Raw genomic sequence first — 72,089 nt, 5'->3', positions numbered from 1 at the left:
GGTCATAGAAACATAGAAACACAGAATGCCTAGATCACAGTACAGACCCTACGGCCGACAATCTGTGTGAACATGTCCTTACCTCCGAACCATCCAGCCCTTTCACAGAATGGACTTCCAAATTACCTGGGTTTGCCAATAGCTCTCTATTTTCCTGAGCTCCATGTACCTGTCCAGGAGACTGTTAAAAATGCCTGTCCTGTCGGGCTCCACCACCGTGTCCGGCAGCGCATTACGCGCACTCACCACAAAAAAATAAAAATACCCTGACATCCCCTCTGTACCTACTTCTAAGCAGCTTAAAACTGTGCACTCTCGTGCTATCCATTTCACCCCTGGGGGAAAAAAGGCCTCTGACTATCCAAACGATTATTGCCTCTCATCATCTTATACACCTTATCAGGTCGTCTGTCATTCCCCGTAGCTCCAAGGAAAACTGGCCGAGTTTACTCAACCTATTCTCATAAGGCAGGCTCTCCAATCCAGGCAGCATCTTTGTAAATCTCCTCTGCATCCTTTCTATTGTTTCCACATCCTTCCTGTAGTGAGGCGACTAGAACTGAGCACCATATTCCAAGTGGGGTCTGATCATTTGTAATATTACCTCTCTGCTACTAAACTCAGCTTCACGGTTGATGAAGACCAATATACCGGATGCTTTCTTAAGCACAGAGACAACCTGCGCAGCATCGTTGAGTGTCCTATGGACTCGAACTCTAAGATGTCTCTGAGCCACCAAACTGCCAAGAATCTTTCCATCATATTTGACCTACAAAAAAGGACTACCTCTCACTTATCCTGGTTGAACACCATCTGCCACTTCTCAGCCCAGTTTTGCATCCTAGGACTGTCCCGCTGTAAGCTCGGACAGACCTCATTATTGGGGGTATCTCAACTGTTCACCGGCCTCCATGCAGAATATGACCCATCTAAATCCTCCTGTGAGCAAGCCAGTTCTGCACCCAGAAAGCAAAGTCCCCTTCTGTCCCATGCACCCTTACTTTCTCAATAAACCTTCCATGGGTACGTTATCCAATTCTCCTTGAAATCACTATACACTGGATCTACTGCGCTACCTTCATCAATATGTTCAGTCACATCATAAAAAAAAAAATCAATCCGGCTATTATGGCACGAACTACCTTTGCATATCCATGCTGACTATTACTAATTATATCATGCCTCTCCGAATGTTCACAAATCCTGACTCTCAGGATCTTCTCCTTCTACGTAGCAAACAATGAACTAAGACTCATTGATCTATAATTTCCTGGGCTAGCTCTACTCCCTTTCGTGAATAAAGGAACAACATCCGCGACCCTCTAATCCTCCGGAACCTTACCCGTCCACATTGATGATACAAACATCATCGCTACAAGTACAGCAATCTCCTCGCTCGGCTCGCACAGTAGCCTGATCCTCCATTCCCTGTGACTTTTGCACCTTGATGCTTTCTAAATCTCCAGCATTTTGTCTTTATTAATGTGTACATACTCAAGGTTTTCAGTCCGCTCTAAGTCACCCGTACAAACGCCAGAATCCTTTGCCCTAGTGAATTCTGAAGCAAAGTATTCATTATGTACCTCTGCTGTCTACTCCGGTTCCATCCACACTTTTCCACTGTCACACTTGATTCGTCCTAATCCCTCACGTCTTATCCACTTGTTCTTTACATACCTATCGAGTGTGCTGCGGTGCACCTGAATGCTAACCTAAAGGGGCTTCCTATGGCCACTTCCGGCTCTCCTAATTTATTTCTGAAGCTCCTTCCTGCTAGCTTTATAATCTTCCAGAACTCTGTCATCAACTAGTCTTTTGAACTTTGCATAAGGCCTTCTTTTATTCTTGACATCATTTCCAACAGCATTTGTTGACCACGGTTTCTGTACCCTACCATCCTTTCCCCTTCTCATTGGAACATGCCTATGCATAACTACAAACATATATCCCGTAAACATGTACCATAACTCTTTCTTACAGTTCTGAGAACACCTAATCCCAATTTATGCTTCCAAATTCCTGCCTGTTAGCCCCATATTTTGGCTTAATTCAATTAAACGCTTTGCTAACTGATCTGTTCCTATCCCTGTCCAATGTTATGATAAGGGAGGGAGAGTGTGATCACTGTCTCCTTTGGAGTTATGATGAGGTGGCCATTACAGCGACTTGGATGCCTCAGGGACAGAAATGGTTACTTTAGGGGCCGGGTTTTGATGTTTCAGAAAGGACAGGGAGGGAGGCAAGCGAGGTGGGGCCGTGGCACTGTTGAACAGAGATAGTGACAAAGCTGCAGAAAAGGTGTACGCCAAGTGGGAATTCTCTACGGAGTCTCTGCGGATGAAGATTAGTAACAAGAAGGGTTGAATAACTTTAATGTGTGTTTTTATAGGCCGCCCAATAATAGCAGGGATATCAAGTAGCAGACAGGAAAACAGAGTCTGGAAAGGTGTGATAATAACAGAGTAGTCGCGATGGCAGAGTTTAATTTCTCAAATATTGATTGGTATCTCCCGAGAACAAGGGGTTTAGATGGAGTGGAGTCTTACGTGTGTTGCAGTAAGGTTTCGTGACACAACATGTAGATAAGCCTACAAGAGGAGAGGCTGTACTTGATTTGGTATTGGGAAATCAAACTGGCCCGGTTTCATATCTCTCAGTGGGAGAGCATTCTGGAGATAGAGATCATAATTCTATTTCCTTTACAGCAGCATTGGAGAGATATTAAGAGACGATTAGAAAAACACTTGATTGGAGTAAGGTCAATTATGAAGCTATCAGGCAGGAACATGGAAGCTTAATTTGGAAACATATGTTCTCAGGGAAAAGTACGGAAGAAATTTGGCAAATGTTCAGGGGATGATTCACAGTGAGCGATTTCAAGAAGCACTTGTTAGATATCAGCCAGTCTACGAATGCTTCCGAGCGGTGCACACATTTAGAACTGCACGTCCGCAGTCAGTTCCTCCATTACCACGACAGTGTCGGAGAAAAGTTAACATTACCTCATTCTTGGAATGAATCTTTGCAAACTTTTGTTAGCTCGCACAAGCAGAGCAGCGTCTGCATCTGATCCTGTGGTCTTCGGGGCCTCAGTCTTCAGCTAGTCAAGCTTAGCAATAGCATTTAATGTTTCCACAATAAAACAAAGAAACATATCATAGGAACGTAAGATGTAGGAGCAGAATTAGACCATTTGGGTCATCGAGTCTGCTCCACCATTTCATTGTGGCTGATCCATAGAACCATAGAACTTTAGAACATTATAACAAAGAAACAGGCCTTTTGGCCCTTCTTGACTCTGCCGAACCATTTATCTGTCTAGTCCCACGGTCCTGCACCTGGTCCGTATCCCTCCATACACCTCTCATCCATGTACCTGTCCAAGTTTTCAATGTTAAAAGTGAGCCCGCATTTACCACATCATCTGTTCGCTCTTTCTACATTTTCACCACTCTCTGCGTGAAGAAGCCCCCCCCCCCCACAATGTCCCCTTTAACCTTTTCCACCTTCACCCTTAGCACATGACCTCTGTTTTTTTTTTCTCCCCTGGCCTCAGTGGAAAAAGCCTGCTTGCATTCACTTTCTCTATTCCCATCATAATTTTATACACCTCTGTCAAATCACCCCTCATTCTCCTACGCTCCAGGGAATAATGTCACAACCTATTCAATCTTACTCTGTAACTTAGTTTCTCAAGTCCCGGTAACATCCTTTTAAACCTTCTCTGCACTCTTTCAAATTTATTAATATCCTTCTTGTAATTAGGTGACCAAAACTGCACACAATACTGCAAATTCGATCTCACCAATACCTTATACAACCGCATCATATCATTCCAGCTCTTATACTCAATACTTTGATTTATAAAGGCCAGTCTGTATCCCCAGATCCCTCTATTCTACAGCACTCCTCAGTGCCCTACCTTTACCTTGTATGTTCCACCTTGATTTTCCCATCCAAAATGCAACACCTCACACTTGTCTGTATTACACTCCATTTGCCATTTTCCAGTCCGTTTCTCCAGCTGGTCCAAATCCCTCTGCAAGCTTTGAAAACCTACCTCACTGTCCACTACACCTCCAATCTTTGTATCATCAGCAAATTTGCTGATCCAATATACCTTATTATCATCCAGATCATTGATATAGGTGACAAATAACAATGGTACACCACTAGTCACAGGGATCCACTCAGGGAAGAAATCATCCACTACCACTCTCTGGTTTCTCCCATTGAGCCAATGTCGACTCCAGTTTACTACTTTACCATCTATACCTAGCAAATGAATCTAATTAACTAACCTCCTATGTGGGACCTTGTCAAAGGCTTTATCGAAGTCCATCTCTGCGGGCCATTCTCTTGCACTCTCATTCCCTCTCCACGGTAACTCTCCCACCCCCAGCTCTCGCTTCCTCACTTTTTCAGCTGTTCAGCTTGCGTTTTTTGGTATCGGTCTGACTCACTTGTCAAAACGGGCTTACTCTGACAACGGTTACTTCTCCTTCCTGAGCTCAGATACGCAGAGGATCCTCGACAGGATGGACGACAGCGAGACTTACATGAATATGAAAAGCACAAATGCTGGCTCAGGGGCACCTTCCCGAGGTGAGTGGGGATGAAAGACGGAGGGGGGGTGTTTCAATTTGAGTCTGACTCCGAGAGCGTGTGTTGGGTAGTGTGGATGAAAACCCCCTCTGCGTTTGACCCTGGGGGTTTGTGATGGCACTTTGGGGAGGGAGCGTCACTCAGTTTCTAAGCTCAGGACTTGCGAGACGCTACACAGGGAGATTCACTCTGTGTTTGATTGGATCGATGATGAGGGAGCCTCAGCCAATTTCTGAACCTGATGTATCGTACGGGGAGTCTAAAGCCCAGACCCTCTCTGTGTCCCAGGTCCGTAGAGATGGAAGTCAGTTTCATCGTTGTTGCCTTGACTGTGTTCATGTAATTTGTCCATTCCTGTCGAGAAACCACAGGGCAAACTTGCAGCTGACCCTAATGATTCGCTGATTGAGAATATGTTAGAGGGAAGGCGCAAGGACAGGCGACTAGGAGGGAGCAATGTGAGCGGGTGGGGGCGTCAGTGATGCTGGCGTGGTTTGGGAAGGGTAGCGTTCAGCAACCGGCATAGGAGGGCATTATGGAGGCAGCATTGTGGAGTGGGGAGTAGAGAGTGTGATGTGGGAGGACGGAATGTCATGGGGGGGCAGTGTTGTGGAGTGGGGTGTAGAGAGTGTGATGTGGGAGGACGGAATGTCATGGGGTACAGTGCTGTGGAGTGGGGTGTAGAGAGTGTGATGTGGGAGGACGGAATGTCATGGGGAGCAGTGTTGTGGAGTGGGGTGTAGAGAGTGTGATGTGGGAGGACGGAATGTCATGGGGGACAGTGTTGTGGAGTGGAGTGTAGAGAGTGTGATGTGGGAGGACGGAATGTCATTGGGGCAGTGTTGTGGAGTGGGGTGTAGAGAGTGTGATGTGGGTGGACGGAATGTCACGGGGAGCAGTGTTGTGGAGTGGGGTGTAGAGAGTGTGATGTGGGAGTACGGAATGTCATGGGGGCAGTGTTGTGGAGTGGGGTGTAGAGAGTGTGATGTGGGAGGGCGGAATGTCATGGGGGGCAGTGTTGTGGAGTGGGGTGTAGAGAGTGTGATGTGGGAGTACGGAATGTCATGGGGGCAGTGTTGTGGAGTGGGGTGTAGAGAGTGTGATGTGGGAGGACGGAATGTCATGGGGGGCAGTGTTGTGGAGTGGGGTGTAGAGAGTGTGATGTGGGAGGACGGAATGTCATGGGGGGCAGTGTTGTGGAGTGGGGTGTAGAGAGTGTGATGTGGGAGGACGGAATGTCATGGGGGGCAGTGTTGTGGAGTGGGGTGTAGAGAGTGTGGTGTGGGAGGACGGAATGTCACGGGGGGCTGTGTTGTGGAGTGGGGTGTAGAGAGTGTGATGTGGGAGGACGGAATGCCATGGGGGACAGTGTTGTGGAGTGGGGTGTAGAGAGTTTGGTGTGGGAGGACGGAATGTCATGGGGAAAGTGTTGTGGATTGGGGTGTAGAGAGTGTGATGTCGGAGGACAGAATGTCATAGGGGGCAGTGTTGTGAATGTCTCGTGGTCGGGGCGGTGGGGTGGAAGGGTGACTGAGTGGGGAGCGCTGAGACGGCGAAAGGAGGGAGCGCTGTGGGATGGCAGGTGAATAAGCAGCACCGTGGGAAGGGTGGTGTTTAGAGAGGGCAATGAGAGATATGGTGATCAGGGAGCCCCCGAAAATATATTTTTAATCCCCTCTAGTTTTTTCATCCCCCCCCTCACTCTGCACAAACCATATCTCTTCCCCTTCTCTCTCACTTTCCCTCTCACACTCATTCATCTGTTTCCCTTCACTTCTCCCCTCTGTCCCTCTTTTCCCATCTCATACACTCTCCCCTCTCTTGTCCTCACTCTGCCCCTTGTCCCTCATCACCCCCTCTTTTTTACGCTCTAACTATTCTCCCCATGCTGCTCTCTCTCATTCGCTCCCCTCTAACGCCCCCACCCCTCTCTATCCCTCCTTGAACCTCTCTCTCTTCCGTACCCCCTTTCTCCCTGTCCTGTCTTTCACTCTATCTTTCCCACTATTCCCTATCTCCCACTCTGTCCCTTTCCCTCCCTCTTTCTCTCCTCTTTTGTCTCCCTCTCGCGTGATTATTCTGTCTGCTCTCTAACTATCTCCCAGCATCTCTCTACCCCTTTATACCCATTAACTCTTCCCTCTCTCATTGCTTACTATCTTAATCCTCTCCCCTCTGTCACCCTCCCCCGGACTTCAACTCTGGATCTCCTTCTACACTCTTTCCCTCACTCTCTCGCTCCTTTTGACTCTTCCATCCTCTCTCCCACACATTTCACTACCCTTCACTTTATACTCTCTCACCAGTCTCCTCGCCTCTTAATCCTACTCTCCGCACTGACTACCTCACGCCCCTCACCTCACTTTACCCTCTCTCTCCTATTTCCCCAATTCTGCCCCATTATCCCTCCCATCGCCACTCTTCAGTCACCCCCTCTCAACAACTCAATTAATGCATTTCACTCGCTCTGTCGTTGTACTCCCTGTCTCGCTTCCCTCTCTTGCCTCTCCCTTCATCCCTTTCACTGTCCCTAACCATCTCTCTCCCCCCTCCACGTCTCTGTGCTCTCTTCGCTTCCCTCTACACCTCACTGTCCCCGATTCTCTATCGCGCAATCTCATACTTGTCTACCTCTCTCTCTCGCAGATCATCTGACCTCCACCTACACCGAGCTGAACATTCCGAAAGTCGAACGCCTCACCAATACACAAGCAGGTCAGTGATGCAACAACGACGTCATTCTGGAGGACTCACATGTCATACTGCCAAATGGCCATGTGTGTAATGTATTCTTCTCCACCAATTCCCTGGCAGCTCGTTCCACAGACTGACCACCATCTGGGTAACAAACGGTTATCAATCGGCTCACCAGTTGAATCCATTTCCCCTCTCTCCTTATACCTGTGCGCTCTGGCCCTCGATTTTCCAAATCTAGGGGAATTAATTGCACCCATTCACTCTGTCTCTGTTCCTCGTGGCTTCATATACCCCTGAAAGGTCATCCCTGCTCTACAAGGAATAAATTCGCAATCAACCCAACCTCTTTCCCTAACTCAGTCCCTGGAGTCCCGGCAACTTCGTCGTAAATCTCCCCGAGCACTCATTTCCAGTTCTATGGCATCTTTCCGAGAGCATGATGAACAAAACTGAATACCGTTCTCCAAGTGCGGCCTCATCGACGTCCTGTACAATTGCAACATGACCGCCTTACTCCTTTACACAATGGACAATAGACAATAAATACAGGAGTAGGCAATTCAGCCCTTCGAGCCAGCATCGCCATTCATGGCTGATTATCCACAATCACCACCCCGTTCCTGCCTTCTCCCCATAACCCTGGACTCCGCTATCTTTAAAAGCTCTATCTAACTCTTCTTTGAAAGCATCCAGAGAAATGGCCTCCGCTGCCTTCTGACGCAGAGCATTCCATAGATACACAACTCTATGGGTGAAGATGCTTTTCCTCAACTCAGTTCGAAATGACCTAACCCTTAGTCTTAAACTGTGACTTCTGGTTCTGGACTCCACCAACATGGGGAACATGTTTACTGCCTCTAGCATGTCCAATCCCTTAATAATCTTATATGTCTCAATCAGATCCACTCTCATCCTTCTAAATTCCGGTGTATACAAGCCCAGTTGCTCCAATCTTTCAACATATGACATTCCCGCCATCCCCGGAATTAACCTCGTGAACCTACGCTGCACTCACTCAATAGCAGGAATGTCCTTCCTCCAATTTGGAGACCAAAACTGAACACAATACTCCAGGTGTGGTCTCACCAGGGCCCTGTACAACTGCAGAAGGACGTCTTTGTTCCTATACTCAACTCCCCTTGTTATGAAGGCAAACATGCCATTAGATTTCTGCACTGTCTGCTGTACGTGCATGCTTGTGCTCAGTGACCGATGTACAAGAACACCTAGATATCGTTGTATTTCCCCTTTTCCCAATTTGACACCATTCAGATAGTAATCTGCCTTCCTGTTCTTGCCACAAAGTGGATAAACTCACATTTATCCACATTAAACTGCATCTGCCATGTATCTGCCCACTCACCCAACCTGCCTAAGTCACCCTGCATTCTCTTAACATCCTCCTCATATTTCACACTGCCACCTTGCTTTGTGTCATCTGCAAATTTGTTAATGCTACTTTTAATCCCTTCATCTAAATTATTAATGTATATTGTAATTAGGTCCGATCCCAGCACCGAACCTTGCGGTACCCCACTAGTCACTGCCTGCCATTCTGAAAAGGACCCGTTAATCCCTACTCTTTGTTTCCTGTCTGCCAACCAATTTTATATCCACGTTAGCACCCTACTCCCAATACGATGTGCTTTAATTTTGCCCACTATTCTCCTATGTGGGACCTCATAAAATGCTTTCTGAAAGCCCAGATGCACTACATTCATTGTCTCTCCTTTGTCCATTTTCATAGTTACATCCTCAACAAATTCCAGAAATTAGTCAAGCATGATTCCCCCTTCGTAAATCCATGATGAGTCGACCGATTCTGTTACTACTATCCAAATGTGCCTCTATTTAATCTTTTATAATTGACTCCAGCACTTCCCCACCACTGATGTCAGGCTAATTTCTTGTTTTCTCTCTCCCTCCTTTCTTAAAAAGTGGGATAACATTAGCTATCCTCCAATCCTCAGGATATGATCCTGAATCAATAGATCATTGGAAAATGGTTACGAATGTGTCCACGATTTCTAGACCCACCTCTTTAAGTACCCTGGCATGCAGACCATCAGGCCCCCGGGATTTATCTGCCTTCAGTCCCATCAGTCTACCCAACACCATTTTCTGCCTAATGTGGATTTCCGTCAGTTACTCAGTTGCCCTAGGTCCTCTGGCCACTATTACATCTGGGATATTGTCTGTGTCTTCCCTAGTGAAGACAGATCCAAAGTATCTGTTCAGCTCGTCTGTCATTTCCTTGTCCACCATAATAAATTCACCCGTTTCTGCCTTCAAGGGCCCAACATTGGTCTTAAATATTTTTTCCTCTTCACATACCTAAAGAAGCTTTTACTATTCTTCTTGGTATTCTTGGCTAACTTACCTTCGTCCCTCATCTTTTCTCCCCGTATTGTCCTTTTAGTTATCTTCTGTTGCTCCTTAAAATGTTTCCCAATCCTGTGGCTTTCCGCTTATCGTTGCTATGTTATACTTCTCTTTTATTTTCTTCCCTTGTTAGCCACGGACTCCCCTTAGAGTCCTTCTTCCAGTTCTAGTGTTACCCCTGCTAGGGTATCTTTCTAGTCAACTTTGTCTAGGTCCTCTCTCATGGCTCCATAGTTCCGTTTGTTCAACTGTAATCCTGGCACATCCCATTTTCCCTACTCCCTCTCAAATTGTAGATCAATACTTATCATATTATGGTCACTACCTCCTAATGACTCCTTTACCTCGAGTTCCCTTCTCAAATCCGGTTCATTACACTACACTAGATCCACAATTGCCTTCTGCCTGGTAGGCTCCAGTACAATCTGCTCTAAGGATGCATCTCGGTGCACTCCACAAACTCCCTTTCTTGGGGTCCAGTGCCAACCTGATATTCGCAGTCTACATGCATGTTGCATTACCTTTGCGACATGCTAATTTTAACTCTTGATTCAACTTGCACCCTATATCCCGGCTACTATTTGGGGGCCTGTTGATAACTCACTTTAGAGTCTTTTTGCCCTTACAATTTCTCAGTTCTATCCATACTGACTCTACATCTCCTGATTCTATGTCACCCCTCGCAAGGGACTGAATTTCCTTCCTCACCAGTAGAGCCTCCCCAGCCCCTCTGGGCCCACCTGCCTGTCCTTTCAATTGGACGTAAACGCTTGAATATTCATTTCCCAGCCCTGGCCCTCCTGCAGCCATGTCTATGTTATTCCTATAACATCATACTTGCCAATTTCCAACTGAGCCTCAAGCTCATCCACTTTATTTCTTATACTTCGTGCATTCATATATAATACTTTTCATTCATCACTCCCCTCGCTTCTCACACGGACCCCTATTGCACTTGGCCATACTCTCCAATCCCTTCCTGAGCTTTCTACCCCTTTAATTCTGTTGTCTTTCTTAAGTTTTCTGTTTCACTCTTTCCCTTTAACTGTATCCTTATATTTCGAGTTCGTACCCTCCCCTCCCCCCACTTACTAGTTTAAACACAACCGTGTTGCAGTGGCAAACCTACCTGTCAGAATGCTGGTCCCCCGCCTGTTAAGGTGCAAGCCGTCCCTTTCCATCTTCTCCATCCACACTGCCTGTTGAATTCTTCTCCTCGTTCTGTCTCCCCATTCTCTCCCAGTTTCCCGCCCAGCGCCTTCATCTCTCACCCTATTTCCCCTATCCATCCATCCCTCTATCTGCTGCTCTGTCTCCACCTCTCTCTCCACTCACTTCCTCATCTCCCTCAAATTGTGTCTCCGTCTCTCACTCCGCCCCACCATTCTCTTCCTGTCCCTTGCCCTTCTATTTGTCTCTCTCTCACATTCTCTTGCTTTGTTTCCCAGATGGACTGGACCCCACCTACTCTCAGCTGAACCTTCGCCAGAATGAAATTCCCATCGCTAAGGAAGAAAATCCTCCTGTGGCGCCGAGACCAGGAGAAATGCCAATGACTGCTGAGGCAGGTCAGAGTTCACGTTTTGAAGGGGTCACGTGCTATACGTTATATATAGTGATAATTCATCTGCATCGACCAAATCCTGGCAGCTCGTTCCACAGACTGACCATCATCTGGGTAACAAACGGTTATCAATCGGCTCACCAGCTGAATCTTTTTTCCCCTCTCTCCTTATACCTGTGCGCTGTGGTCCTCGATTGTCCAGGTCTAAGGTAAATAATTGCGCCCATTCACTCTGTCTGTCCTCCTCGTGGTTTTATATACCCCTGAACGGTCACGCCTGCGCTACAAGGAATAAAGTCGCAATCAACCCAACCTCCTTCCCGAACTCAGCCCCTGGAGTTCCGGCATCGTCATCGTAAATCTCCCCGTGCCCTCATTTCCAATTTGATGGCATCTTTCTGGGAACCGTACGTCCAACACTGAACACCATACTCCACGTGCGACCTCACCGGCGTCCTGTACAACTGCAACATGGTCACCCGACTCCTGCACTCGGTGACATTCTGATGAAGGCCTGCGTTCAGACGCATTCTTCACGCCCTGTCTACCTGTGACTTCACATTCTGCGAATCGTGTTCCTCTACCGCGGGTCCTTCTGTTCTCCAACACTCCTCAGTGTTCCTCCGGATCGTTGTGAAATTCCAACCCTGGGCTGTCTGACTGAAATACCATAACTATCACATATCCGATGTAAATAGCATTTCCTTCAGCTCGCGACGGGCGCCTAGTCTGAGGAAAGAACTGCAACATTAAACCTTTGCTCCGGACACCGAGCCATTTCTATATCCAGTTAGCCATCCGGCCCTGCGTCGCGCCCATCTTCCAGAGCATATACCATATGGGACCCTGTTAAAATATGGGTACAGTACATCTACCATCCCGACTTAACCAGTCCCCCGCATCCAGTTAGTCAGATATATCTTCTCGATTCCACATCATCCTCCAGAGCAGATAACCATCTGAGCATTTGTTAATAGCCATGTTAAATATGATACATACACCACTAGTGCTTGACCTGTCATCCCCGGTTAAATCAGTCCGACAATTCACCTCGGGTCTCATATAATCCAGAATTTCCCTGTCTCTTCTATCTTCCACGGTCGCAATCTTCCCTTCTCTCTCCCTCTGTCACTGCTCCGTTCCTTCTCCGTCTCTCCCTACCACCCTGCCCTCCATCTTCCTGAGCAATCTACCAACTGGAACCTCGTGTTTGGACTTGTTAAATTCAGCGTACATTATGCCTACAAATCGGTACAAACCAGTCAGTCAAATCTCTCTGGGTCCTACACCAATCGGCAGAGTAGCCAATAAAGTGGAAACATTAAACGCCTTATTGAGTTCCCTCACATCACGTCTACCACCCTGCTCTCATGAACCGTCCGGGTTCCTGAATCCTCATATAGAAACTGTTCCGTCCCTGAGCGCAAGAGACTGCAGAACACTGTGGACACAGCTGAGCACATCTCGGAAACCAGAGACTGCAGAACACTGTGGACACAGCTGAGCACATCTCGGAAACCAGAGACTGAAAAACACTGTGGACACAGCTGAGCACATCTCGGAAACCAGAGACTGCAGAACACTGTGGACACAGCTGAGCACATCTCGGAAACCAGAGACTGCAGAACACTGTGGACACAGCTGAGCACATCTCGGAAACCAGAGACTGCAGAACACTGTGGACACAGCTGAGCACATCTCGGAAACCAGAGACTGCAGAACACTGTGGACACAGCTGAGCACAGCTCGGAAACCAGAGACTGCAGAACACTGTGGACACAGCTGAGCACATCTCGGCAACCAGAGACTGCAGAACACTGTGGACACAGCTGAGCACATCTCGGAAACCAGAGACTGCAGAACACTGTGGACACAGCTGAGCACATCTCGGAAACCAGAGACTGCAGAACACTGTGGACACAGCTGAGCACATCTCGGAAACCAGAGACTGCAGAACACTGTGGACACAGCTGAGCACAGCTCGGAAACCAGAGACTGCAGAACACTGTGGACACAGCTGAGCACATCTCGGCAACCAGAGACTGCAGAACACTGTGGACACAGCTGAGCACATCTCGGAAACCAGAGACTGCAGAACACTGTGGACACAGCTGAGCACATCTCGGCAACCAGAGACTGCAGAACACTGTGGACACAGCTGAGCACATCTCGGAAACCAGAGACTGCAGAACACTGTGGACATAGCTGAGCACATCTCGGCAACCAGAGACAGCAGAACACTGTGGACACAGCTGAGCACATCTCGGAAACCAGAGACGGCAGAACACTGTGGACACAGCTGAGCGCATCTCGGCAACCAGAGACTGCAGAACACTGTGGACACAGCTGAGCACATCTCGGCAACCAGAGACTGCAGAACACTGTGGACACAGCTGAGCACATCTCGGAAACCAGAGACTGCAGAACACTGTGGACACAGCTGAGCACATCTCGGAAACCAGAGACTGCAGAACACTGTGGACACAGCTGAGCGCATCTCGGCAACCAGAGACTGCAGAACACTGTGGACACAGCTGAGCACATCTCGGAAACCAGAGACTGCAGAACACTGTGGACACAGCTGAGCACATCTCGGCAACCAGAGACTGCAGAACACTGTGGACACAGCTGAGCACATCTCGGAAACCAGAGACTGCAGAACACTGTGGACACAGCTGAGCACATCTCGGAAACCAGAGACTGCAGAACACTGTGGACACAGCTGAGCACATCTCGGAAACCAGAGACTGAAGAACACTGTGGACACAGCTGAGCACATCTCGGAAACCAGAGACTGCAGAACACTGTGGACGCAGCTGAGCACATCTCGGAAACCAGAGACTGCAGAACACTGTGGACACAGCTGAGCACATCTCGGAAACCAGAGACTGCAGAACACTGTGGACACAGCTGAGCACATCTCGGAAACCAGAGACTGCAGAACACTGTGGACACAGCTGAGCACATCTCGGAAACCAGAGACTGCAGAACACTGTGGACACAGCTGAGCACATCTCGGAAACCAGAGACTGCAGAACACTGTGGACACAGCTGAGCACATCTCGGCAACCAGAGACTGCAGAACACTGTGGACACAGCTGAGCACATCTCGGAAACCAGAGACTGCAGAACACTGTGGACACAGCTGAGCACATCTCGGAAACCAGAGACTGCAGAGCACTGTGGACACAGCTGAGCACATCTCGGAAACCAGAGACTGCAGAACACTGTGGACACAGCTGAGCACATCTCGGCAACCAGAGACTGCAGAACACTGTGGACACAGCTGAGCACATCTCGGAAACCAGAGACTGCAGAACACTGTGGACACAGCTGAGCACATCTCGGCAACCAGAGACTGCAGAACACTGTGGACACAGCTGAGCACATCTCGGAAACCAGAGACTGCAGAACACTGTGGACACAGCTGAGCACAGCTCGGAAACCAGAGACTGCAGAACACTGTGGACACAGCTGAGCACATCTCGGCAACCAGAGACTGCAGAACACTGTGGACACAGCTGAGCACATCTCGGAAACCAGAGACTGCAGAACACTGTGGACACAGCTGAGCACATCTCGGAAACCAGAGACTGCAGAACACTGTGGACACAGCTGAGCACAGCTCGGAAACCAGAGACTGCAGAACACTGTGGACACAGCTGAGCACATCTCGGAAACCAGAGACTGCAGAACACTGTGGACACAGCTGAGCACATCTCGGAAACCAGAGAATGAAGAACACTGTGGACATAGCTGAGCACATTTCGGAAACCAGAGACTGCAGAACACTGTGGACACAGCTGAGCACATCTCGGAAACCAGAGACGGCAGAACACTGTGGACACAGCTGAGCGCATCTCGGCAACCAGAGACTGCAGAACACTGTGGACACAGCTGAGCACATCTCGGCAACCAGAGACTGCAGAACACTGTGGACACAGCTGAGCACATCTCGGAAACCAGAGACTGCAGATCACTGTGAACACAGCTGAGCACATCTCGGAAACCAGAGACTGCAGAACACTGTGGACACAGCTGAGCGCATCTCGGCAACCAGAGACTGCAGAACACTGTGGACCCAGCTGAGCACATCTCGGAAACCAGAGACGGCAGAACACTGTGGACACAGCTGAGCGCATCTCGGCAACCAGAGACTGCAGAACACTGTGGACACAGCTGAGCACATCTCGGCAACCAGAGACTGAAGAACACTGTGGACACAGCTGAGCACATCTCGGCAACCAGAGACTGCAGAACACTGTGGACACAGCTGAGCACATCTCGGAAACCAGAGACTGCAGAACACTGTGGACACAGCTGAGCACATCTCGGAAACCAGAGACTGCAGAACACTGTGGACACAGCTGAGCACATCTCGGAAACCAGAGACTGCAGAACACTGTGGACACAGCTGAGCACATCTCGGAAACCAGAGACTGCAGAACACTGTGGACACAGCTGAGCACAGCTCGGAAACCAGAGACTGCAGAACACTGTGGACACAGCTGAGCACATCTCGGCAACCAGAGACTGCAGAACACTGTGGACACAGCTGAGCACATCTCGGAAACCAGAGACTGCAGAACACTGTGGACACAGCTGAGCACATCTCGGAAACCAGAGACTGCAGAACACTGTGGACACAGCTGAGCACATCTCGGAAACCAGAGACTGCAGAACACTGTGGACACAGCTGAGCACATCTCGGCAACCAGAGACTGCAGAACACTGTGGACACAGCTGAGCACATCTCGGAAACCAGAGACTGCAGAACACTGTGGACACAGCTGAGCACATCTCGGAAACCAGAGACTGCAGAACACTGTGGACACAGCTGAGCACATCTCGGAAACCAGAGACTGCAGAACACTGTGGACACAGCTGAGCACAGCTCGGAAACCAGAGACTGCAGAACACTGTGGACACAGCTGAGCACATCTCGGCAACCAGAGACTGCAGAACACTGTGGACACAGCTGAGCACATCTCGGAAACCAGAGACTGCAGAACACTGTGGACACAGCTGAGCACATCTCGGAAACCAGAGACTGCAGAACACTGTGGACACAGCTGAGCACATCTCGGAAACCAGAGACTGCAGAACACTGTGGACACAGCTGAGCACAGCTCGGAAACCAGAGACTGCAGAACACTGTGGACACAGCTGAGCACAGCTCGGAAACCAGAGACTGCAGAACACTGTGGACACAGCTGAGCACATCTCGGAAACCAGAGACTGCAGAACACTGTGGACACAGCTGAGCACATCTCGGAAACCAGAGACTGCAGAACACTGTGGACACAGCTGAGCACATCTCGGAAACCAGAGACTGCAGAACACTGTGGACACAGCTGAGCACATCTCGGAAACCAGAGACTGAAGAACACTGTGGACATAGCTGAGCACATCTCGGAAACCAGAGACTGCAGAACACTGTGGACACAGCTGAGCACATCTCGGAAACCAGAGACGGTAGAACACTGTGGACACAGCTGAGCGCATCTCGGCAACCAGAGACTGCAGAACACTGTGGACACAGCTGAGCACATCTCGGCAACCAGAGACTGCAGAACACTGTGGACACAGCTGAGCACATCTCGGAAACCAGAGACTGCAGAACACTGTGGACACAGCTGAGCACATCTCGGAAACCAGAGACTGCAGAACACTGTGGACACAGCTGAGCGCATCTCGGCAACCAGAGACTGCAGAACACTGTGGACACAGCTGAGCACATCTCGGAAACCAGAGACTGCAGAACACTGTGGACACAGCTGAGCACATCTCGGAAACCAGAGACTGCAGAACACTGTGGACACAGCTGAGCACATCTCGGAAACCAGAGACTGCAGAACACTGTGGACACAGCTGAGCACATCTCGGAAACCAGAGACTGAAGAACACTGTGGACGCAGCTGAGCACATCTCGGAAACCAGAGACTGCAGAACACTGTGGACGCAGCTGAGCACATCTCGGAAACCAGAGACTGCAGAACACTGTGGACACAGCTGAGCACATCTCGGAAACCAGAGACTGCAGAACACTGCGGACACAGCTGAGCACATCTCGGAAACCAGAGACTGCAGAACACTGTGGACACAGCTGAGCACATCTCGGAAACCAGAGACTGCAGAACACTGTGGACACAGCTGAGCACATCTCGGAAACCAGAGACGGCAGAACACTGTGGACACAGCTGAGCGCATCTCGGCAACCAGAGACTGCAGAACACTGTGGACACAGCTGAGCACATCTCGGCAACCAGAGACTGAAGAACACTGTGGACACAGCTGAGCACATCTCGGAAACCAGAGACTGCAGAACACTGTGGACACAGCTGAGCACATCTCGGAAACCAGAGACTGCAGAACACTGTGGACACAGCTGAGCACATCTCGGAAACCAGAGACTGCAGAACACTGTGGACACAGCTGAGCACATCTCGGAAACCAGAGACTGCAGAACACTGTGGACACAGCTGAGCGCATCTCGGAAACCAGAGACTGCAGAACACTGTGGACACAGCGGCGCACATCTCGGAATCCAGAGACTGCAGAACACTGTGGACACAGCTGAGCACATCTCGGAAACCAGAGACTGCAGAACACTGTGGACACAGCTGAGCACATCTCGGAGACCAGAGACTGCAGAATACTGTGGACACAGCTGAGCACATCTCGGCAACCAGAGACTGAAGAACACTGTGGACACAGCTGAGCACATCTCGGAAACCAGAGACTGCAGAACACTGTGGACACTGCTGAGCACATCTCGGAAACCAGAGACGGCAGAACACTGTGGACACAGCTGAGCGCAGCTCGGCAACCAGAGACTGCAGAACACTGTGGACACAGCTGAGCACATCTCGGCAACCAGAGACTGCAGAACACTGTGGACACAGCTGAGCGCAGCTCGGCAACCAGAGACTGCAGAACACTGTGGACACAGCTGAGCACATCTCGGCAACCAGAGACTGCAGAACACTGTGGACACAGCTAAGCACATCTCGGAAACCAGAGACTGCAGAACACTGTGGACACAGCTGAGCACATCTCGGAAACCAGAGACTGCAGAACACTGTGGACACAGCTGAGCACATCTCGGAAACCAGAGACTGCAGAACACTGTGGACACAACTGAGCACATCTCGGCAACCGGAGACTGCAGAACACTGTGGACACAGCTGAGCACATCTCGGAAACCAGATACTGCAGAACACTGTGGACACAGCTGAGCACATCTCGGAAACCAGAGACTGCAGAACACTGTGGACACAGCTGAGCACATCTCGGAAACCAGAGACTGCAGAACACTGTGGACACAGCTGAGCACATCTCGGAAACCAGAGACTGCAGAACACTGTGGACACAGCTGAGCACATCTCGGAAACCAGAGACTGCAGAACACTGTGGACACAGCTGAGCACATCTCGGAAACCAGAGACTGCAGAACACTGTGGACACATCTGAGCACATCTCGGAATCCAGAGACTGCAGAACACTGTGGACACAGCTGAGCACATCTCGGAAACCAGAGACTGCAGAACACTGTGGACACAGCTGAGCACATCTCGGAAACCAGAGACTGCAGAACACTGTGGACACAGCTGAGCACATCTCGGAAACCAGAGACTGCAGAACACTGTGGACACAGCTGAGCACATCTCGGAAACCAGAGACTGCAGAACACTGTGGACACAGCTGAGCACATCTCGGAAACCAGAGACTGCAGAACACTGTGGACACAGCTGAGCACATCTCGGAAACCAGAGACTGCAGAACACTGTGGACACAGCTGAGCACATCTCGGAAACCAGAGACTGCAGAACACTGTGGACACAGCTGAGCACATCTCGGAAACCAGAGACTGCAGAACACTGTGGACACAGCTGAGCACATCTCGGAAACCAGAGACTGCAGAACACTGTGGACACAGCTGAGCACATCTCGGAAACCAGAGACTGCAGAACACTGTGGACACACCTGAGCACATCTCGGCAACCAGAGACTGCAGAACACTGTGGACACAGCTGAGCACATCTCGGAAACCAGAGACGGCAGAACACTGTGGACACAGCTGAGCGCATCTCGGCAACCAGAGACTGCAGAACACTGTGGACACAGCTGAGCACATCTCGGCAACCAGAGACTGCCGAACACTGTGGACACAGCTGAGCACATCTCGGAAACCAGAGACTGCAAAACACTGTGGACACAGCTGAGCACATCTCGGAAACCAGAGACTGCAGAACACTGTGGACACAGCTGAGCACATCTCGGAAACCAGAGACTGCAGAACACTGTGGACACAGCTGAGCACATCTCGGAAACCAGAGACTGCAGAACACTGTGGACACAGCTGAGCACATCTCGGAAACCAGAGACTGCAGAACACTGTGGACACAGCTGAGCACATCTCGGAAACCAGAGACTGCAGAACACTGTGGACACAGCTGAGCACATCTCGGAAACCAGAGACTGCAGAACACTGTGGACACAGCTGAGCACATCTCGGCAACCAGAGACTGCAGAACACTGAGGACACAGCTGAGCACATCTCGGAAACCAGAGACTGCAGAACACTGTGGACACAGCTGAGCACATCTCGGAAACCAGAGACGGCAGAACACTGTGGACACAGCTGAGCGCATCTCGGCAACCAGAGACTGCAGAACACTGTGGACACAGCTGAGCACATCTCGGCAACCAGAGACTGCAGAACACTGTGGACACAGCTGAGCACATCTCGGAAACCAGAGACTGCAGAACACTGTGGACACAGCTGAGCACATCTCGGAAACCAGAGACTGCAGAACACTGTGGACACAGCTGAGCACATCTCGGAAACCAGAGACTGCAGAACATTGTGGACACAGCTGAGCGCATCTCGGAAACCAGAGACTGCAGAACACTGTGGACACAGCTGAGCACATCTCGGAAACCAGAGACTGCAGAAAACTGTGGACACAGCTGAGCGCATCTCGGCAACCAGAGACTGCAGAACACTGTGGACACAGCTGAGCACATCTCGGAAACCAGAGACTGCAGAACACTGTGGACACAGCTGAGCACATCTCGGAAACCAGAGACTGCAGAACACTGTGGACACAGCTCAGCACATCTCGGAAACCAGAGACTGCAGAACACTGTGGACACAGCTGAGCACATCTCGGAAACCAGAGACGGCAGAACACTGTGGACACAGCTGAGCACATCTCGGAAACCAGAGACTGCAGAACACTGTGGACACAGCTGAGCACATCTCGGAAACCAGAGACTGCAGAACACTGTGGACACAGCTGAGCACATCTCGGAAACCAGAGACTGAAGAACACTGTGGACACAGCTGAGCACATCTCGGAAACCAGAGACTGCAGAACACTGTGGACACAGCTGAGCACATCTCGGAAACCAGAGACTGCAGAACACTGTGGACACAGCTGAGCACATCGCGGAAACCAGAGACAGCAGAGCACTGTGGACACAGCCGAGCACATCTCGGAAACCAGAGACTGCAGAACACTGTGGACACAGCTGAGCACATCTCGGAAACCAGAGACTGCAGAACACTGTGGACACAGCTGAGCACATCTCGGAAACCAGAGACTGCAGAACACTGTGGACACAGCTGAGCACATCTCGGAAACCAGAGACTGCAGAACACTGTGGACACAGCTGAGCACATCTCTGAAACCAGAGACTGCAGAACACTGTGGACACAGCTGAGCACATCTCGAAACCAGAGACTGCAGAACACTGTGGACACAGCTGAGCACATCTCGAAACCAGAGACTGCAGAACACTGTGGACACAGCTGAGCACATCTCGTCACCCTGCCTCCCCTCCAGGAACTCAGACTATACTTCCTGCTGTCATCGTGATCAAGGAACCAACCCCACTACCCGGTCATGCTGTCTTCTACACCCACGCCATGGGAAAAGATGTCTCACTAGAACATAGAAATCTACAGCACATTGATGCCCTTCGGCCCACAATGTTATGCCGACTATGTAACTTACTCTATAAATTGCCTGGAATTTCTATGGCGCAGAGCACTCTATTTTTTTAAGCTCCATGAGCCTATTTAAGAAGCTCTTTATCGTCCTTATTGCACGTTCTTCCACCACCGTCGGCGGCCGTGCATTTCACGCACTCACCACTTTCTGTGTGAAAGTCTTACCCCGTCACCCCCTCGGCACCTATTTCCAAGCAGCATAAAACTCTGTCCCGTCGTGTTAGCCATTACACCTCTGAGAAACAGTGTATGGCTATCGACGTGATCAATGTCTCTTATGATCTTAAATTCCTCTATCAGGCCAATTATTATCCGCCGTCTCTCTGAGGAGAAAGAGCCAAGATCACTCAACCTATTCTCATCAGGTAGGCTAGCCAATCCAGACAACATCCTTGTAAATCTACTCTGTACTCTCTCTATAGTATTCCCACAGTGAACACAGTGCTCCAAGTAGGATCTAACCATGCTTTTATATAGCCGTAACTCGGCTCGAGGACAGTTTCTATTCAACTCTTATCAGACTATTGAACGGTCCCGTACTGGGATATCAGGTACGCTTAACCTCACAATCGTCACCTCGTGGCCCTTCAACCTTATTGCGTGCCTCCATGCACTTTCTCTGTAACTGTGACACTTTACTCTGTCACTTTCTGTGACTGATGTACCGCGTTTTATTCCAGCGAAGTGATCTGTATCTATGGAAGTTGCTGAGACCTGTCCAGTTACTGATGAAAATAAACGATATGGTTGAAAATGTAGACGGAGGGTTGGTAAGTCTGCACATAATACGAAGTTGAGTGGTGTTAGGGACCGCGTAGAAGATCTGCAATGAATGCAGTAGGATATGGATCAGTTTCAGAAATGGGTTGGGGAAATGGCAGATTGAGCTTAACCCGGACAAACGTACAATTTGCACTTTGGTAGGTAAAATGGTAACCGATAACACACTATTGAAGACAAGAACCAAAACAGTGTTGATTAGCAGAGGGATCTTGTGGTGCAATGTCATTGCTCGTGGCCATGCGTACTGACAGGGATTTATGAAGGCATATAGGATTTTTGTCTTTATTAGGCTGCATCAGGCATATTATATGAGGATTGGGAAGCTTTTTAAAACTTGCAGAAGGAAACTAAGAAGGTCATTAGGAAGGAAAGATGAATTATGAAAGGAAGCTGGTGACTGATATCAAAGAAAATACTAAAGTTTTTTTTTATGTATATGAAGGGTAAACGAGAGTCAAGGGTAGATACTGGACCAATAGAAAATGATGCTGGGTATATTGTAATGAGACACGCAGAGATGGCAGAGGAACTGAATGTAAATCTTGCGTCCGACTTCACAGCTGAAGAAGTCTGCAGTATGCGGACATTCAAGAATGTTTGTGCAATGAAAATTATGAATGAGAAGGTGCTCAGAATGCTTAATGGTCTGAAGGTGGATAAATCTACTGGGCCCGATGAATGCACCCTCGGGTTCTGAAGAAAGTAGCTGGCGAGATTGCGGACGCACTAACAATGATCTTTCAAGAAACGATAGATTCTGGCATTGTACCAGATGACTGGAAAATTGAAGATGCTACTCAGCTATTTAGGAAGGGTGAGATGCAGCAGAAAGAAATCTATAGATGAGTTTACGGAATACGTGCAGGCAAATGATAAGGTAGGCAAAACCCAGCATGGTTTCCTGGAAGGAACATTCTGCCTGATTAACCTACTGCATTTTTTGAGGAAACTTAAAGCAGGGTAGTCTAACGGGATGCAGTAGACATGGTGAACTTGGATTTTCAGACGGCATTTGGCAAGGTGCCGCACATGAGGCTGCTTAGGAAGATAAGAGACCATAAAAGTATAATGGACAGATACTAGCGTGTGTGGAGCATTGACTGATCGGCAGAAAAGTGAGACTGGAATAAAGGGACCCTATTCCGTCTGGCTACCGGTTACCAGTGGAGTTCAACAGGGTTCGGTGCTGGAGTCGCTGCTTCTTGCGATGAATGTCAATGATTTTCCGCTGACACAAATACAGGTGGAGGAACGAGAAGAGTTGAGGAAACAGAGATCCTGCAGAAAGTCGTAGATAGTTTAAGGGAATGGGAAACGAAGTGGCAAAAGAAATGCAATGTTGGAAAGTGTACGTTCATGCAGTTTGTTCGGAAGAAATAAACGGGCAGACTGTTATTTAGATCGGGGGAGAATTCAAAATGCAGAAATGCAGAGGGACTTGGCAGTCTTTGTGGAGCATACACTAAAATTTAACCTCCAGGTTGAGTCAATGGCGAAGAAGGCGAATGCAATGCAGGTATTAATTTCTAGAGGTATAGAATATAAGAGCAGGGATGTGATGTTGAGGCTCTATAAGGCACTCGTGAGACCACACGGAGTATTGTTTGCAGTTTTGGGCTCCTTATTTTAGAAAATGTATACCGTCATTGGAGAGGTTTCAGAGAAGTTTCACGAGAATGATTCCAGGAATGAAAGGGATACCGTATGAGGAACGTCCGGAAACTCTTGGGCTGTATTCCCAGGAATTCAGGAGAATGAGGTGGAATCTCATAGAAACATTCCAAATGCTGAGAGGACTCAGCGGATTACATACGGCAAAGTTATTTCCCATGGTAGGGGAGTCGAGAACAAGAGGGCACGAGTCAGGATTGATGGACCTCTTTTTTGAACTGATATTAGGGAGAAATTACTTTAGTTAGAGGTTGGAAAATCTGCGGCATTTGATGCGACAAACATCTGTGGAGGACAAGTCATTGGCTGAATCTAAGGCAGAAATAGATAGGTTCTAGCTTAGCCAAGATACCAAATGATATGGCGAGAAGGAATGGGAGTGGGGATTGCTGGAGAATTGAATCACCCCATTATTGAATGGCGGAGCAGACTCAATGGGTCAAATGGCCCCCTTCTGCACCTAAATCCTAAGGTGATAGGGTCTACTAATTTTAGCAGCCAGCCATCTCCATTTTCATTCAGAGCAGTCATTGACATCACAAAACACAAACAGCCACTTGTATATGTAAATGATAACTAACCTTGTGATTCATCTTTTTAAAAAATATATTGAGATTTATTTAACTCGGGTCTCTGGTACTGTGAGCCACGACGTTACCTACCGCTCTTCCTCTTAAAATCAGCTAGGAAAGAAAGAACCACAGTGGAGCGCGAAAATCCCCACAACATTTTAATCCCCAAAAGACCGTCATATTGCCAATGTTTGACAAAACAAGGGTTGCATACAACAGTACAACCACGACCAAAATAATAAAACCTTAACCCTCTCTCTTTCCCCCTCTCACCCATTGTCTCTCTCTCCTTCTGTCCCTCTCGCAACCTCTGCCATTTTTTCTCCCCTCACTCTGCCCCTCTCTCCCTGACTCTTTCGATAACGCTCTTACTCTTCTCACTGCCACTTCACTCATGACCACGTTCCCTCTTCTCCCTCCCCACAGCTTGTCGAATTCCTCTCCTTGTTCTGCCTCCCCATTCTCTCCCATTTTCCCGTTCATCGCTTTCATCTGTCACCCTATTTCCTGTCTCCATCCGTCCCCCCATCTGCTGCTCAATGTCCACGTCTCTCTCCACTCACTTCATCCTCTTCCTCATATTTTCTACCTGACTCTCACTCCCCCCACCCCCCCCCGCAGTCTCTACCTGTCCCTTGCACTTCTATTTGCCTCTCTCACACATTCTCTTGCATTCTCTCCTAGATTATCTGGATCCCGCCTACTCACAGTTGAACCTTCTCCAAAATGAACTTCCCATCGCTAAGGAAGAAGATCCTCCTATTGCGTCTGGACCAGGAGAAATGTCAGTGACTGCACAGGCAGGTCAGAGTTCACATTGACGATGCCATTCTCAGGGGGGTCTCATGATGTACGCACAACTGTACAAGTGTTAATGCATCCTCATCGACCAGTTCCTCTGGCAGTTCCTTCCACAGACGGAGCACCGTCTGCTTAAAAAAAATGTCACTCTGCTCCGCACATAAATCTCCTTCTGCTATCACCACAGAACTGTGCGCTCTGATTCTCGATCCTCCAAGTCTACGGAAAAGGACTCTGCGCATCCATATTGTCTGTGCCCCACATGGCTCCATAGTCCCCTTTGTTCAACTGTAATACTGACACATCCCTTTTTCCCTACTCCCTATCAAATTGTAGATTAATACTTATCATATTATGGTCAGTACCTTCTAATGGCTCCTTTATCTCGAGTTCCCTTATCAAATCCGGTTCATTACACTACACTAGATCCACAATTGCCTTCTCCCTGGTAGGCTCCAGTACAATCTGCTCTAAGGATCCATCTCGGACGCACTCCACAAACCCCCATTCTTGGGGTCCAGTGCCAGCCTAATTTTCCCAGTCTACCTGCATGTTGAAATCCCCCATTACAACGGTGGTTTTACCTTTGCGACATGCTAATTTTAACTCTTGATTCAACTTGCACACTATATCCTGGCTACTATTGGGGGGCCTATAGAGAACTCACATTAGGGTCTTATTGCCCTTACAATTTCTCAGTTCTATCCATACTGACTCTACATCTCCTGATTCTATGTCACCCCTCGCAATGGACTGAATTTCCTTCCTCACCAGTAGGGCCTCCCCCAGCCCCTCTGCCCACCTGCGGGCCCTTTCGATTGGACGTAAACGCTTGAATATTCATTTCCCAGCCCTGGCCCTCTTGCAGCCATGTCTATGTTATTCCTATAACATCATACTTGCCAATTTCCAACTGAGCCTCAAGCTCATCCACTTTATTCCTTATACTTCGTGCATTCATGTATAATACTTTTCATTCATCACTCCCCTCGCTTCTCACACGGATCCCTATTGCACTTGGCCATACTCTGCGATCCCTTTCTGAGCTTTCTTCCCCTTTAATTCTGTTGTCTTTCTTACGTTTTCTGTTTCACTCTTTCCCTTTAACTGTATCCTTATATTTCCAGATCGTACCCTCCCCTCCCCCCACTTACTAGTATAAACGCCCCCGTGTTGCAGTGGCAAACCTGCCTGTCAGAATGCTGGTCCCCCGCCTGTTAAAGTGCAACCCGTCCCTTTCCTTCTTCTCCGGCCACATTGCCTCTGTTTCCCCATTCTCTCCCATTTTCCCGTCCATCGGCTTTATCTCTCACCCTATTTCCCCTCTCCATCCATCCATCTGCTGCTCAGTCTCCACGTCTTTCTCTGCTCACTTCCATATCTTCCTCAAATTTTCTCCCTGTCTCTCACTCCGCCTGGCCATTCTCTACCCGTCTCCTGCCCTTCTATTTGTCTCTCTCTCACATTCCCATCCATTCTGTTCCAGATGGTTTGGACCCCACCTACTCTCAGCTGAACTTTCTCCAAAATGAAACTCCCATCGCTAAGGGAGAAAATCCTCCTATGGCGCCGAGACCAGGAAGAATGCCAATGACTGCTCAGGCAGGTCAGAGTTCACGTTTTGAAGGGGCCACGTGCTATACGTGCTATATTGTGATAATCATTCTGCATCGACCATTTCTCCGGCAGTACGTTCCATAGACGGAGCACCGTCTGCTTAAAAAATATGTCACTCTGGTCCGCAGTTAAATCTCTTTCTGCTGTCACCTCAGAACGGTGCGCTCTGTTCCTCAATTCTCCAAGTCTATAGAAAATGACTCTGCGCATTCACCTTGTCTTTCCCCACTTGGTTTTGTAAACCTCTGTAAGGTCACCCATGAATTCCAAGGTATAAAATCCTAACCTGCCTGAATTATCTCCATAAATCAGTCCCTCGAGTCTCGGGAATATCCCCGTAAAGCTCCCTCTGCAAACTTTGCTGCTCAGTGGCATTTCACCTAGAGCAGTTGGACAAAACCTGAACACTATACTCCAAGGTGCGCCAACCCTACGTCGTGCACAACTGCAAAGTGACCTCTAGACTCCTTCACCGCCCTATCTAATATTGACCTCAATTTCTGGGAACCGTTTTACCGTATCCCTGGGTCCGTCTATTCTATAACTCTCCCCGGGTTCATCCTCTTCACTGTGAATGTCCATCCTGGCTTGTCTTCCTGAAATACCACGCGGTTTGCTTATACAGAAAGTCAGAAGGTATGGGATCCAGTGAAGTTTGGTCAGGTGGATTCAGAATTAGCTTGCCTGCAGAAGGCAAAGCGTCGTGGTGGATTGGAGGATTGGAGGATTGGAGGATTGTGACTCGTGGTGTCCCACAAGGATCTGTTTTGGGACCTCTACCTTTTGGGATTTTTATTAATGACCTGGATGTGGTGTTAGAAGAGTGGGTTGGCAAGTTTGCAGACGACACAAAGGTTGGTGGTGTTGTAGATAGTGTTGAGGATTGTTGAAGACTGCAGAGAGACATTGGCAGGATACAGAAATGGGCTGAGAAGTGGCAGATGGAGTTCAACCCGGCGAAGTGTGAGGTGTTACACTTTGGAAGGACAAACTCCAAGGCAGAGTACTAAGTGTATGGCAGGATACTTGATAGTGTGGAGGAGAGAGGGAACTTGGACTACATGTCCACAGAGTCCTGAAAGTTGCCTCACAGGTAGATAGGGTAGTTAAGAAAGAATACTGAGTGTTTTCTTTCATAAGTCGAGGGATAGAATTTAAGAGTCACGGGTAATGATACAGATCTATGAAACTGTTAGGCCACACTTGGAGTACTGTGTCCAGTTCTGGTCGCCTCACTATAGGAAGGATGTGGATTCATTGGAAATGGTACAGAGGAGATTTACCAGGATGCTGCCTGGTTTATAGAGTATGCATTATGATCAGAGATTAAGGGAGGTATGTTTTTTTCTCTCTCTCTCTCTGGAGAGAAGGAGGATGAGAAGACATGATAGAGGTATACAAGATATTAAGAGGAATAGATAGAGTGGACAGCCAGCGCCTCTTCCCCAGGGCAATACTGCTCAATACAAGAGAACATGGCTTTAAGGTAAGAGGTGGAAAGTTGAAGGGAGATATTACAGGAAGTTCTTTAACTCAGAGAGTGGTTGGTGCGTAGAGAGCACTGCCTGAGGCACTGGTGGAGGCAGATACACTAGTGGAATTTAAGAGATTACTATACAGCTTTATGGAGGAATTTCAGGTGGAGGGTAATATGAGAAGCACTTAAGGGTTTAAGGGTGGGCCGAAGTGCCTGTACTGTGTGTACTATTCTATGATATGTGTTATAACATTGTCATGCATTTCTTGTTCGTCATTTCCACCCATAAAGCCTCACTTAGACGAATTCTCTTGCCTGTCCTGATTGTCCACTGCGGTAACATTTTCTAAGCCGAGTAATGTCACCCCTCCTCCTTTAATTCCTTCTGCCTTCTCACATGGAAATATGGTGCTCTCCTGCTTGCTCTTCCTGCACACAATTCTCAGTAATGGCTACAATCTCATAATTCACTGTATTGATTCAATCCCTGAGCTCAACCGCATTTCCTTAAAGCTTCCTGCATTGAGATATACCCCAATCCCGTCTGGGATATTGCCTGTGTCTTCCACAGTGAAGACAGATCCAACTGTTCATCTCTTCTGCCATTCCCTTGTTCCCCATAATAAATTCAACCGGTTCTGTCTTCAAGGGCCCAACTTTGGTCTTAACTAATATATTTCCTCTTCACATACCGAAATAAGCTTTTACTATCCTCTTTTATATTCCTTACTAGCTTACCTTCGTACCTCAACTTTTTTTCCCTTATTGCCTTTTTAGATATCTTCTGTTGCTCTGTGATTGTTTCCCAGTGCTTTGGCTTCCCGCTCATCTTTGCTATGTTATACTTCTTCTCCTTTATTTTTATACTGTTCTTGACTTCCCTTGTTAGCCTCGGTCGTACTCTACTCCACTTAGAAACTTTCTTTCACCTTGGAATGATCTGATCCTGCACCTGCTGTATTATTCCCAGAAATTCCTACCATTGTTGTTCCACTGTCATCCCTGCTTGTGTATCCTTCCAGTCAGCTTTGGCAAGTTCCTCCCTCATGGCTCCATAGTTTCCTTTGTTCAACTGTAACACTGACACTTCCGATTTAGAGTAGCCCACTAATTGGAAACATTAAATGCCTTATTGAGTTTCCTATTCATCAAGTCTACTACCCTGTTCTCATGAATCATCCTGGATCCTCACTAAAAATATAGAAACTGCAGGAGCTGTGACCGCAAGAAACTGCAGAGCGTTGTGTAAAGAGCTGAGCCCAGCTCCGAAACCAGCCTCCCCTCCATGAACTCCGTCCATAGATCCTGGCGCATCGATGAAACAACCAGCACCATCACAGAACCACCTCCTGTCACGCCGGCCATTCTGTCTTCTGCACCTGCCCCTCGGAGGGAAGGTGCGAAGGCATGTCTCACTAGGCTCAAGGAACACTTCTACCCCACAGTTATCGGACTATTAAACTGTCCTCTACCATGATAAATATACTCTTGACCTCGCAATCTGCTTACCCTTTGCTCTGGCCCCTTATTCTCTGTCAAAACTGCACTCTCTGTGTAACTGTGACCATTTATTCTGCATTCTGTGATTGATTTACGTTGCTTCAGTACCATGAAGTGATCGGTATCTCTGGATGTCTTACTGAAATCCATACAAACAACATCCACTGTTTATCCGCGTCAACTTTCCTAGTAATTTCTTCAAAAATTCAATAAGATTTGATAAACATGACCTTCCATGCAAAAATCCATGTTGACTGTTCCTCTTCAGGCCCTGTCTATACAGATAATTATATATACCATCTCCAAGAATACTTTCCATTAATTTAACCACCACTGACGTCAAACTGACAGACCTATAATTGCCAGGTTTATTCTGAGAATCCGGTTGAAACAATGGAACCGCATGAGCAATACGCCAATCCCCGGCACCATTCGCGCTTCTACTTACATTTGAAATATTTTTGTCAGAGCCCCTGCTATTTCTGCACTAACCTCCGTCAAGGTCCTATTGAATATTCTGTCAGTACTCTGAGATTTATCCACATTTATATTCCTTAACAGCACCAGTCCGTACTCCCTTTTAATAGCCATAGTTTCCATAGCTTCCCTACTTGTTTCCCTTACCTTACACAATTCAGTATCCTTCTCCTTAGTGAATACCGAATAACATAATTGTTCAAAATCTCCCCCATCTCTCTTGGCTCCACATATAGCTGTTCACTCTGATTCTCTAAGTGGCCAATTTTATCCCTTACTATCCTTTTGCTATTAATATTACTGGAGAAACCCTTTGGAATTATTTTCACCATATTTGCCAAACCAAACTTGTTTCTTATTTTAGCCTTTCTAATTTCTCTCTTGAGATTCTTCTTATATTATTTATATTCCTCGAGCACCTCATTTACTCCATGATGCCTATATTTATTGTAGATCTCACTTTTTCCCGAACCATGTTTCCAATATCCCTTGAAAACTATGGCTGTCTCAAACCTTTAACCTTTCCTTTTAACCTAACAGGAACATAAAGATTCTGTACCTTCAAAATTTCGCCTCAAAATCCAGTAGGATATGTATCAGTTAAAGCTATGGGTTGGACAAATGGCAGGTGGAGTTTCACACAGAGAAATGTGACATGTTGCGATTTGATCGGACAAGTGTTAAGATATAGAACACTCTTAAAACCAGGAAGCTAAACAGTGTTGATTTTCAGAGGAAGATTGGGTTCCAATGTCACTATCCGTGGTTAAGGACTTAGAACGTAGAACATAGAATTGTACAGCTCATTAAAAGCCATTCGGCCCAAACTGTTGTGCCGACCCTTCAAACCCTGCCTTCCATATAACCACTCCCCACCTTAAATTTTTCCATGTACCTGTCTAGTAGTCTCCTAAACTACACGAGTGTATCTGCCTCCACCACTGACTCAGGCAGTGCATTCCACGCACCAGCCACTCTCTGACTGAAAAACCTTCCTCTAATATCCCCCTTGAACATCCCATCCGTTTTCTTTAAGCAACATTAAGGGATCTGTGGACACGTACCCCCAGATCCCTCTGCACCTCCACACTACCAAGTATCGTGCCATTTACGTTGTACTCTGCTTTGGAGTTTGTCCTCCCAAAGTGTACCACCTCACACTTCTCAGAGTTGAACTCCATCTCCCGCTTCTCAGTCCACTTCTGCATCCTATCAATGTCTCTCTGCAATCTTCGACAATCCTCTACACTATCTACAACACAACCAATCTTTGTGTTGTCTGCAAACTGGCCAACCCACCATTCCACCCGCACATCACGGTCATTAATAAAAATCACAAGATGTAGAGGTCCCAGAACAGATCCTTGTGGCACACCACTAGACAGAACCCTCCAATCTGAATGCATTCCCTCGACCACGACCCTCTGCCTTCTGCAGGCAAGACAGTTCTGAATCCACCTGGCCAAACCTCCCTGGATCCCATGCCTTCTGACTTTCTGAATAAGCCTACCGTGTGGAACCTTGTCAAATGCTTTACTAAACTCCATGTAGATCACATCCACTGCACGACCCTCATCTATATGTCTGGTCACCTCCTCAAACAACTCTATCAGGCGTGGTAGGCACGATCTGCCCTTCACAAAGCCATGCTGATTGTCCCTGATCAGACAATGATCCTCTAAATGCCCATAGATCATATCTCTGAGAATCTTTTCCAAAAGCTTTCCCGCCACAGACGTAAGGTTCGCTGGTCTATAATTACCTGGACTATCCCTACTAACCTTTCTAAACAAAGGAACAACATTCGCCACCCTCCAATCCTCCGGTACCATTCTCGTGGACAACGAGGACATAAAGATGCTAGCCAGAGGTTCAGAAATCTCTTCCGTTGCCTCGTGTAGCAGCCTGTGGCATATTCCCTCAGGCCCCAGGGACTTATCCGTCCTAATGTATTTTAATAACTGCAACACCTCCTCTCCCTTAATATCAACATGCTCCAGAACATCAACCTCACTCATATTGTCCTCACCGTCATCAAGTTCTCTCTCAGTGGTGAATACCGAAGAGAAGTATTCATTGAGGACCTCGCTCACTTCCACAGCCTCCAGGCACGTCTTCCCACTTTTATCTCTAATCGGTCCTACATTCACTCCTGTCATCCTTTTGTTTTCAACATTGAAGAATTGAAGTGATGGTGTTTTCCTTTGCCCTGCTCCCCAAGGCCTTCTCATGCCCCCTTCTTGCTCTTCTCAGCCCTTTCTTAAGCTCCTTTCTTGCTACCCTATATTCCTCAATAGACCCATGTGATCCTTCCTTCCTAAACCGCATGTATGCTGCCTTCTTCCACCTGACTAGATTTTCCACCTCACTTGTCAACCATTGTTTATCTTCCCCAGCGGGACAAATTTATCCTTAACATCCTTCAAGAGATCCTTAAACATCGACCACATGTCCATAGTACATTTCCCTGCAAAAACATCATCCCAATTCACACCCACAATTTCTATCTTTATAGCCTCATAATTTCCCCTTCCCCATTTAAATATTTTCATGTCCACTCTGATTCTATCCTTTTCCAAGATAATGCTAAAGGTCAGGGAGCGGTGATCACTGTCCCCCAGATGATCACCCACTGACAGATCTGTGTTAAGCAGGTATATTACACGCATGTTTTTATCATTGAGGACACTGGTTTCAAAAGTCAGAAGTTATGTTGCAACTTCATCAAAATGACGGTTAAGGCTGCATTCGGCGTATTATACATAATTTTGTTCACCACATTGTTGGGAGGATTAGAAGGCCTTGGATAGCCTCCGAAGATGTTGAACGAGAGATCCGACAGAGGTCTCTAAGATCACAAAAGAAATAGACTGAGGAGACAGACAGTTACTTTTTCCAAAGTTGAAATATATCATACCAGAGAGAGTGCATTCGGGACAACATTGTAGGCCTGTTTCTGTACTCTGCTGGATGGTCTCTGTTCCTCAGGGTCCCTCTGTTTTGCAACACTCTCAACGGTCCCTGTACCTGTGACTCCACTTTCTAGGAACCGTGTACCTCTACCCCTGCGTCCTTCCGTTCTTTAACATATCGCAAGTTTCCTCACTTTGACCGTGCAAGTCCTACCCTGTTGTTTGCCCTCCTGAAATACGATAGTTCAAACTAAATTGCAAGTGCTCCTGTTCAGCCGACTTCCCCGGCGAATCGAGATCCCACTGTAAGAGGTAACTGTCTTCACTGTTTAAAACGCCATCAACGTTAATGTCGTCTGCAAGCTCACCTAACGTGTATTGTATAATCTGCTATAAATGGTCAATATAGTTGACAAAGATCACTGGTCCCACCACCGACCACCCTTGTGCAACGCTAGTGACGGGATTCCAGTCTGAGAAATGGACTGCAACTCTAAATTTTGTCCCATATCGCTGAGCCAAATATATACCGGATCAGCCATCCCTCCCTGCGTCGCACACCATCTCCCAGGGCGGTATACCATCTGGGTTCTTGTTAAATTCTATGTACATTACATCCCGCACCTCGGACTGAGCAGTCCTCCTCAATGAAATCTGTCAGAGAGATCTCCTTCGGTTCCAAAGCATCTTCACACCAGTCTCTTATCTGAGCCGTTGTTAATAGCCTTGTTCAAGCCTCTGTATGGTACATCTACTGCCAGTTCCTGGTCTGTCCTCCACAGTCAAATCCGCCCGAGAAATCTACCAGGGTCTCACGTCACCTGTCATCTCCTTCCCCCTTCTCTGGTCTATTTTCCCTATCGTCCACTCTCCCGCCCAATCTCACTGCTCCATTCCTTCTTCGTCTCTCTCTACATTTCTCTCTTCTATCTTCCAGAGTGATCTACCATCTGGATTTTGATACGGGACTTGTCAGGCATCCATTATGCCTATCAATCCGGACATATCAGTCAATCAAGTTCTCCCGGGGCCCATACCATTACACGGAGTAGTCTATCATGTTGAAAAAAAAGTTCTATTTTCTTCTCTGTTCACAATGTCAACTTCCCTGTTCTCATGAAACGCCCTGGTTCCTTACTAAAAATATGAACACTGCTCCGCCCATTACGCTGGAAACTGCCGAGCGTTGTGGAAAGAGTTGAGCCCAGCTCCGAAACCAGCTTCCCCTCCATGAACTCTTTCTACACATAGCGCTGTTTCGATAAAGCATCCAGCATCAACAAGGGTCCCCGGACATTCTGTCTACTGCACCCTCCCATCGGAGAGAAAATGCAAAAGCATTTATCAGGTGGCTCAAGAACAGCTTCTACACTACAGTAATCAGACTATTGAACGGGCCCCAAACACGATAAGATGTACTCTTGACCTCAAATCCTTCTCTTCGTGGCTTTTGAACCTTATAGTCTGCCTACACTACAATTTCTCTGTAATTTTGATACTTTATTCTGCATTCTGTGATTGAGTAACCTTGTTCTACTCCAATGACGTGATTTGCATCTAAGTGATAGGATCTCTCCTATCATTAATGTCTATCTGAATTACTTCTAATTATCTGGATAGGCAGGGTCTGATAACCAACAGTCAGCATGGATTTGTGCGTGGAAGTTCATGTTTGACAAATCTTATTGAATTTTTTGAAGAGGGTACAAGGAAAGTTGACAATGGAGAAGCAGTGGATGTTATCTATATGTTGTCTATATGGTAGGTAATTGACAAGGTTCCACACGAAAAGTTAGTTAGGAAGGTTCAATCGTTAGGTATTAATTGTGAAGCAGTAAAATGCATTCAAAAGTGCCTGGATGGGAGATGCCAGAGAGTAGTGGTGGATAACGGTTTGTCAGGTTGGAGGCCGGTGACTAGTGGTATGCCTCAGGGATCTGTACTGGGTCCAATGTTGTTTGTCCTATACATTAATGATCTGGATGATGGGGTCGTAAATTAGAATAGTAAGTATGTAAACGATACTAAGATAGGTGAGATAGGTGGTGTTGTGGATAATGAAGTAGGTTTTCAAAGCTTGTCGAGAGATTTGGGTCAGTTAGAAATGTTGGCTGAAAGATGGAAGATGGAGTTTAATACTGATAGGATTGAGGTACTACATTTTGCTAGGAATAATCAAAATAGGACATACACCGTAAATGGTAGGACATTGAGGAATGCAGTAGAACAGAGTGATCTAGTAATAATGGTGCATAGTTCCCTGATAATGGAATCTCATGTGGATAGGGTGGTAAAGAAAGTTTTTGGTATGCTGGCCTTTATAAATCAGATCATTGAATCAGATATACGAGTGGTATGTAATGTTAAAATTGTACAAGTCATTGGTGAAGACAAAATATGGCGTATTGTGTACAGTTCTGGTCACCGAACTATAGGAAAGATGTCAACAAAATAAAGGGAGTATAGGGGACATTTACGAGAATGTTACTTGGGTTTCAGCACCTAACACAAAGAAAGTTTGAACAAGTTTGGCCTTTATTCTTTGGAGCATGGAAGTTTGAGGGGGGACTTGATAGAGGTATTTAAAATTATGAGGGGGATAGATCTAGTTGACGTGGATAGTTTTTTTTTTCATTGACAGCAGGGGAGAATCAAACAAGAGGACATGAGTTGAGAGTTAAGGAGCAAAAGTTTAGTGGGTACATTTTTACACACAAAGTGGTAGCTGTGTGATAGATAGATAGATAGATACTTTATTCATCCCCATGGGGAAATTCAACATTTTTTCCAATGTCCCATACACTTGTTGTAGCAGAAACTAATTACATACAATACTTAACTCAGTAATAATATGATATGCATCTAAATCACTATCTCAAAAAGCATTAATAATAACTTTAAAAAAAAAAAGTTCTTAAGTCCTGGCAGTTGAATTGTAAAGCCTAATGGCATTGGGGAGTATTGACCTCTTCATCCTGTCTGAGGAGCATTGCATCGATAGTAACCTGTCGCTGAAACTGCTTCTCTGTCTCTGGATGGTGCTATGTAGAGGATGTTCAGGGTTTTCCTTAATTGACCGTAGCCTACTCAGCGCCCTTCGCTCAGCTACCGATGTTAAACTCTCCAGTACTTTGCCCACGACAGAACCCGCCTTCCTTACCAGCTTATTAAGACGTGAGGCGTCCCTCTTCTTAATGCTTCCTCCCCAGCACGCCACCACAAAGAAGAGGGCGCTCTCAACAACTGACCTATAGAACATCTTCAGCATCTCACTGCAGACATTGAATGACGCCAACCTTCTAAGGAACTACAGTCGACTCTGTGCCTTCCTGCACAAGGCATCTGTGTTGGCAGTCCAGTCTAGCTTCTCGTCTAACTGTACTCCCAGATACTTGTAGGTCTTAACCTGCTCCACACATTCTCCATTAATGATCACTGGCTCCATATGAGGCCTAGATCTCCTAGGCCTGGAACGAGCTTCCAGTGGAAGTGGTGGAAGCAGGTTCGATATCGCCATTTGAAGTAAAGTGGATCAGTATATGGACAGGAAAGGAATGTAGGGTTATGGGCTGAGTGTGGGTCGGTGGGTCTAGGTGAGGGTAAGCGTTCTGCACTGACTAGAAGGGCCGAGATGGCCTGTTACAGTGCTGTGATTGTTATATGGTTATATATATGAACGATCTGGATGAGAATGTAGGTGGGTGGTTTGGTATGTTTGTAGATGATAGGTTGATGGGTGTTGTGGATCGCTTAGAGGACCTGCATTCAATTCCGTAGGACATGGATCAGTTTCTGATATGTGATGGAGGAATGGCAGATGGTGATTAACCCGGAGAAACGTAAAATGTTGCACCTTGGTATGCGAAATGCTCAGAGATAGCACAAGATAAGAAGAGTTACAGAGGCTATCATTCACAAATGTGAAATGTCTAACACCAGAGGGAATGCATCGTGGACAGCATTGCCGGCCGAATGGCCTGTTCCTGCGCTGTAATGGCTGGTCTACGATGCAGGATGTTCGAAACACACAACGCCGTGTTAAATGCCCAGCTTCGCACAAGTCTTGGCCACAGATATTAGAGGTCCCGCGGGTAACACCACCAGTCACGGACGTCCAACGTCCTCTGGGTTCTGTGGACAAGCCAGTACAGAAACTTAATTCCCAATTCACTGAGAATCCCAGTCATCACAATCTTGGGAATGCATCTCCCATGAGAGAGACTTTGTCAAAGGCCCGTCTGCAGTCAACTCTTTATCTCTCCACTGAAACGCGTGATCAACCCGAGATCCCTTTCTCTGTCGACAGTTAAGGGTTCTGTCGTTAACTGTCTCCTCTCCTTTCACATTTAACGCCCCAAAGGAAAATACCTCACACTTACTTGAGCTAAACTCTGTTTGCCATTTTCCACCCAGATCTACAACTGACCCATACCCCACTGAATCTATTGGCGATCTTACGCACTGTCCACAACACCTACAATCTTTGTGTCGTCTGAGATTTTACAGCCTTCCATCTCTATTTTCATCCAGGACAGTCACACCCATCACAAACACCGAATGGTCCGGTTGCATATGTATACCATTTCCCACCATCTTTTATCATTTCTTCCTCAAAATTTATTTTTTTTTTATTATAGAGAAACAGTACAGAATCGGCTCTTCCGGCCATTCAGGCCGCGCTGCCAACAATACTCTGAGTTATTCCTTTTTAATGACAGTTAAATTTACAATAAACGATTAACCGAAAAACCGATATGTCTTTGTACTATGGGAGGAACCCAGATCACCCGGAGGAAATCCACTGGCTGATGGGGAGTATTGGAAACTCCTTGCAAGCAGCGGCGGGAACTGAACCCGGGTCGCTGGTACTGTAAAGCGCCGCGCTAACCATCACGCATCCGTGCTGCCCTTCTCCTTGTCAGCAGCCACAAAACATAGAAACACAATGGAGTCCACGAAAATCCCCACAACATGTTCACCCCCACAAGACCGTCATTTATCTTATTCGTGAAAAATGAACAAAGCGGGCAAACAATGATACAGATAGGAAAAATAATAACCCCGTGACACTCTGTCTTTCCACTCTTACGCACCCCTCTCTCGCTCCATTGTCTCTTCTCCCGTCTCTCACACTTTTTTCTGTCTCTTTTTTTTCACACATCCCACTCCCCATTCACATCGATCATCTCACCCAGACATTTCCTAGGTCCTTTCTCTTCTAGTTTTCTCTCCCCAATTGTCTCACATTTTCCCGCCCATCGCTCCCCTCACACCATACCCTTTCCTCTCCTTCTGTTTATCTGAATGGTCTCTCCACAGGTCCGCATAAACAGGAGCCGAACGAGAACATCGGAAATAGACCGGACCGTAAGATCTGTCTACTCTGCATGGTGACGTCCGTCCTCTTCCTGGCAGTGGTCGGGCTGTCGATCCATGGTGAGTCGAACGGAATCCGGTTGGAGTCAGACCGTAAACTAACAGAGTGGAATAAAACATGACCGTAAAACTCTGAATCCAGACAGCCAATTCCCCGTGCATCCCATGTATTCCCACATTCTGGATAAGCCTCCCCTGAGGGCTCAGTCAAACACCCACAGTTCCAACTTAATCAATCACATTCAGGAGACGTGACTAAGTTTCTGGAATCAGAGAGACTCTTGTCAGTCCGGGGAAGTCAAGGAATTTGGACTCTCAGCGATGAGGCTCAATGTAACTGGGATTGAGAGAGGGAGGGGTGATCGTGGTGGAAGGAGAGACCGCGGCTGGTGGGTGGAAGGGAGTCCCAGTGGGGGACACGGCTGAATTCACACACATACTGAAAGAGAACATGGGAAATAGATCGAACCGTAGGATCTGCCAACTCTGCCTAGTTACTTCCGCCATTATCGTGATTGCTGACGGGCCCTCGACCCAAGGTGAGCCGAACGGGCTCCAAATGTAAATAAATTGTGATTGTAAAGCACCACAGTGGCACCGACACCCCTTGACAATGACAATAAGACACCACTCACTGTGACAGCTACACGCTCCTCAACCTGACACGTTCAGCTCCGCACCGTGACAAAGACTCACACGTCACTGTAACACCCCTTACAGAGACAGTTTCGCCCCTCAACTTAACACACATGCACCGCTCACTGATGTAATTACCCATACCTCATCCTGACACAAGCAAACCCCTTACCGTAATAGGGGATCCGAAATTCACAGCGAAACCTCCGTGACATTGACGCGCACCTCAGCGTGATACTGTCACACCAATCGTAGCCATAACATGCCTTTCACTGTGAAACAGACACACCTCTCCCTGTGAGACCAGCTCACCCCACACCATGACACAGATTCTCTACCCAGCGTGACACCGCCACCCCCCTCACTCTGATTTTTCCCTCGCCGTGACGTCAAGAAACCCTTCATTATGACTCGGCTCAACCCGCGACAGTGCACCTAAACACCTATCACAGTGACACCGACATTTTCCACAGAGCAACTCGGACATGCCCCGCACGATACTGACGCAGAATCCCATTGTAAAATCAACAAAATCTTCACCGGGACTTTGATATACCCCTCAGCGTGACACAGACACGCCCCTCAATATGGTGCCTACTCCTCTCACTGTGCCACCAGCACATCCTTCACTGTGACACCCTTCACCGTGACACTGACACGACACTCTCTGTGACCCGTTCGGTAGCGTGACGCTGACTCATGTGTTACTGTAAACGCTAAACATCCTTCACCATCTCTCTCAGTATCACAGATTCCCCAGTCTCAGATCACCCGGAGAACCTGTCTCAAGAATCTCTCTGCGCTCAACTCTAATCTTTCCGATCTTAAACGAATGCACAGCGATCTCCGTCACCAATTCACTGAGATGGAAACGAAGTACAGATCTATCAACGAAACCAAGGCTCAAATCTGTGAATTGTTGACCAGCAGAAGAGGTGAGGCATCATCCCCCTCTTTCACCCGCTCCTCATCACAGGACAAGCATGGAGAGAGGAATCGTCATTCTGTGCTTGACATCGGGAGTGTGTGAAGAGAAGGTATGGAGAGTGATTCACTCTGTGTTTGAGCTGGTCAGTTTGTGACGCGTCTCCCTGGAAGAAGTTGTATTCTGTCACTGAACTCAGGAGAGTTTGGCGGGATGTTGTAGAGGTGGATTCACTCTGGGTCTGACTTCGGGATTGTGGGACGTAGCATTAAAATTTCCTTCTATGTCTGACTCCGGGAATGTCTGATGGGACGGTATGGATCCAGCTTCACTCTGTGCCTGACCGAGGGATTGTATGTTGGGACAGTGCCCAGAGCAAATCACCTCATTTCTGACCTATGAAGTGTGTTATAGCACTGTGGAGAGAGAGCTTCACTCTGAATTCGGGAGTGTGTGAAGAGACGGTGCAGCGGGGACTTCGCTTTGTGTCTGAATACGGGAGTGAGTTATGGGATGTTGCAGAAGGAGCTTCACTCAGTGTTTGATCCCGGGAGTTTGCGATGAGACTGTGTGGAAGGCGTTTGTATAAAAAAATGGCTTAAAGGAAGAAAGCAGAAAGGTTGTTGTGGAAGGAAAGTATTCTGCCTGGAGGTCGGTGTCTAGTCGAGTGCCGCAGGGATCTGTCCTGGGACCCCTGCTGTTTGTGATTTTTATAAATGACCTGGATATGGAGGTGGAAAGATGGGTGAGTAAGTTTGTGGATGACACGAAGATTGGAGGAGCTGAAGATGGAGCTGTATGTTGTCGAAGGTTACAAGAGGATATAGACAGGCTGCAGAGTTGGGCATAAAAATGGCAGATGCAGTTCAATCCGGACAAGTGTGAGTTGATGTATTTTGGAAGGACAAACCAGAAGACTGAGTACAGGATTAATGGTCAGTTACATAAGAGTGTGGATGAACAAAGTTGACCTTGGGTTTCAAATCCATACATCCCTCAGGGTCCCTGCGCAGGTTGATAGGGTAATTAAGAAGGCCTATGGCATGCCAGGCTTCATTAACAGAGGGATTCAGTTCAAGAGTAGAGAGGTCATGTTACAGATCTGCAAATCTCCGGTGAGACCGCACTTAGAGTATTGTGTTCAATTCTGGTCACCTCATTGTAGGAAGGATGTGGAAGCTATAGACAGGGTGCAGAGGAGATTTACCAGGATGTTGCCTGAGTGGAGAACAAGTCATATGAAGCAAGGTTAGCAGAGCTGGGATTTTTCTCTTTGGAGCGTCGAAGAATGAGAGGGGACTTGATAGAGGTCCACGAGATTATAAGAGGCATAGATAGGGTGGTTAATCAGTACCTGTTTCTCAGGGCACCAAAAGAAAAAAACACCAGAGGGCATAGGTACAAAATTTAGGGAGGGAAGTTTAGGGGAGACATCAGGGGTAAGTTTTTTTACACAGAGGGTTGTGATTGCCTGCAATGACTTGCCAGGGATGGTGGTGGAGGCTAAAACATTAGGGGTATTTAAGAGCCTCTTCGACAGGCACATGGATGACAGAAAAATGGAGGGTTTTGGGGTAGTGTTGGTTTATGCCTTTTTAAAGGATTATATGGGTCAGCACAACGTGGAGGGCTGAAGGGCCTGTACTGTGCTGTAGTGTTCTATGGTTTTATGGTTCTATGGATTAACACCGAGAAATTGACCGCGGAGGAGTGTGACTGGACGGCGTTCAGGAAATTTCACTGCACGTCTGAACGCTGGAATGTGAGATGAGGCCATGGCGAAAGAGATTCACTCTGTGTCTGATCCAGGCAGTGCGTGACGAGACTTTGTAGAGGGAGAAAACTATGTGTCTCTCTCCGGGAGTGTGTGATCGGACGGTGTGCAGGGAACTTATAGCTGTGTCTCACCCCGTGTGTGTTTGATGGGACTCTGTGTTCGACCCAGTTTCGTGTGATGAGTAGCTACTGCGGGACGTGGGGTGGGCGAGTGCCTTTGACGGGGGGTGGGGAACGTTATGTGTTTGTCTGACACCGGTAACGGTGACGCGTGCCTGGATGGTGTTCCGCTTTGTGTCAGATATCTCTCTGATAGGACTGTGGAGGGAACGTCTCTCGTTTATTGACCCCTGTGATGTCACCGGTAGACATCATGCTATGGTTGACCACGGGAGTGTGCGGCGGGATGAAGCACAGAGTGTTTCATTTCCTATCTGACCACGGGAGGTTGTATTCGGGTAGTGTGGAGGGAGGTCTACTTTGTATTTGTCCGCAGTGCCGTGTGATGGGAGAGTGCGCAGGGAGCTTCACTCTATGTTTGACCCAGGGAGTGTGTGATAGTGTGGATTAGGGTTAGGATCGTGTGTGATGGGACAATCTGGAAGGAGCATCACTCTGTGTCTGACACCGGGACAGTATGATGTGACCGTGAGACAAGAGCTTCATTCTTCTCCTGTCTCCGAGAGTGTGTGACGGGACATGGTGTACGGAACACAGATTTGTGTCTGACCCGTCAGGAAGTGTGTGTTTGAATGGCCTGCAGGGACTTTCACTCTATAACTGATGGGACGGTGCCGAGTTAGTTTTATTGCATGTCTGATCTTGGCAGTGTGTGATGGGACCGTGTGGCGGGAGATTCACTTTACGTCTGGCTGGAGGAGTGAGTGATGGGACGGTATGAAAGCAGCGACACCTGCTGTCTGAATCCGGGATGGGAGTTGTGGACGGAGGTTGAATTTTTCTGATCCCATTCGGTGCAATGGGAGTTATGGAGGGAGATTCACTGTTTTTTATTGCTGACTTGCAGAGCAAACGTGTCCTCAGAACTGGATCGGAAACGTAAATCGGTGTTATTTCATATCCTCCTTGGAGAAACCTTATGATGGAGCGAGGGAACTTTGTTCAAAATTTGATGGAAGGCTCCTCGAAATAAATTCAAAACAGGAAGAGGTAAGTGATTCCCGGAGTCTAAGATAGATAGATAGATAGATAGATAGATAGATAGATAGATAGATAGATAGATAGATAGATAGATAGATAGATAGATAGATAGATAGATAGATAGATACTTTATTCATCCCCATGGGGAAATTCAACATTTTTTCCAATGTCCCATGCACTTGTTGTAGCAAAACTAATTACATACAATACATAACACAGTAAAAATATGATATGCATCTAAATCACTATCTCAAAAAGCATTAATAATAGCTTTTAAAAAGTTCTTAAGTCCTGGCGGTTGAATTGTAAAGCCTAATGGCATTGGGGAGTATTGACCTCTTCATCCTGTCTGAGGAGCATTGCATCGATAGTAACCTGCCGCTGAAACTGCTTCTCTGTCTCTGGATGGTGCTATGTAGAGGATGTTCAGAGTTTTCCATAATTGACCGTAGCCTACTCAGCGCCCTTCGCTCAGCTACCGATGTTAAACTCTCCAGTACTTTGCCCACGACAGAGCCCGCCTTCCTTACCAGCTTATTAAGACGTGAGGCGTCCCTCTTCTTAATGCTTCCTCCACAACACGCCACCACAAAGAAGAGGGCGCTCTCCACAACTGACCTATAGAACATCTTCAGCATCTCACTACAGACATTGAATGACGCCAGCCTTCTAAGGAAGTACAGTCGACTCTGTGCCTTCCTGCACAAGGCATCTGTGTTGGCAGTCCAGTCTAGCTTCTCGTCTAACTGTACTCCCAGATACTTGTAGGTCTTAACCTGCTCCTGATTAACATAGATTGAATCATTCCACACCGTCCCACCACACACTCCCGGGGTCAAGCACAGAGTGAATCTCCCTCCACACCGTCCCATCACACACTCCCGGGATCAGACACAGAGTGAATCTCCCTCCATACCGTCACATCACACACTCCCGGGATCAGACACAGAGTGAATCTCCCTCCACACCGTCCCATCACACACACCCGGGATCAGACACAGAGTGAATCTCACTCCACACCGTCCCATCACACACTCCTGGGGTCAAGCACAGAGTGAATCTCCCTCCACACCGTCCCATCACACACTCCCGGGGTCAGGCACAGAGTGAATCTCCCTCCACACCGTCCCATCACACACTCCCGGGGTCAGACACAGAGTGAAACTACCTCCACACCGTCCCATCACACACTCCCTGGGTCAGACACAGAGTGAATCTCCCTCCACACCGTCACATCACACACTCCCGGGATCAGACACAGAGTGAATCTCCCTCCACACCGTCCCATCACACACTCCCGGGATCAGACACAGAGTGAATCTCACTCCACACCGTCCCATCACACACTCCTGGGGTCAAGCACAGAGTGAATCTCCCTCCACACCGTCCCATCACACACTCCCGGGGTCAGGCACAGAGTGAATCTCCCTCCACACCGTCCCATCACACACTCCCGGGATCAGACACAGAGTGAATCTCCATCCACACCGTCCCATCACACTCTCCCGGGGTCAGACACAGAGTGAATCTCCCTCAGCACCGTCCCATCACACACTCCCGGGATCAGACACAGAATGAATCTCCATCCACACCGTCCCATCACACACTCCCGGGGTCAGACACAGAGTGAATCTCCCTCCACACCGTCCCATCACACACTCCCGGGGTCAGACACAGAGTGAATCTCCCTCCACACCGTCCCATCACACACTCCCGGGATCAGACACAGAGTGAATCTCACTCCACACCGTCCCATCACACACTCCTGGGGTCAAGCACAGAGTGAATCTCCCTCCACACCGTCCCATCACACACTCCCGGGGTCAGGCACAGAGTGAATCTCCCTCCACACCGTCCCATCACACACTCCCGGGATCAGACACAGAGTGAATCTCCATCCACACCGTCCCATCACACACTCCCGGGGTCAGACACAGAGTGACTCTCCCAAAAAAACACCGTCCCATCACACACTCCCGGGGTCAGACACAGAGTGAAGCTCCCTCCACACCGTCCCATCACACACTCCCGGGATCAGACACAGAGTGAATCTCCCTCCACACCGTCACATCACACACTCCCGGGATCAGACACAGAGTGAATCTCACTCCACACCGTCCCATCACACACTCCTGGGGTCAAGCACAGAGTGAATCTCCCTCCACACCGTCCCATCACACACTCCCGGGGTCAGGCACAGAGTGAATCTCCCTCCACACCGTCCCATCACACACTCCCGGGGTCAGACACAGAGTGAATCTCCATCCACACCGTCCCATCACACACTCCCGGGGTCAGACACAGAGTGAATCTCCCTCAGCACCGTCCCATCACACACTCCCGGGATCAGACACAGAGTGAATCTCCATCCACACCGTCCCATCACACAATCCCGGGGTCAGACACAGAGTGAATCTCCCTCCACACCGTCCCATCACACACTCCCGGGGTCAGACACAGAGTGAATCTCCCTCCACACCGTCCCATCACACACTCCCGGGATCAGACACAGAGTGAATCTCACTCCACACCGTCCCATCACACACTCCTGGGGTCAAGCACAGAGTGAATCTCCCTCCACACCGTCCCATCACACACTCCCGGGGTCAGGCACAGAGTGAATCTCCCTCCACACCGTCCCATCACACACTCCCGGGATCAGACACAGAGTGAATCTCCATCCACACCGTCCCATCACACACTCCCGGGGTCAGACACAGAGTGACTCTCCCAAAAAACACCGTCCCATCACAGACTCTCAGGGTCAGACACAGAGTGAATCTCCCTCCACACCGTCCCATCACACACTCCCGGGATCAGACACAGAGTGAATCTCCATCCACACCGTCCCATCACACACTCCCGGGATCAGACACAGAGTGAATCTCCATCCAAACCGTCCCATCACACACTCCCGGGATCAGACACAGAGTGAAACTACCACTGGAAGCAGAATTAGATTCAGGGTTTTTTATCACCGGCATGTGATGTGAAATTTGTTAACTTAGCAGCAGCAATTCAATGCAATCCATAATCTAGCAGAGAAAGAAAAAATATAATAAATAAAGTAAAACATAATAAAAATAAACAAGTAAATCAAACACATATATTGAAAAGATTAAATTAAATGTAAATAAATACAGAAATGTTCAGCATTATAAGAAGTGAGGTAGTGTCCAAAGCTCTAACCCATTCAGGAATAGGATAGCAGAGGAGAAGAAGCTGTTCCTGAATCACTGAGTCTGTACCTTCAGGCTTCTGTATCTCCTACCTGATGGTTACAGAGAGCAACGGGCATGCCCTGAGTGCTGCAGGTCTTTAATAATGGACGCTGCCTTTCTGAGACTCCGCCTCCTGAAGATGTCCTTTGTACTTTGTAGGCAAGCGCCCACGATGGAGCTGACTAGTTTACAACCTTTCGCAGCTTCTTTCGGTCCTGTGCAGTAGCCCCTCCATACCAGACAGAGATGCAGCCTGTCAGAATGCTCTCCACGCTGCAAATGTAGAAGTTTTTTTTTAGTGTGACCGAATGAAGTCCCTCCACGCCGTCCCGTCACACACTCCCGGGGACAGAAAGAGAGTGACACTCCATCTACACCGTCCGATCACACATTCCTGGCAGCAGACACTGTGTGGATCCATCTCTGTCCCATCTCTTCACATTTTCCCGTGGTCAGGTATGGAGGGAGGCTAAATGGAACCCTGACGTTGGACCAGCTTGCTTTTGTCTGAGGCTCGGCGGGGGGGGGGGGGGGGGGCGGGGGTGGTCGATACTGCCTCCTGCCCGATCAAACTGAATAATCTCCATTGTGTGGGTGTGGCCTGGTTACAAATCAATCCCAAGAAATAACGAGCAGAACACCATTTCCAATTAAATGATTGGGCTTTATGATTCTTCATTTGACTATGGGTTATTACAGAAAACAAAGAGAAAAAGGGCCCATTTTAACGAAACAGTCTAATACGCTCCTTGGAGCTCACTGTTTTCCCGTCCGTCCGTTCTCCATCGATTTACCCCGGGTGTGGTCGACTCCCAACACCATTCCAAGACCGCTCAGGCCTGCAGTCTACGATTACCCCGTTCTGGCATCTTCTCTCTCCATCTTCTGCCAAACAAAAGCCCGCGAATCCCTCGCTCTCGGTCTCACAGGAAAGGAAATCCCTCCCTTCATGGGACGCCACACATTCCAAAGCCCCCGTTATCTCTCGTCATAACACAAACACACTGCTGCTACAGAGAAACCATTACATTAGCAGTGAAACATTTCCCAGGGCTTTGCATGCACATTAATCGGAAGGATTTACTTTCACAGAATTTTATTTCCATCTCTATCGGCTACGGACCCGGAATTTACTGGATTGGAAAATGCAGAGACGGGTGAGGTTTGGACGGTTGCAGGTCGGTGGTGTGGGACTGACACGAGGCCGTGGGGAGAGAGCCGGGAGTGGGATTAGTTTTCAGATTTACAGATTTACGCTGTGAGTCAGGTTGGAGACTGACACGAGGCCGTGGGTAGAGAGTGGGTCAGTGGGATAAGATCGGAGGCTGACGCAAGGCAGTGGGGAGAGAGTAGAACAGTGGGATTAGTTTGAATACTGACACAGATTTGTGGGGAGAGAGTGGGTCAGTAGGATTAGTTTGAGTATTGACACAGATTTGTGGGGAGACAGTGGGTCATTGGGATTAGTTTGGAGACGGGGCTGTCAGGAGAGTGGAACAGTGGGATTAGTTTGTTGCCTGATGTAGGGTTGTCGAGAGAGGGTGGGGAAATGGGATTAATTTGGGAACTGACTCGAGATTGTGGGGGCGAGCGGTGTACTGGGACTCGTACGGCCAAGAAACCGGAGCTGTGGGGAGAGCGTGGTATCATGGGATTAGTTCAGAGTCTGACAAGCGGCTGTGGGGAGAGCGTAGATTAGTGGGATTAGTTTGCCTACGGTCTCCGGTTATCTGCTGGAGCTGTTTTGTCTCTGTTGAAATTGTCTGACCCTTTTTGATAGGAATGTGGCCTCTGATCTTCTGTACAAGATTTTCTATGGATCGCCCACCTGCAGTAAATGTGACTCGTCCCGTGACAATTTCCATTGCAAAAGGAAACACAGATTCATCTGTGAGAAGTCGGCACATTTATACCCGGATATTCCTGAAGAGATCCAAGGCATCTGTCAACAGCCTCTCGGGACGACTTCAATCATGTGACTACACCTCATTCAATCTGCCCACTCTCATTCTGCCATCCTTTCATCCCCACCCACCCTCTCTTCCCCTCATTCCTACTCCAGTCTCCTCCTCTACTCGCATCCACATTCTTCTCACTACTCTCTCTACCCTTCGAGAGTACTCCTCTCCCCTACAGCCCCCGCTCTACCCCGCTCCCCCCATTTATTCCCACTTTCTACTCCTCGTCTCGCTCTGCTATTCTTCTCACCAACTTATTCCGTTTCTCCACCCTCCTCTCCCCCTCAGGTCCCATTATCTGACCCTCCTCACTCCGTTCTCTCCACACACTCTCACCTCAATTCTGTGCACTCTAAATTCTCCAACACAGGGGAAAAAGACTGTGCACATTTACCCTATCTGTGCCTCTCCTGGCTTCATACCCACGCTCCAAGTAACAGTGACACATCCTTCTTGCCGGCTGTCCATAATCCAGACACTCGACACCCAGCAACATCCGCGGAAATCTCCGTCAGCGCTCTTTCCAGCTCAGTGGCATCTTTCCCACAGGAGGGCGACGAGAACCGAACACCGCCCTGCAAGTGCGACCTCACCGGCGCCTTGTACAATTACAACGTGACCTCAGCACGCTGCAAAGATGTAAATTTAACGTAAATTGGAAAAAAAAATAAATACTGCAAAAAAGTTGATAACCGAGGGAGTGTTTAAGTGTTCAGCGAGCTTTCGCAATCCGATGGCGGAGGGGAAGCAACTGCTTGTAAATTGTTGAGTTTACAGTCGCTTGTAACCCCCTCCCCGATGGTACCGATGGGAACTGGACATTTCCCAGCTGGAGGGGTTCCTCGCTGATGGATGTGGTCTTCACCGAGGCATTCCTTCTAGAACATGTCCTCGATGGAGGGGAGGGTTGTGCCCGTGATGGGGTTGGCTGAGCCTTGAACCCGCTGCAGCCTCGGGCGACCCTCTGCGTTGCAGCCTCCACACCAGGCGGCGATGCGACAAGTCAGAACACTCTCCACAGTACATCCGGAGAAAATCGCGAGTCTTCAATGACAGACCACTCTCCCTCAAACCCCTAACCTTGCAATCCCCTCTGTACCGAGAGAGGTATGGATGGTAGAGAAGGCAAGGGCCGAGTAGAGTCTAGAATACACTCCGGCTCAGACTCGAAATAATCAAGACCACAGTGATGAAATCCAAATATTAAGTCACAAACAGCAGTACAGGAAATCGATCCCGTACGGTTGAACACTGAGTGCTCGGCGCGAGGCCTTGACCGACAGACATTCCATGAAGGAACATTGGCAGACAATGATTGGCAGTCTGAGTCTTAAAGGGAAAGTGACAGCGAACTACTCTCCGAGGAATGGGAGTGCTGAAACCTCGATATCCGAGGCTGTTCTGTCAGGAACATGACACGTTCTTTGTGTCACATGAATATGTTTTTCCCAGTGAGGACCCTCACAGACCCAGTATCACAGGATGCCCTACAAGAGAGTCACCCTCTCTCCCCAAAACTTTGTGTCAGACTCCAAACTAATTCCACTCCATCGCGCACTCCCTACCCCCCTGCGTCAGTCACCAAAATAATCCCAGGGTAGTGATCCCTCCCGTCAGCCCTCTGCCAGTCCTCAAAATATTCCCCTGCCCTGTCCTTCCCCGACAGACACCAATCGGTTCCCAAAGTATTCCCATTGTACCATCCTCTCCAAACAAGCTCGTACAGTCGTCAAACAAATCCCAGTCCCCCTCCCTCTTCCCAACAAACTTCATTCAGTCCGCAAACTTATCGCATCTTTACTCCTCAGGCGTATTTCATTTCCCAACTCCCACACCACACCCGTTCTCGCATTTTCGAATCTAGTAAGCAAGGACTCCGTGGACAAGTGAGCGGAAAACAAAACTCTGTATTTTTTTTTTGATTAATGCCGAGAAACGAAGACGATTCCCGGAGCTTTTCTCGGTTTATTACAACAGGGGTGTACGACGGGTCGGTGCGGTGGGTGCTTCACTCTGTGCCGGACACCGGGCTGTTTGATGCGACGGTGCAGAGGGAGCAACATCTGTCTCTGACCACGGGAATGTGTGATGTAAACGTTCGGACGGAGAATCACACTGTGTCGAACCCGGGCGTGTGTAATCGGACGCTGTGGTGCGAGTTTTACTCCGTGCGTGTGTAATTGGACGGAAAACAGGAAATATCACTGCGTGTGTGACCCATGGGTGTGCCTGACGTGACCGTGTGGAGGTAGCTTCAATCTGTGTCCGACACGCGAACGCGTGGAGGGAGGTTTACTCTGTGTCTACATCCGGGATTGTGTGCAGGCAACATCACTCTGAGTCTGACACTGCGAGTGTGTGTGAATCTCACTCTCTGTCTGACCAGGTGTGTGTGTGTGTGTGTGTGTGTGTGTGTGTGTGTGTGTGTGTGTGTGTGTGTGTGTGTGTGTGTGTGTGTGTGTGTGTGTGTGTGTGTGTGTGTGTGTGTGTGAGAGAGAGAGAGAGAGAGAGAGAGAGAGAGAGAGAGAGAGAGAGAGAGAGAGAGAGAGAGAGAGAGAAAGAGAGAGAGAGAGAGAGAGAGGGAGAGAGAAAGAGAGGAGAGAGAGACAGACAGATTCACGCTGACCCCGAGATTGTGTGATGGGACTCTGTGGAGGGAGATTTACTCTGTGTCTGACCCCGGAAGCGTGTGATGGGATGGTGTGGAGTGAGATTCACTCTGTCTTTGACCCCGGGAGTGTCTTATGGGACGGTGTGGAGGGAGATTCACTCTGTGTCTGACCCCGGCAGTGTGTGTGATGGGACGGTGTGGAGGGGGATTCACTCTGTGTCTGACCCCGGGTGTGTGTGATGGGACGGTGTGGTGGGAGATTCACTCTGTGTCTGACCCCGGGAGTGTGTGATGGGACGGTGCGGTGGGAGTTTCACTCCGTGTCTGACCCCGGGAATGTGTGATGGGACGGCGCGGAGGGAGATTCACTCTGTGTCTGACCCCGGGACTGTGTGTTGGGATGGTGCGGAGGGAGATTCACTCTGTGGCTGACCCCGGGAGTGTGTGATGGGACAGTGTGGAGGGAGAGTCACTCTATGTCTGACCCCGGGAGTGTGTGGTGGGACGGTGTGGAGGGAGATTCACTCTGTGCCTGACCCCGGGAGTGTGTGATGGAACGGTGTGGAGGGAAATTCACTCTGTGTCTGACCCCGGGAGTGTGTGCTGGGACAGTGTGCAGGAGGAGTCTTCTCGAAAGTTCAGCTTTGAGTAGTTAGAGGTGAAATTATCTGGGAGAGAGAACGAGAAATTGAGAGAGACGGGGAGAGACCAGGAAAAAAAATTGGGGGGAGGGAGGACAGAGACAGCGAGCAGTAAGTGGCGAAGAAAGATTAGTAATTGAGAGGGATAGATGTGGGCGAGAGAGGTATGAGAGGTTGGGGCACAAAAGATGAGGGACAGAGGGAAGACAGGAGAAAGTGCGAGGACACAGAGCAGTAGAAAGAGGGCAAATGAGGTGGATGGTGTGGTGGAGGGAGGTGTATCCGATGGGGGCAATGGACGAAAAATTGGGATAGAATGGAGAGAGTGAATGGGGAGAGTAAAGGGTATGGCGAACGGGAGAGAGAGTGGCGAATGGAGAGGGGGCAAGTAAGTTTATGTGACGGTGGATTGAGAAAGGTGAGAGAGAGGGGGAGATTGAGGGCGAGGGAGTGGGTGAGGAAAAGTGGAGAAAGTGTTGGAGAAGGCGAGAATGGAGATAGAGGAGAAAAGGGGAAATAGAGAGTGCGGTTAGAAAGTGTAGATTGTGGTACAAATTGCATACAGCTCTCCTTCCACACCGCCTCTCCCACTGTCCTCTCTCCTCACCACTCCTCCCACAGTGTTCCCTCGCCACAGGCCATCCCGCAATGCTCCCTCTTCTGTGTTCCACCTCAGCACCTCTTCCTCAGAACCCTCGCTTCATCGCCCTCCCACGGTTCTATCTCCACACCACTCCTCCCACAGTGTTCCCGGTCATCCCGCGGTGATCCCTCTTCTCTGTTCCACCTCAGCACTACTTCCTCAGTACCCTCGCTTCATCGCCCTCCCACTGTCCTCTCTCCACACCACTCCTCCCACAGTGTTCCCGGTCATCCCGCGGTGATCCCTCTTCTCTGTTCCACCTCAGCACTACTTCCTCAGTACCCTCGCTTCATCGCCCTCCCACGGTACTATCTCCACACCGCTCCCCCTATTGCAACCCCGACGTTCGCTGACCGCTCGTTCCACACCACATCTCCTCATTTCCTCTCCATCGCTATCTCTCACACATTCTCAAACAGGGAATCATTAGGGTCAACTGTGCGCATGCGCTGAGCTCCCTGGACAGGAACGGACCCATCAGCTAAACACAGTTAAACCAAGAAAGATGAAACTGACCGCCATCTGTCCGGACCCGGGGATCAGAGAGGGCCTGGACATTCAGTTCCACGTATGTTACATCAGGTTCCGCTGGGGACCGTACAGTGAGAGTCAGAAACAGGGTGAGCTCCCTCCACCCGTCCGATCGCACGCACCCCGGATCCAACAAAGAATGAAGCTCACCCCCTCCGTTTCTCTGCCCCGCTCACCCATCGATGGAGAGCATGAGTTCGTTTTTGCGATCTGCATTGTCATGTAAGTCTCGCTGCCGTCCATTCTGTCGAGAATTCTCTGCGTCTCTGAGCTCAGAAAGGGGAAGCAGCCGTTGTCAGAGGAAGTCCGTGTTGACAGAGGAGGCGGACTGACACCGACAAACAGCAGATGGATAGCTGATAGAGAAAGCAAACAGGAACAGGCGGAGGAAGTGGGGGCAGGGAGGATAGAGACTAAGGGTGTGGGAGAGTGTAATTATGGTAATTTCACACACTTCATGAACCCTGACACCTGGAACTTTCACCACACTGCTGGTGCCATCTGCAATGGAGACTGATGCAAAATACCCAGTCACTTCATCCGCCATTCCATTGTTCCCCATTACAAACGACCTAGAAACGTTGTCCAGCGGTCAGATATCCACTCTCGCCTCTCGTTTATATTTTATGTATCTGAAGAAACTTTTGGCATCCTCTTCAACTGTACTGGATTGGTTGCTCTCGTATTCCATCTTTCCCGTCTTAATGACCTTTTAAGTTGTCTTATTTTAAAAGCGCTGAAAAAATTCTCAATCGTCCAGCTCCCCAGTAACCTTTGCTCAATTATAGGCTCTCTCGCTTTTGCTTTTATGTTGGCTCTGACTTCTCTTGTTATCGACCGTTGTGTCATCTTTCCTTTAGAATATTTCTTCCACTTCGGGATGTTTATATCCTGTACCTTCTGGACTGCTTCCCGAAATCCGAGCCATTGCTGCTCTGCCGTCATCCCTGCAGTGTTGTTTTCCAATCAATTCTGGCCAGCGGTACCCTCATGCCTCTGTAATTCCCTTTACTCCACTGTAATACTGATACATCTCCACTTGGCTTCTCCTTCTCAAATATCAGGATGGATTCGGTCATATTATGACCCCTTTCCCCTCAGGGATCTTCTATCTTAACATACCTGATGAATTATGCTGCATTTAACAGCCTCCATCCGATTATAGCGGATCCCCGTTTGGCTTAAACCACGAGCTGTTCTGAAAAAACTATCTCGCAGGCACTTTAGAAATTCACAGTCCTTGGCGTTTAATTCAAGGGGAATGGAATATAAAACAGGAGATGTTGAAGATGTATAGGGCACTAGTCAGGCCGCACGGATTATTGACGACAGTACTGGGCCCCTTATCTCAGAAAGGATGTATTGTAATTGGGGCGGGTGCAGAGGATGTTCAGGAGTATGATTCTGGAAATGAGGGGGTTAAAATATCAGGGGGCGCTTCACAGCTGTCGGCCTGTACTCACTTATATTTAGAAGAATGGGTGGGAATCTCATTGAAACTTGGCGAATGTTGAATGTTGAACAGGATCAGGAGGATGTGGAGAGCCGGATTCCTCTGGTGGCTGGATGCAGATGTAGACGGAACAGCCTCGAAATTGAGTTAGAACGGAAGTAAGTAGGATTTTGTGTGGTTTGTCTACTGTGGAGGCATTAAGGGATATGGTATGAGAGCAGGTGCATAGTATTGACTAGATCTGGCATCGAACAAGAGGAATTGACGGAGAAGGCTAGATGGGCTGAATGGCCTAATTCGGCTCCTGTGCCTTATGGTCTTACGCAATCCAACAACAACCTGATTTTCCCAATCTACCTGTACATTGTAGTCTCCCATGTCTACCGTAACATTGTTCAAAACCTTCCGACCCCATGACACCTCTTTCCAACGGGCGGATTTCATTTTTTACCAACAGAACAAAGCGGCTTCTGTACCCTCCTGCCTGTCCTCTCGATACAATGCTTATCCTTGGACATTAAGCTCCCAACTATAATCATCCTTGAGCCATGATGCAGTGATGCCTCCCACATCATACCTGCCAATCTGCAACTGTATCCCTTTGACTGCAGTTTCAACGTATTAGCAGCCTCTCCTCTGTCGGTAACCTGTTGCCTCACGTTTCGCACTATTATCCGCCTTTCTCACGATAATGCTTGGAATGAAGTAAACGCAGATCGGGATACTAGTCACATCATGCTCAATCTTTTGATTCCTAATTTTGTCTGAATTCCTCCCATCACGTCTCCACTAAATGTTCTGGCATTCTGTTTCCCATCCGCCTGCAATCCTAGTTTCACAGCCCCCTTTCCTGTCTGCAAACCGTTCCTCATTCTGGCCTACCGAGTAATCCTGAGACACCACTCGGGGGTCCAGACCTATAACTTAGCACCTAACTCCCTGTACTCCCTCAGCATTCGTCCACGCCATGACATTAGTACCTAAGCGGACCGCGACTTCTGACTGCCCTCCCTCGCTCTTAAGTATACTGAGGGCTCGGTCTGAGACATCTCGGAACCTTGCAGCCGGGAGGCAACATCACATCACATCCGGGAATCTTGTACTCGTCCATCGACCCTCCTGTCTGTTCCCCTAACTAAGTCATCATCATTAAACCGTCATTAGCCACTTCGCCCGCTATCTGTTCCCTTTTGAGTCACAGGGGTCACCTCTCCAGCAGTATCCAAAGTGGTTTACCTGCTATTGTGGAGGATGGTCACACGGGTCATCTGCACTGGCTCCTTAACTGTTAACCCCATCTGGCCGTCACCCAGTTTGCTGTGTCCTGCACCTCTCAACATGTCCTATCTATCACCACCACAGCCTCTTGAATCGCTTGGTCTCTTTGTGGCAGCATCTCAGAAGAACGATATTGCGTCAAGTACATTGCCCCGTTACAATTTGTCTCTCGGCTGAGTGGAGCTATAGCGGGCGCTATCTAACTCGCTCTCTACTGGACCTTGGACCATCTGGACAATAGCAATACCTACGCTGTGGTTTATTGAAACAGCTCACAGTTCTGCACAATTATTCCTCAGTTCTAATCAACAAGCTCCAAATCCTAGGGTGTTGTATCTACCTCTACACCAGAATGTGTGCCTTCCTCATCAGGAAACCACAGTCAGTGTTGATCGTTGATAAGATTTCCGATTTAAAGACAGTGTTGAAGCAGCAGAGAGGCTACAGAGGGGCTGAAAAGATCAGCAGAACGGGCAAAGGAGTGGCAGGTGGAATACAGTGCCGGGATGTGCTTGGTCATGCAACTTGGTGGAAGAAACAGAAGTGTAGACTATTTTGTAAATGGAGAGAAGATTCAACAATCTCCAGCGCAAAGGGATTTGGGAGTGCTCGTGCAGGATTCCCTCAGTGAATCTGTAGATGGAGTCGGTGGTGAGGAAGGCAAATACAGTGGCAGCTTTCCTTTCCAGAGGACTGGAATATAAAGGCAATCATCACATCTTCAGCCTTTTTAAGAACCTAATCCAGGCTATTATGAGCGGTTTTGGACACTTATGTAGGAAAAGATGTGTTGACATTGAGGAGCGTTAAATGGGGGCTCAGGAAAATGATTCCGGGATTGAAACGCTTATCACATTCGGATCATTTGATGAATCTGGGACTGTCCTCAACTGAAAGTCAGAAGAATGAGGGGTGACCCCATTGAAACCGATCTAATGATGAATGTCCTCGATAGAGTGGGTGGGGAGAGAAGGCTTCCAATGGTGGGAAGACTAACCACAGCGGGAACAGCCTCTCAATACAGGGGTGACAATTTAGAACGGAAATCGGGAGGAGGTTCATCAGCCAGAGAGGGGTAAATTTGGGGAATAAGTAGCAGCAGGCTGTTGTGGATGCCAATTCACTGGGTATATTTAAGACATCGGTAGAACGAGGAAAGAGGTTCTGCTGAGGGAACCAGAGCCACTGGGGACTGAAAAAACAGACACGAAAAAAAAATGTATCTCGGATTACTGCCTCAGCCACATGAAAACTGGCATAAGGTAAAGACGAATAGAGAGTTAAACACCTGGCTCAGGATTTGAGTTCATGGGATATGGGTCCTAGTATTAGGGAAGGAGGGAGCTGCTCCAATGGGACGGGCTCCATCTGGAACGTGACTGGACCTGGATCCCAGCAAATCACATAACGAGAGCTGTGGATATGGGGTTTAAACTACATAGAGGGAGGTGTGGAGTGGTCTTAGCAGATTGCAGAAGTAGAGATAAATTATAAGAGAACAGTGTGGATAAAGATAAATTAAAATCAAAAAATAAAAACGAAATTAATAAGAGTGGAGTGAAAAGAAGAAACCGCGCTATCTTAGATCCGTTCTGTGCAATGAGAGAGGGAATATTAGTGATCTTGTAGTTAGGGGTCCTCTTGGAAAGAGTGATCACAGTATGACTGAGCTCCTCATACAAATGGAGGGTGCAACAGGTCGGTTTGAAGCCAGTGTATTGTGCCTCAACATGGAGACAACAATGGGATGGTGTGAACTGGGAACACAGGCTCTGTGGCGGAACGGTTGAGGATACTGGGAAGACTTTCACAGAGAATTTTCATGGTCCTGAACAGACGTACATTCCGGTTGAAAGCAAGGAGAGGAAGAGTTGGGAGAGCCAGCCGTGGATAACAAGGGAAATGAACGAAGGCATCAAACTAAAACGCTCGTGCACACAACGTCGCCAAGTGTGGCGGTTAACCAGAATATTGGGAAATGTTTAAAATGCAACAGAGAACTGCTAAGCGAGCAATTAAGAAAGATAAGCTGCACTATGAAAATCAACTAGCACAAAATATGAAAACGGACAGTAAAACGCTTTCTAATTATACAAAGCGAAAAGGTTAATGTGAACGCGCATCCTAGTTTCGGCACGTCAATTCCCCGGAGTGTGGTGAGCTGTCACTTTCCCTTTAAGACTCCGGCTGCCAATTTTTGCCTGCCACATTCCTCCCTGGAATGTCTGTAGTTAAAGGGATCCTCAACCAGAGGAGATCCCTTTCTGGTACCAGTGTTTGTGAATTCGTCTTTGGTTTTCTTCAATGTGTTCTTGTTTATTTCGCATCTGAGTCTGAGTGTATTCTACACCTTGCTCTGTATTCACTTTCACCACCATCCATTCACCATCACCAAAGGGATGACAACTGTAGGAGTCTGGGGATCTGTCGTCTCTCGCTGAAGATTCGGAAATTTCTCCAGAGGTACAGTGGACAGGATCAGGATCTGGTATGGAGCCTGCAACTCAGAGGGTCGCAAGAGGCTGCAGAGGGATGTCGCCCCACCCAGCTCTATCATGGTGAACCCTCCCCTCCATGGCTGTGGGCTGAATTTGAGAGGATGGGGAGAGCTGAATGAAATCCTTTCCGGCATCACAATGTCCATCTCCCTCCATTCCCTGTACATGCACGCGCCTGTCAAAGAAGCACTTAAACACCTCTATCGATCTGTCCCGCCCATAAACCCTGGCAGCACATTCCAGTCACCCACGATCTCTGTATGAACAAGAGCTTGCCCATCACAGCTCCTTTTAGCATACCCCCTCTCACCTTAAACTCTGCGGTATTTGAAATTTCTATCCTAGCGCAGAAACGTACAGTTTATCTCGTCTGTCTATGTCTTTCGAAATGAGAATGTCCTGTATCTGCTCAACTTTCACACTACGCCGCTCCAGGAAAATTTACCGGTTGTCTGGTCTATCTGGGTCTCTCGTAATAATATAGGATTTACCCCCAAGGAAATGGTCATTTATTTTTTATTCCTCATTTCCACCCATAGGGCCTCACTTAGACGCGTTCTCATGTCCGTCGTGACTGAGCAGGGCGGTGACATTTTCTCTGCCTAGGATTTTCACCCCTCCTCCTTGAATTCCTTCCGCTTTCTGATGTCTAACGCTGGAATTGAATTGAATTGAAATGCAGTGAAACTGTCTCGCCTTTAGATGGCGCACCTTCCTTGAAAGATCCCACTGCGATTTTCCATCATTCGGTCACCTCTCCGACAGTATCCACAGTAATATAACTGTTGCTAAGGGTGAGAGATATCCGGTGGAAGGCGCGAGGTGTAGCAACAAACGTCAGCTCTCCCTCATAGACCCCACAATTGCCTGTGAACACAGTAAGGGAGGCGAATGGGGCGGCGACCGAGACAGGGGTAGTTTTAGGGGATTGAGGAGGTAACGGAGACGTGGGAGGTGCCACAGCAAGGTGGGTGATCAGGGAGACGGGACGTGTGCAGGGCAGGGAATGGGTCACGGAGACGTGGTAGCCTGTAAGGGAAGGGGGCTGAATGAAAGTGAATCGGTGTTGTGTGAGCAGTGCGTGACAGAGACAGGGAGCAGTGCAGGAGAAGGAGAGGTTGACGAAGACGGGTTGGGGTTTAAGTGATGGAGTGGGTCACGCGGACGGTGACTGGCGTAGTGAATGTTAGGAATGACCCGGACGGAGAATGTGTGCAGGGTAGGGACTGTATCACGGAGAGAGGGTAGCTGGTAAGGGAGGGACGGATGACGGAGACTGGAGTGGGGTAGTGGAGGGAATGTGTGACGGGTACTTGGAGTAGTGTTGGAGAGGGCGTGTTTTACGGATTCGAGGAGGGATATTGTGGAGGGTGGGTGTTATGAGCGAGGAGGTTTCCTTGTTGCATTGCAGGGTCTCTCAGTGTGTGGGTGTCACTGTGAGGGTCGAGTTCGTATCACGACGAGGGTTGTGTCGGTGACACAGAAAAACTGTAAGGGGTTTTTCAGTGTCCCTTTGAAGATGGTGTCGCTGTGTGTCTTTTTCACGGCTTATGTCATCTGCGAATTGGTCGCTCCCTCTGATTGTCAATAAATCGTCAAGTTCCTTGTTCTACCCATCCCCCTGCTCTTCCCACCCGATGAGCTCAAATCACTCTGCTCTTTCTACAGAGCAGAGAACGTAAATCACACAACAGAGCAGACCCTTCGGTCCAAGAGTTGTGATATACCAATTCTGAATTCCTTCTGCCGACACAACATCCACCCGCCTCCATTCCTGCCCACCCGCGTGCCTGTTAAAGAGCCACTTAAATGCCTCTATGGATCTCCCTCAACCACGAGCGTTGCCAGCACTTTCCAATCACCCGCCAGTCTCTGTAACAACAAAAACTTGTCAAACTCATCTCCTTTCAACCTACTCTCTCTCACCTTAATGCAGGTCCTCTGGTATGAGACATTTCCACGCTGGGGGTAAAAGATACAAGCTATCTGGTCAACCTGCGTCTCGTATTGTTATAAACCTCAAAAATAAACTTAACTCGAGGTTACACCTATCCTTTTTCCATATTTACCCTGTATCTAATGGCATTACCATCGCCAGATGCAAAGTGGCCCCCGACACAAATGGCGTGTCCTGTTCGATAGGATGAGATCAAGTACTGCACTCTCTTTGGGACTTTCCGTCTACTGATTAAGGAAACTTTCTTAACTGATTAAGAAAACTGTCCAATGTTTCTTTCACGGTATGAGGCTCACAGTCAATACCAAGAATGTTAAAGTCACACAATGACACAACCTGATGTCTCTTACAACAGACTCCGAACGCTCCACAGGTTTGTTCCTCTAAATACCCAGACTGTTCGCTGGTCGATAATAAGCTCCATGAACGAGTTCATATCTTTCTTATTCCTCAGTTCCACCTTTAAAGCCTGGCCTCAGCCTAAATTATACATACATTAGCACGACAAAAACAGCGGTAAACAGGAAGTTTGAGCTAACAATCCTGCCCCTCCTACAACCAAGTCTTACTGATGACTAAACTATCGTGCTTCCAGTCGTTTACCACTGCCCTGAGCTCATCTGTCTTTCGTACAATACTTACTGCATTGAAACGTACGCAGCTCAGAACACGAGTTCCAACGGTCTCAACCTTTCGCTTGCTGACTTTGTCTGAAGCCTTAACATCTGTCCTAACAATGACTCAACTGTCTGTTCAAACATTCTGCTTATCATCCCGCTGCAACTTTAGCTTAAACAGCATAACGACCTCTTTCTTTATGGCAAACCTTCCCGCTGGGATATTAGTTCCACTCCGGTTCAAGTGTAAACCGAGAGAGTTGCCAGATGGCGGAGAAAATGAAGAAGCTGCACAAGGTAGGGCGATGTGGAGCGGCCTCCAGACAGGGCTCTGTGCTGCCCCCCAGTGTTCGTTCGGCAGAAGACAAGATCAGTTGTTGTAGTTTGTAGATTTCTGTGGCTTTTAAAGTGACTGGGAACTCAAGCTGCTTACATATATGCTCGCGGGCGGGCGTGCGTGTGTGTGCGTGTAAATAAAGCGTGAAAGTATTTCACTGGTGTCCTACATATGCTTGCTGGCTTTCTATTTGATACATATTATGTGTGCTTTGTGCCTCGTGTGACAGTTGGTTTTGTGTTTTGCAACTTGGCCCCGGCGGTCATGTGTGATGGAATTGCAAATAAACTTGAATTGAAATGAATTGAAATGAAATCAAACCTTCTCGTCTGTAGAGGTCGCACCTTCCGAGGAAGAGAGCCCAGTGAGTCACATATCGAAAGACCTCATTCCAACCCTAACATTTTAGCCACATTTTAAACTGAATGTTCTTTCTAATTTTGGGCACACCTGCACATACATGAGTGTACAGAACCAGCACCCTTTTCTTACCTATATACTGGCGACGATAACGACTGCATACCATCGAGGAATCTCGTTCTTGCTCGCAGTAACTTAGTAACATTTTTGCCTTTCACTTAACAACGACAACCCTATCGATATAGCTCGCGATATTTCACCCCCTGAACCACAGAACCACAGTCTGTGCCAGAGACCTGACCGGTGAGACGTTCCCCTGCTTGGTCATTTGCACCTCTCTCCTCCCATCCTGAAGTATGCAAAGTGGTCTATCTGTTATTGAGCGGTTAGGTCACAAGGGGTCTCTGCACTGGCTCTGGCTGTTTAACCCCTTTCACCGTCCTGTCTGTCACCCAGATTCCTGTATCCTACACCTTGGGGGTAAATACCTCTCTATATGTCCTTCTTATCTCCCCTTGGCTTCCTGAATGATCCCGAGTTCATCCAGTTCCAGTTCCAACTCTGTAACGCAGAGTGTGAGAAGGTGCAGCTGGATGACCTTCTCACAGATGAAGATGTCAGGAACTCTTGAGGTCTCCCTGCCTTCCCACATCTCGCAAAGGAGTATTCAATTCTCCTGCCAGACATTACTACTCTGACTGTGGGATTATAAAGAAAGAAACAATAATTAAACTGAAAACAAATCAACCAACAGTTCTGTGCCCTCTCTCACCGAAGAATCTCTACCTTGAAGACTCAAAGAGATAAACCCTCTGACTTCCGCTCAAATCCAATTTTCCGCCCCTCTTTCCCTCTAGTCCGGCTCATCACACACACAACACACACACACACACACACACACACACACACACACACACACACACACACACACACACACACACGCACACACACACACACACACACACACACACACACACACACACACACATTCAAACACTGTGAAAATCTCTGCACACCGTCCCATCCAACACTGCTGGGTTCAGACACAGACTGAATCTCCATCCGCACCGTCTCATCATACACTCCCGGGGACGGAAACAGAGTGCATCTCCATCCATATCGTCATAACACACACTTCCGGGGTCAGACGCTGAGTAAAGCTCCCTCCACACCATCCCATCACACACTCTCGGGTTCAGACACAGAGTGAATCTCCCTCCACACCATCCCATCACACACTCTCGGGTTCAGACACAGTGAAGCTCCTTCCACACGGACACATCACATATTCCCGGGATCAGGCACAGAGTGAAATTCCCTCCACACAGTCGCATCACACTGTCCTGAAGTTAGACACTAGGTGACGCTTTCTCCTGACCGTCCTATCGCACACATCCGGGTTCAGAGACAAATTGAAGCTTACTCCCCCAGTGTCCCATCAGAAACTCCGATTTTCTGAAGCTCCTTCCCTATCACCAATCCCCAAAACTCCGCAATTCCTGAAGCCTTGAATTGTGTGCCGGCTCGGAGAATATGCGTGTGTTTCTGTTCAGGGGATGTGCAGGGAGTAGGAGAGAATTATAAGAGGGGGCGGTTTTGATGGGAGCAGAGACATGGTGGTGAGATATCAGTCACTGGGAGGAAGACTTGTTGAACCAAACGATCGGCCTGTTCACACAGAACAGTGCAGAGGCTCAGAACCGAGAGATCGATATCCGGTGGAAGCGGGCTGGGTGGTGTCACAACAGACGTCACCTCTCCACCTTTCTCCCCATAATTCCATATAAACAGTGAGAGCGAGACGTGTAGAGGAGGGAGAGGGTTAAGGGACCCGGGGAGGACCTGCAGGGGATAGAGCGAATCAGGGAGACGGGGAGAGGGGTTGGGGAAGGAGGAAATTACGGAGACGACACGGAGTGTAGGGGATGGAGGGGTGATTTAGACAGGGTGTGTAGAAGAAGATGGTGGTGTTGGAAATGGGGAGGACTGTAGGGGAAGTCGTGTCTGACGGTGACGGGGATGGTTGTCTAGGAAGAAGGATTGACGACAACAGGAAACTGAAAACTCAATGAACCAGGAACACCTTCTTCCCCTCCGCCAGCATATTCTTGAACGCATCAGCAACACCTACACATTTTTGCGGCATTTTTTTTGCATTTGACAGTAATTTTACATATTTGCGCCCTACTGATTCTTCAAAAGAACAAATCTCAGGTAGTCTAAGTCACAGATAATAAAACAGACAGTGATTCCGGTAGAAAAGATGCGATACAGGTGGAGAGGACATTTGACACGCTGGCCTGCATCAGTCAGGACACTGAGTACGGGGGTCGGAGGTCACGTTGCAGTTGCAGATGACGTCGGTCAGGCCGCACTTGGAGTATGGAGTTCAGTTCTGCTTGCCTTGCTCTAAGAGAAATCTCAACGTACTGGAAAGATTGCAGAGGGAGATTTCCGAGGAAGCTGCCGGGACAGGAGGGACTGAGTTATGGAGCGGGGTTGGGAATTCTGGGACTTTTTTCGGTGACCTTACAGAGCTGTAGAAAGCCACGAGGGACACAGATCAGGCGAATGCGTGCACTCTATTTCCCCAGGACCGGGGTATCGAGAACATTAACGCACATGATTGTCGTGAGAGCAGCTATAGACAGAAGCGGGAAGCGATTTGGGTTAGATTAAATGGAGACAGTGAGATGGGGAGAGTGTGTAGAGACGGAGCAGAGAATCGAGGGAGAGACCGGGATAGAAGGGGAAATTGGGGGAGAGGGATGCAAGAAAGCGGGGTGAGGAAAATGGGGATGAAACAGAGGAGGCGTGATTGAAGAGGGATGAACTTGAGAGACTTTAGAGGGACAAGGGTAAAGAGAGTGCAAGATGGTGAGTAAGATTGCGATAGAAGGAAAGAGGAGAATAGGGCGAAAGTCAGCGGCGCGGGAAGGTGTAGTGCGAGTGGTTAAGAGAAAAGGGGGAGAAAGAGGGTTCTATCATTATATTCAAGTCGGTCCCACTGGTTGTTGACAGAGACCCTGGATCTTTTCAGAGATATCTGGGCACAAAGGTGCAGACTTCTCACAGATGAAACGCTTAAGAATCTGACTACAAGGTTTACGCCGACTGTGCCACGTACATACACCGCAATTGAAATCTCCAGCGTTCATCCAGTACACGACATACGAAGCCACATTCCTATCAAAGAGGGGTAAATAATTTCAACTCACCTCCAGCAGTCAGTCCCCAAAACCACTGATATCCTCCCTCGCCATTGACCTGTGGAAACCCAACATCTCCCAAATCCCCACTTTCCCAGCACATCCCTGTGTCAGTCACCAGAATACTCCCACTGACCCACTCTCTCCCTGCAGCCCTGTGTCAGTCATTAAAGTCATTAAAGTAATCGCTTGCCGCACTCTCTACACACAGATCGGTGTCAGACACCAGAATAATAAGTACCCAACCTTCTCCTCACAGTCCCGTGTCAGTCCCCAAAATATTCCAACAGCGCCAGTGTCTCCCAAGGCCCCATGTCAGTCCTCAAAATGCTCCAACGTCTTTTCTGTCTCCCCACAGGCCTGTGCTTTCTGCCCAAGTACTCACACTCACCACTCCCACCCCACAGATCAGTGTCAGTCCAAACTACACCCACTGCCTGACTCTCTCCCCAGAGCCCCGTGCCGGTCCCCGAAATAATCGTACAACCCTCTTAGAGACCTGTGCCAGTCACGAAAACATCTCCCGCTTCCCATGCTCTCCCCACGGACGTGTCTCAGTCCTCAGAGTACTCCCACTGAAAAATTCTCTCCCCACAGATCTGTGTCTGTCCCCAACCTACACCTACCCCTCATTCTTTCCCCACAGACATGTGCCAGTGCTCTCACTGTCTCACTCTCTCCCAAAACCTGGGGCATTTCCCAAAAGAGCTCCATAGCTCAACACTTTCCCCACGTTCCCGTGCTAACCCCGAAAATACTTGCACTTCCCACTCTCAAGCCACTTCCCACTCGTGTTCCCAAAATAATCCCACTTCCTAGCCTTCTCCCTAAACATGTGTGGCTCTTCCCACAGCCATGTCAGTTCTCACATTTGGAGAAGGAAGTCTTAGGATCAGAACGGGAGTGCGGCGGGAGCCATTTTGATTTTTTCTTCTCATCAGAGTAAAGAGTAGCGGTACTGCGCAGGCGTGTGACGTCGGACAGTGAAGCGGGGGAGATTTAAAAGGGACAAGCCTTATACAGCGGGCGGTCGGTTTTCGGGCAGCGGAGTGAGCCGCGAGCAGAGTGAAGGGTTAAAGGATTTGGTTCAACGGGCTTAGGCAGGAAGGGGCGAGGCAAGGTAGGTTTAGTTTCTATTTTTTCCTGTAATTTGAGGAAAGGGGGAATTATGAGTGTGAGGGCAGCTTGTTGTTCTCGGTGTCGGATGTGGGAGGTCCTGGAGTCTCCCAGCCTCCCGGACGTTCACATCTGCACCAGGTGCGCCGAGCTGCAGTTCCTGAGGGACCGTGTTAGGGAACTGGAGCTGCAGCTCGATGACTTTCCTCTGGTCAGGGAGAGTGAGGAGATGATAGAGATGAATTACAGGCAGGTGGTCACACCAGGGCCACGGGAGGCAGACAGGTGTGTCACGGTTAGGAGAGGGAAGAGGAAGAGTTAGGTACTAGAGAGTACATTAGTGGCTGTACCTCTTGACAATAAGTACTGTTGGGGGGGGGGACAACCTACCTGGGGGAAACGACAGTGGCCGCGCCACCGGCACAGAGTCCGACCCTATTGCTCAGAAGGGTAGGGGAATGAAGAAGAAGGAACTAGAATTAGGGGACTCGATAGTTAGAGGGTCAGTGAGGCGATCCTGTGGACGCAGTCAGGAGACCAGGATGGTAGTTTGACTCACTGGTGCCAGGGTCCGGGATAATTCTGATCGCGACCAGGATATCCTGAAATGGGAGGGTGAGGAGCCAGAGGTCGTGGTACATATCGGTACCAATGACACAGGTAGGTAAAGGGAGGTGGTCCTGAAAGGTGAACATAGGGAGTTAGGAAGGGAATTCAGAAGACAGACCGCAAGGACGGGTTACACGTATATCTTAGGTGGCAAACAGCCTGGACGGGAGATTTGCTCAGGCTACTGAGGAGGCTTTAAACTAGAATGGTTGGGAGTGGAAATCAATTTGAAGAGACTAGGAGAGAGGAGGTTGGTTCACAAATAGAGAAGGCTAGTAGACAGTGTGTGAGAGAGGTTAGGCAGGTGATAGAGAAGGGGTGCGCTCAGACCGAAGGTGTAGGGCAGAAAGAAGAAAACGAAAATAAAATTATTTGTACCGTTAGGGATGAAGAGAGAAGAAGTGGTGGTGAGTTTCTTAAATGCATCTATTTTAATGCTAGTAGCATTGTAAGAAAGGTGGATGATCTTAGAGCTTGGATTGATACCTGGAAATATGATGTTGTAGCAAATAGTGAAACGTGGTTGCGGGGGGGGGGGTGGAATTGATCAGCATCTTAATATTTGTGGATTCCCTTGCTTCAGATGTGATAGAATCGGAGGGGCAAGAGGGGGAGATGTTGCATTGCTTGTCAGAGAAAATACTACAGTGGTGGTTAGGCAGGATAGATTAGAGGGCTCGTATCGGGAGGCTATTTTGGTGAAATTGAGGAATGGGAAAGTTGTAGCAACAATTCTAGGGCACCTAATGGGGAGCGAGAATTGGAGGAACAAATTTATAAGGAGATTGCAGATATTTGTAGTAAGCACAATGTTATGATTGTGGGAGATTATAATTTTCCACATATAAACTGGGAAGCCCATTCTGTAAAAGGGATCGATGTTTTGGAGTTTGTAAAATGTATGCAGGATAGTTCCTTGCAGCAAGACATTGAGGTACCAACTAGAGAAGGGGCAGTGTTGGATCTGCTGTTAGGGAATAAGATAGTTCACGTGACGGAGGTAGGATTTGGGGAGCACTTCGGGTCCAGTGATCACAAAACCATTAGTTTAAATATAGTTATGGAGAAGGATAGGACTGGACCCAGGGTTGAGATTTTGGATTGGAGAAAGGCTTACTTTCAGGAGATGCGAATGGGTTTAGAAGGAGTGGATCGGGGCAATTTGTTTCATGGGAAGGAGTAATAGAGAAATGGAGGACATTTAAAGTTGAAATTTTGAGGGTACAGAATTTTTAAGTTCCTGTTAGGTTGAAAGGAAAGGTTAAAAGTTTGAGAGAGCCATGGTTTTCATGGGATATTGGAAACTTGGTTTTGAAAAAGAGTGAGATCTACAATGCTGTGTGCATACATCTATTGATGCCTCTGGACACATCATCAGTGATGTTCCTGGAATCATCGGGTGTTTCGAGTCTTTCAACATAATATACCCTTCTCCAGGTGACCCAGCCGGGGCTGATCAGACCCCAGCTTGTGTCCAGATGGCTAGCTACACATGACTCCATGGGTCCCCTCTCTTGAGACACAGCCACCTTGAGGCCCTCACTGCCGCATTGGTGGTACTGCCGATGGCTCTCCTTTCCTTTCTCGCTCGAAGCACAAATTGCTGTAGGCTCTGGCTAAAGAACTGTCTGCGAATCCCCTATAACCATCTTCCACTGGGAGACACCTCGCTCTCCATCCAGCCTGCTGAAAATAAATATAGGCAGCATGGAGTAAATGAGCTGCTCGAGGAATATAAGGAATGTAAAAAGAATCCTAAGAATGGAATTAGAAAAGCTAAGAGAAGATAGGAGGTTGATTTGGCAAGTAAGGTGAAAATAAATCCAAAGGGTTTCTACGGTTATATTAATAGCAAAGGGATAGAGAAGGATAAAATTGGTCCCTTAGAGAATCAAAGTAGACAGCCATTTGTGGAGCCAAAAGAGATAGGGGAAATTTTGAACAATTTACTTTCATCTCTATTCACTAAAGAGAAGTACATTGAATTGTATAAGATAAGGCAAACATATAGGGTAGTTATGGAAACTATAATGATTAAAGAAGAGGAGGTACTGGAGCTTCTAAATAATATTAAAGTCGATAAGTCTCCTGGTCCTGACAAGATATTCACTCGGACCTTGAGAGAAGATAATTTAGAAATAGCAGGGGCTCTGACAGAAATATTTCAAATGTCATTAGAACCGGGGATGGTGCCGGAGGATTGGCGTATTGTTTCCATTGTTTAAAGAGGAATCTAAGACTAAACCTAGCAATATTCGGCCTGCAAGTCTAACGTCAGTGGTAGGTAAATTAAGGGAAAGTAGTCTTGGAGATGTATATACAATGATATGGATAGACAGGGTCTGATTAGCAACAGTCAACATGGATTTGTGCGTGGATGGTCATGTTTGACACATCTTACTGAGATTTCTGAAGAGGATACTAGGAAAGATGTCGAGGGTGAAGCAGTGGATATTGTCTATATGGACTTCAGTGAGCCATTTGACAAGGTTCCGCACGGGGGATAGTAAGGTTCAATCGTTAGGTATAAATTTTGAAGCAGTAAAATGGATTCCACCGTGGCTGGATGGGAGATGCCAGAGAGTAGTGATGGATAACTGTTTGTCAGGTTAGAGGCCGGTGACTAGTGGTGTGCATCACGGATCTATACCGGAGCCAATGCTGTTTGTCATATACATTAATGATCTGTATGGTGGGGTTGTAAATTGGATTAGTAAATATGCATACGATGCGACGATAGGTGTCATTGTGGATAACGAAGTAGGTTCTCAAAGCTTGCAGAGAGATTTAGGCCAGCTGGAAGAGTGTGCTGAAAGATGGCACATGGAGTTTAATGCTGATAAGTGTGAGGTGCTACATTTTGGTAGGGTTCTTCAAAATAGGACATACATGGTAAATGGTAGGGCATTGAGGAATGCAGTAGAACAGAGTGATCTAGGAATAATGGTGCATAGTTCCCTGAAGGTGGAAACTCATGTGGATAGGGTGGTGAAGAAAGCTTTTGATATGCTGGACTTTACAAATCAGAGCATTGAGTACAGGAGTTGGGATGCAATATTAAGATTGTACACGGCACTTGTAAGGCGAAATTTGGAGTTTTGTGTACAGTTCTGGTCACCGAATTATTGGAAAGATGTCAACAAAATAGATAGAGTACAGTGTAATGTTACCTTGGTTTCAGCAGCTATGTTGCAGAGAAAAGTTGAACAATATAGACCTTTATTCTTTGGAGCGTAGAAGGTTGAGGGGGGACGATATAGGTATTTAAAGTTATGAGGGGGATATAAAGAGTTGACGTAGATAGGCTTTTTCCATTGAAAGTAGGTGAGATTCAAACAAGAGTACATGAGTTGAGAGTTAACGGGCACAAGTTTAGGGGCAACAGGATGGGGAAATTCTTTACTCAGAGAGTGGTAGCTGTGTGGAACGAGCTTCCAGTAGAAGTAGTAGAGGCAGCTTCGATTTTGTGATTAAAAATAAAAAGATAGGTATATGGACAAGAATGGTATGGAGGGATATAGGATGAGTGCATGTAGGTGGGACGAGGTGAGAATAAGCTTTCGGCACGAACTGGAAGGGCTGCGATGGCCTGTATCCGTGTTTTAATTGCTATATGGTTATATTAATTTTACTTTACACTCTCTACCAACTGCCCGTGTAGATCCCCACACAAATCTAATTACCCATTCTCTCACCGCAGAACTTCCTGTGTCTCCAAAATTCCGTGATTGCACACTCTCTCCCCACAGCCATTGTCAGTCCACAAACTCATTCTAATACCCTTTCCCTTTAGGCATCCGTGTCTGACCACAGACTAATCCCAATGCACACAACCTTCCCGCAGCCTGTGCCAGTCCCCAAATTAAATCCACTGCCCATTCGCTTCTCACAGCCTGTATCAATCCGACGACCCACTTTTTTCTCAGAAACTTGCAAGATCCCAAATCTCACCCGTCTTCGCATTTTCCAATCCAGTATGAACTGCCTTGGTCGCGGGCTGCTTTGTCAATAAAATTCTGTGAAATTAAATTGCTATCAATAATGATTGAATTCGAGCAAAATTTAGTCATGTTATGTCTGATCCCAGGCGAATGTGAAGGGATGGTGTCGAAGGAGCTTAATTCTGTGTCTCACCACAGGAGAATGTGAACGGACGGTGTGGAATGAGCTTCACTCTGTGTCTGACTCCGGGAGTGTGTAATGAGACGGTGTGGAGGGAGAGTCTCTCTGTGTCTAACCCCGGAAATGGGTGATGGAACGCTGTGGAGGAGATTCACTCCGTTTCTCACACGAGGAGTCTGTGCCGGGACTAGAAGGAGGGAGCTTCACTCTGTGTCTGACCCCGGAAGTGTGATATCAAACGGTGTGGAGGGAGATTCACTCTGGTGTGGATAGATATTTCGTCGATCTGACACGTACCTTTTCTTCTGCTGAATTTATTTCAAGAAGTTTAGAATCAGAGTTCGAACAATACTGCTTCGCCTCATCGTAGGAAATGTTGAACGTGGATATAAAATAGCATCCGCATGCATTTTTAATCCAGTCCTGGGATAACGCTTGCTCTGGAAATTAGGAATAAGGAACCGTGAATCTCCTTGCGTACCGTCCATTACATCCGCTGTGTGTCAGACACAGAAAGAGGATCCCTCCTCACCGTCCCATCACACACAACTGGTCAAGTACAGAATGAAACACCCTCATCACCGGTCCGTTGACAGACTTGTTCTGGAAATTCCGAACAAGTAACAGTGAATCCCCTACCTCCGCCTATTGCATCCGCCGGAAGACAGACATAGAATAGGGATCCCTACACGCCGTCCAGTAACACAATCCTGGGAATAGTTACGGAGTGAAGCTCCCTCCACACCTTCAGATCACACAATCCCCTGGTCAGAGACAGAGCGAATCTCCTTCCTCACGGTCCCATCACACTCTCCTGGGGTCAACCACAGACTGAATCTCCCTCCACACCGTCCGATCACACACACCCGGGTTCAAACACAGAGTGAATCTCCCTCCACATTGTTCCATCACGCACACCCGGCGTCAGCCACTGAGTGAATCTCCCTCTACCCCGTCACATCGCATCCAGTAGGGGTCGGACACAGTGGTGCTCCCATCAGACGATTCCAATACACACTCTTGTTGTCAGACACGGAGAGAATCTCCCTCCGCACGGTCCAGTCACACACTCCCGGGGTCCGACACAGAGTGAATCTCCCTCCACACCGTCCCATCACACACTCCCGGGGTCCGACACAGAGTGAATCTCCCTCCACACCGTCCCATCACACACTCCCGGTGTCAGACACAGAGTGAATCTCCCTCCGCACGGTCCAGTCACACACTCCCGGGGTCCGACACAGCGTGCTGTTCTCAATGAGCTGGGAGAAATCGAAGAAAAACTATTGTTTTAAGTTCATGAGATACTTGGGAGGTGGTTCGAAATGTCTCTTGGACATTTATGGGAGCGGCTGGGTTACTGTGGAAGATTCCTTTGTAGTTTTTTCTGCCAGTTTGGATTGGTTTCGTTGACGGCTGCCAACTGCGTAACACGCAGCTCTGGCCGCCGGCAACTCGCTAGGAAGCCGGGTCGCTCCAAAAACTGGAGACAAACGCCGTTGTTCCCCAACTGGCAACGAGACAACCTCCTTCCACCTTCACTGTCGTGACCCTCGTTCGGTGTAGGAGCCGAAGCATCGTTTGAGACGTTTCGACAACTTACGGCCTGGTGGTTCTGCAGGACCGACGGAGCTTTTCCCGGCTTTGGAATTTCTGGCGCCGGGCCAGCAAGGTGCTGTTGAGTACAAACTTTCCGGCCAGTTACTCAACTCGCTCTGCAACTTTATAACCAGCACCGGCATATCATTCTCGATTCGGACACAGCGGCAACATACCGGACCGGACTCCAGGGAGTCGCAGGCCTTCGGGGAGTTATGCAAAGGCGGTTGCCTCTCCAGCCTCGGACAAAGCCCTATTTCGGTCGGTGAATGTGGAACGCGAGGTGCAATGTCTTTTGCGTCCTGAAATTACCCTGGAAAAATGCGCGGAGGGAATGGAGTACTTGTTGGGGAGTGATGGTATTTTGGCCACCGAGAAA

General features: G+C 48.2%; 1 protein-coding gene across 1 annotated transcript; it reads left to right on the top strand.

Moving 5' to 3' along the window:
- Positions 1-26,628: 26,628 nt before the first annotated feature.
- On the top strand, positions 26,629-48,212 carry LOC140719951 (C-type lectin domain family 9 member A-like). The gene is made up of 6 exons (XM_073034864.1): positions 26,629-26,699; positions 38,396-38,512; positions 39,832-40,023; positions 42,817-42,959; positions 47,264-47,328; positions 47,952-48,212. Exons 1-6 carry the CDS (start codon positions 26,657-26,659, stop codon positions 48,148-48,150), a joined length of 759 nt encoding a protein of 252 aa, XP_072890965.1. The 5' UTR covers positions 26,629-26,656; the 3' UTR covers positions 48,151-48,212.
- Positions 48,213-72,089: the final 23,877 nt, after the last annotated feature.

Source organism: Hemitrygon akajei, unplaced genomic scaffold (genome assembly GCF_048418815.1).
Source record: "Hemitrygon akajei unplaced genomic scaffold, sHemAka1.3 Scf000033, whole genome shotgun sequence".
NCBI classification, from domain to species: Eukaryota; Metazoa; Chordata; class Chondrichthyes; order Myliobatiformes; family Dasyatidae; genus Hemitrygon; species Hemitrygon akajei.
This window is presented reverse-complemented; position numbering and strand designations above follow the sequence as displayed.

What these genes read in the sequence shown, in the direction of transcription:
- LOC140719951 (XM_073034864.1), top strand. Translation starts at nt 26,657, where the DNA reads ATGGCGCCGAGACCAGGAAGAATGCCAATGACTGCTCAGGCAG. An exon ending in GCCAATGACTGCTCAGGCAG is followed by an intron (nt 26,700 to 38,395) that starts GTCAGAGTTCAC and finishes GTCTCTCCACAG; the next exon opens with GTCCGCATAAACAGGAGCCG. An exon ending in ATTGGAAAATGCAGAGACGG is followed by an intron (nt 47,329 to 47,951) that starts GTGAGGTTTGGA and finishes CCTTTTTGATAG; the next exon opens with GAATGTGGCCTCTGATCTTC.